General features: G+C 52.5%; 1 protein-coding gene across 6 annotated transcripts; it reads left to right on the top strand.

Annotated features, from left to right (window-relative positions):
* Positions 1–14,761: 14,761 nt before the first annotated feature.
* On the top strand, positions 14,762–55,884 carry SH3BP4 (SH3 domain binding protein 4). Of its 6 annotated transcripts, none has more exons than XM_075430429.1 (6): positions 14,783–14,824; positions 35,493–35,572; positions 39,729–39,951; positions 42,244–44,606; positions 52,692–52,880; positions 53,124–55,884. In XM_075430429.1, the coding sequence occupies exons 3-6, from the start codon at positions 39,834–39,836 to the stop codon at positions 53,346–53,348; spliced, it is 2,895 nt and encodes a 964-aa protein (XP_075286544.1). In that variant the 5' UTR covers positions 14,783–14,824; positions 35,493–35,572; positions 39,729–39,833; the 3' UTR covers positions 53,349–55,884. The 6 variants fall into 6 exon arrangements, with proteins under 6 accessions (XP_075286543.1, XP_075286544.1, XP_075286546.1 ...); XM_075430430.1 differs by lacking the exon at positions 14,783–14,824 and adding an exon at positions 34,287–34,431; XM_075430428.1 differs by lacking the exon at positions 35,493–35,572 and having other exon boundaries at positions 14,762–14,824.
* The last annotated feature ends 6,310 nt before the right edge of the window (positions 55,885–62,194 follow it).

A 62,194-nucleotide genomic window follows, 5' to 3' on the forward strand; every position in this document is an offset into this window, starting at 1 on the left:
ACTAATGAAAATGCCACTCGAGCCAGATGCAGTGTTTAGGGATGTAAATATGGAGCTGAATTGCTTTTTCATGACTGAACAAAGGTGAAGAAACTGATAGTGAGTGGTCCGCAGCTGGTATGGGCACCTGAAAGCCCACTGGGACTTTTGCCAGGTCTGGACGGGACATCCTGTCCAAGGAGGGTCACAGCTCCTTTCTGGGGCGCAGCAAATGCACGAGGAGATATGGATCTGTTGTCCTGGTGGTCTAGCCTGTCCCAGAGGTGTTGGACCCAAGGGCTGAGATCCTGGAGAGTCACCAGTGACACCAAGAAGCGAAAGTCCTGTTGTCTGCTGTTGGGTTTGGTGGGGGAGAGGGAGGGGTTAATATGCTTTAACGTAAGTGTGTATATAAATGTATGTACATAGTTTTAAAAATATATAAAAATTACATTTGTGTAACAAATAACAGTTTACATATGTTTTAATGAGCATATTCTAAAAGCCCTTGAGCTCTCACTGTCGTAATTACAAAACGGGCCAGGCCTAAACTTTCCTTTCCTATTATCCATGCTCCTCCTGTTGATTTCAAGTAAGTCAGACTTGACTATTTTTACGCAGTCTGAAGCAAATAAAGAAAATAGCAGTGAAATGAAACATGCCATTAATCTGCAGGCAAACTGGCAAGCTTCTGACTCTGCAAATGATTTACTGGAATCTTTAATAAAGTCTGCGTGGGTGAATTATGGGCAGCAAAACTGGGAATGGCCTTTGGCATTGAAAAAGAGAGTAATATTAGAGTATTTTTGTAACCATTTTCCTATCAGATTTTTGCTTTTCTGAAGTTTTATGATGATTGGACACAACTCCTGATATACCTTTAAAATGGCGTTTTCGTCCCAAATTAAGATTGCATTCTAAAAATGTCTGTGACAGCCATATCTCATCACAACTTCTACAACACCCATGTTAGTTTTTCCACTACCACAGCACTAAGTTATCCACCTGGGGTGGGCTGAGAGGGATACAGGCTTTTCACATCACTGGTGCAGTCCTACCTGAAGTATTTCACTTTCTGAAAGGCTGAGATGTGCAAAAAGAGCCACCTGATTCTGCTCAGGCAGGAGAGCCATCTGTGGGGAACCAAACGATTTAGCTTATGTTTTTAATTCTTTCAAGTATATTCTGCTAAATAATGAACGTACATGATGTCTCCTTCCTGCTCAGCTGTGGCTTTCACAATGCTTGAAGGCAAAGCCATCAAGCAAAACCAGTTTGTCGTATAAATGTTTATCTGCCACCTTCTGCCAAGTCCCTGCCCCCAGAGGAAAAAAAAAGGGGATTTTGGCTCAAATCAAAAGGTTTGGTGGAGTTGGGTCCAGATGGGCCTGATGCCTTCTTGACAAGGCTGTGGTTCCAAGGGAAGGTCCTTGACCTTGGGTTGATGCTGTGCCTGTGGAGACCGTCAGGGGAGATGGAGAAATGCAGCTGGACCTGCTCAGAGACAATGCTTTGGGCTCCAGCAAAGCCTGCCTGTTGTTTGGTGCCTTAAAGCTGTGTGTCAATTTGAGCTTCCTAAGGCTGTGAGTTGAATTTCTCGTGGCTACCTCTGAAAGATATTAGGCTCCGTCAGTGGTACTGAAGCCCAATTTGGGAGGACCCTTGCCACTTCCTCCCATCAGGATGAAAGCCAGCAGGCAAGCTCTCTCCGCACTGGTTGCACAGCTGCTGCCAGCGTCTGTCCCTCGCTGAGAAACCATCAACCTCGGCCTGCGAGTCTCCCTGCCCTTTCTCTGGGTCAGAAGTCACAACAAACAGCCTCAAGGCTTTAGAAGCCCTGGCATCCTCCAAGGAGGTTTCTCCCTGCTTCTCCAGCATCCAGTTCACAACGTCGAAGTGTGAGATACAGCCTTGCAGTGTTAGAGGCTGCGATCAAAGTAAGTCCGTGCTTTCCTGTTTGTCCCAGCTCCTGAGAGCTGCTGTGACTAGATAGGAGCGGTGAACGTGCTCTTGGGGAGGTAAAAGCCTTTTGAACTGAAGAGACCATGGCATGAAAAGCACGTCTGTGTTTCCCCAGCCCTCCCACCTCCTGCAAGTCCTTCAGGGTGGGAAAACCTCCCTCGACCCAAAAGCTTTGCCCTAAGAAAGGAGTCACTTGGATGCTCAGAGCTCTGCGTCAGCATGACCTTGGCTCTTCTCAAAGCCAGGAAGAAATAACTCCCAGAAAAGCAGTAGCACTGGTTCTGTCAGTTCAGCTCGGTTTGAACGGGAGTGTTTGCGGTACAGCTGCCTCGGGTCTGCTTATGATTTTTAAAGCTATGTTTCTGTGCCAGCCAAAACCCTGGAGGAGATACGCCAGCATCATACAGCCTAGCACAGCTACTGCTTGTCTCTCTGTCCTGCTGCCTCTCCATGCATTGCCCTCTAAGCTCCAGAGGGTGTTGTGGGCTAAACCGTTCCTTGCTACCTGTAGGAACACTTTTGGATCCAGGTTAGTCTGTTTCCAGGCTTTTTGTCACTGGTTTGTGTTTTCCCAGCCAGCCAGAGCCAAATCCAGTCCTGCCAACCCCAGGGAGCTTCAACAAGGGATGAGTTTGGCCAAAGATGTTTCTATCACAAAGCTGTCAAAACTAATTTCCTCTGATCAGACTGACTTGAAATCCCAGCGGACGCAATTCATGAACTGTTGGATGCTGGATCTAACGGCAAATAAACATCAGAGGCAGGAAAGCCTGGCTGGAGATGAGAAATCTTGTCCTGTGATGAGAGGTTATGAACCTTTCTTATCTGTTTGGGCTTCACAAAGAGAAGCCTGACGCGGCAGCGGCGGCTTGTGCCAAGCAGCCTGTCCCCGAGCCCCCGCTGTGTGCTGGGGTGCCCCGATGGCTGGCAGACGGTGGACTGATGGCTGGGGATGCTGCAGGGGGACAGCCAGCCCTGGCCCCCCCAGGGTCTGCAGTGCGGGCTGGGTACGGGGCAGTCCCACCGCAGGGCGGCCGTGTGACGCTCTGTGGCAGGACTCGTGTCTCTTTCAGGGTGAAAGGCATGATCTTTGCATCCCCAGGGCTGACTGCTAGCACGGCAATATGTTTTCTCGTGCCCTGGATGGGGGTGGGTTGAAGGACGAGGCAGGGAGGGAATGTGTCAGCATTAAAGCCATGGTGGATTTAACAGCAGATACTTCATCTGCTGCCAACGTGCAAGCAAACACCTGCGGGAACATGCCAGTCCCGGCCAAGGTCCTTGCTCTTGTCCATATGCCCATGCTGACTGCTATTGTGGGACGCGGCAGTGGGGTATACTGGTGTGGGAGCTGGCAGTGGAGCAGCTTCATTCCCTTCACCTCCTCATGTTGTCCTTAACGGTGGTACCTCCACATGTCAGAGCCCTAGGACCCCTCTGAAGGCCACCTGTAACCACTGCTCTTGGCATACGGTTCATCTCCATGCCATACAAGACCCCACCACCTCCAACCCATCCCACCTCTCTGCAAACAGGATGATCTTTTTCCTATTTGCCTACAGTAACTGTTACACCTTTGCTGAGTGAATTAACCCATGGGGACAAACCCATTCCACCAAGCTCCCATGGGAAATCGGTGGCAGAACCAGGACCGGCCACCCCATCCCCTGACTCCTGTCCCCGCACCGCCTCACTGGTGGCTGGCACTGCAGCAGCAAGGAGGAAATGCCAGGGCTTAAGTGATTTAGCTTGGGGAGCGAGTGAAATCTACTTATATGGGCTAATTGATATCGAATGATTCCTTAATTAGAAATTATAGAATTGCCTCCTACCTTACGAGGAGGAACAGGACCAATGCATCAAGGAGCTGAGGGGTATTTTTTGTGGCTGTTGATTTTCCTTCAGAGATGCTCTTGCCAATTAACTTTTCATGACATAAATTTGCTTGCCTTAAAATATCCAGTTAGAAGCATTTTCAGATACATTATTTACGGCCCGAAAATAAATATTGGATGCTCAGGGTGTGCTTTGTGAAAGCTCACAGCGGCTTGCCTTCTCACTCAATTATTGATTGTGCTTTCCGCTGCATTGGAGACGCTCCCGCATGCACAGGGGAAAACCCCGGCTTGTTTACTTGCTCGTACTGTTTCTCAAAGTCTCTAAAAACTCATCCAGCAATGGACTTGGGATGTTTATCACAGCAGAGAATTTATTTCTGATTCTAAGGCCCCATCGGGGAGCTGCCAACCCCAGGAATTTCTCACCGCAGGCACTGAGGATGGGCTGATGTGTTTTTGTTGATAGGGAAAATGCAGTGATGGACAACGCATTTCCTTCACTGTCAGGCAAGGTGAGCATTGCACATTTGCTAGCTGGATGAGCACAGAAGAGCTACCAAAGCCTGCCTTCTTCAGCAGCTGAGACTGACTGCATGGTCTGATGGATGCTTTTCTCATGTTAGGGACTTTTATGTCTCTCTCGATGTGGGCTTTCTGATGTTTAATAAGGTATGAGCATCTCATGCAATTTTTTCCTTGCTGAGACATTTACAGGCTCTTTCTTCTCAACGCAGATGTTATTCGACATAAAAATTTTGCCAGGACACACTTTTATGCTTGGAATTGCCACGCTTATGTCAGATTTAATTCCAGTCAGCCCTGGAGGTTCCTCAGGGAGGAGAGCAGCCCGCCAGCCAGCATGGTGGCTTCGACCTTATCTGCTGCAACCACCAGGAGAGAGGAGCAGTAGAAGCTCATAGCGGTCAAGTAGCCATGAGTTGTGAGAGCCAGGGGGAGGAATTGCATAAACTTCACCTTTGGAAGACTGCAAACGGGTTCACAGGGATCTCTGGGGGATGTGGTCCCTGAGCCGACAGGCTTTCAGCCCCTGCGAGACACCAGTGCCCAAGAAGTGCTCACCCTTGGCTTTGTGTCGGGAGATCAGCCAAAAATTTGCCTGTGGAAAAACGGTTAGCCCGGCTGCCTTGCTTTGCAGCCAGAGTCTTGACAGAAATGGTATGTTCATGGGGAAGGTTTCCGCACTAGTGAAACACTGCGACCCACAGAAAGCTGCTCTGACAGATGTTTGTTTAGCAATGGGAGCCCCAGTATCACCCAAGATGGGTCCAAGCATTGTCAGATGAAAAAATAATGAGGGACCTGTTTCAGAAGTGTTGCACGGGTTAATTCACTTCGCATCCCTGCTCCTTGCTGCACGGTGAATTGGAGCCACAGAGCTTGAAAACGCTGTGGACTCATGGCCCTAATTAATATTGCAAACAAGCTGGCAATGGGGTGCCCACCAGACAGGCTCCACCTATGGGCCTGACTGTCAGCAGGTCTGCAAAGTCCTCTTATGCTAAGGCTGGCAGCCAAAGCCAGCGAGAATTTCACCATTGACTTCAAAGAAACCAATATTTTGCCCCAAAGCCCTGCTTCTCCTATCTGCTGTTCACCCATGACGCCAGTCGTGGCATGGACCATCGCACAAATGGACCGAACAAGCCCCAAGTCCTTTGCACCTAAGGCCCACCAGGACATAACCAGCCCAACTGATGCTGCCTCTGGCTGCTTTAAGAACCTCCAGCCCCAATTTTTCCGCTTTTTAAATGGGAATAACGCTGTTCACGCTGGTGGCGATTCCTCTGATGGATGGTAAGGGGGAAGCTCAGCTTTTGGGCTGGCATTGCCCAATTGCTGCCATTATTGGGGTGAAGGGTACGGTTTCCTAACACCCATGCAAATAATCGCCTGGCACTGGGAACTAAATGAGAGCACAGAGCTTGCCAGCTGGTAAAGAAGAGGACCGGGCATTTCTTTGCCATAGAAAAGGAGTGTGAATAATGGACTTGTAAAAGGGGGAGGGCAAAAAAAAATGTAGAGCGGAGCGCTTTCCGTTCTCCTTTACATGCTTATAAGAAAGCAATTCAGGCTCGGCGTATGCATTTATTCAACAACAAAAAAAAATTCTCGTGACTTCGTTTCTTTCCAGGGCAGTCGAGCAAACTGCTCGATACGTCGTGACCTTGAAACATAATGAAGCATTGAAAAAGCGAAGCCGGCGGTACAGAAAGGAAGTGTGTTTCACCATGCAAGAGGAGGTATTGAGGTCCAAGCAAGAAACAGCCAAGCGGTTATCTCTGACAGCTTAAATCTCATCCAGGCAGTGCTTTTTACAAGACCCCCTTTGTTAAGAGAGCAACAAACGGTGCAATGTGTGGAGGGCTCTGCAGAAAAGTACCTGGCATCGTGGCGCGCATCTGACATTTAACATCATTTTATAACGATATAACAGACTGGTGTTGCTCTTTGCCCCTGCCAGTGTGTAATAACCCCTAGGACAGGCGCCCGGTGGGGGTGACCATTGCGAAATGCCACCGTGGCAGTGTCCTTGGGCGCTGCTCCAGGGAAGGGGGCAGAGGATGCCTTGTGCAAGTAGGAGAGGGTTTGCACGTGATTATGGATTTTAAATCCAGCCAGGGTGCTGGGGGCTAATAGAGGAGCTCGGAGCTGGTCTGTCGCACATCAGCATCGCTCTTTCACTCCCTCTTCCCCAGCAACAGATGTCCCTGGTTTTATCTCGGGGGCAGTTTTGGGTAGCTGGGGTGAGAGACCTGTTAAGGTAGCAAAGAAGCCACGGTGGGGAAAATGGGGAAAAGGGGCTGCGGGGCAGGAGCCTCTGGGGAGAGAGCGCTTGGGTGTGGGTTTCAGCAGGGACATTTCTTCAAATATAGAGCAGCCAGAGTTAAAGAAAAAGAGAAAGGATTGCAAGTCTGCAGGTATCTGGTATTGTAGAGTCCTGGGTGCCCTCTGGGTGGTGGCTGTGCTCAGCATCTCCAGGATGGGACCCCACAGAGCCATGCCTGGGTCACACACAGGGCTTTTGCATGTCAGAGGAGGAGCAAAACAAAGACCGTGGTGCTGCCTGGCGCTCAAATGTCCCTCAACACTCTGAAGGAGAAAAGAAGGGTGAGAAGCCTCATGACCTGTGTGAAACTTTCCTAATTTTAGTGAACTTTAGCAAGGGAAAGCTTTGTAGTCCTTTGGCCCCGACTAAGCCTGGGTGTCAGGGTGACTGCAGAGGCACTCCTTTGGAGACAGCTCTGCTGGGGAAGCTTACAAGGTTCATCACCTCAGCCAGAAACCTAAAACCAGCATGGCAGGTAGATTGAGGGCACGATATCTGGAGCAGAAATGCAGATCTTCAGGCAATGTAGACTTCGAGCTCTCTCTGACCGAGGTCATAACACACTTAGGACAGACGCAAGTTTCATTCTGGAGGGATCTTTCAGCTCAAAGTCTTTGGGATGAGAGGAAAATCTTCCAACCTCCCTTGAATATCAGCTGGAGAAATGCAGTCCCATCTGGGCCAGCGCTCTGGAGGAAAGCCAAGGGGACGGCACGAGTTGTGCAGGGGCTGGCAACAACCACTGGGAAGGGATTTTGCATTGCTGGCTTGAAAGGGGTGCTGAGAGGAGTTTGTGGAGAGAGCATCTCTTGATGGGGCAGCTGCCTTCGCAAGAATTACTGATTAATTACTAATTAGTAGAGTCACTACCTGCACAGCCCTTACATGCAGGAAATCATCCAGGAGATGCTATACAAATGAGCAGCATCGCATGCTGGGCGAACAATCACTGAAAACACCCTGAATTATGGGCACACTGGCAAATTTTAGCATTGCGCCCTGGGCAGGGCAGGGACAATGTGTCCCCCTCTGACACAGCGGCTGTGGAAACGCGGGCTCACCCGAGCAAAACTGCCCAGAAGAAGACACTAATTGCCATGGTCTGAATGGTTTTCGGTGAATAAGACTGCAGGTAGGAAAAAGAGGATGAGAAGCAGGGATGTCCCTCCTGCATGTGGGGACAGCAAGGGAAAAAACAGCGTCCATTGACCACGTGAACTGGGGGGAAAGCGCTGTGCTGGTTGCACTGCCTGGTCCTCGGTGCTGAATGTTTGCTTTGGGAAGATAACGTTGCCATAAATCATCATTGCACGTCCTCTGCCTGCTGCTGCGACGCTGCTGGCGGGACACGTGCTCCGGCAGGTCTTACTCCAAGCCCTCGTTACCGCATGATTGATGGCTCTCACTTCTTCTGGGTTTCTGGGCTAATTCCTCGCTCCTGTTTTCCTGTGCCTCTAAAAGCCCAGGAATCATTATTTTCCCCTTTATCTTTTAAGTCCCGAGCCCTCTCGCAAGGGGGATAGCAGAGAGCCAAAGGTGCTGATACTTTTATCCTCTCCTTTTATCCTGGTACCCAGTGTCTCTGGGATGAATTTGCAGAAAACGCTGCTCCTTTTGGGTTTGCCTTGTATTTGTATCAGGTGCCTTCAGCCCTTGGGTTCAAATCTGATTTAGCTGCTGATACGCACCAGAAATGAGACGGATGGCTGAAGCGTAGCATCTTCCAAACGCCTGTCCCTGTCCCTAAGCCACTGCTGATGTACGGTGAGGAGACCCAGGATCTCCTGCTGCTTGCATCGAGGTGGAGACGACCACAGGCAGCTCTTCTGACAGAAGTTAAGCGGGGCTGATAATGTGAAACCGCTGCTCCGAATACAAGCCGGTGCAATCATCAATTCAGTTAATGACACTGATTAATACAGGAGCTTGTAAAATGTCACAAATGAGACTGTTCATCACTGAACGTGAGAAATGACCGTGTCTTACACAGCTAAAATGAGTAAACTGTCCGCTGTTTTATCATGGTGCTGCCTGAAAGGTGGAAGGGGTCTGGCAGCGGTTCGATGGAAGGAAATAAATGACGGGCATGTCGCTCCACAGCACTGTTAAATGGCTCTTGCTCCCTGTATCTCTGCCCCAGAGCAGAATCTTTACAAGTATAGGGGGAAACTTGGGAGTCAGCAGCAAACCTGGTGGAGAAAGGGCTCCTTTGAGCCTCTGAGGAACATGGGAAGGCAGCCCAGCAGGACATTGTTCTAAAGACCAAAGTCCTTGGCTAATAAACGGGGCATTCTGCTCCTTTAAGTTCCTCCTGCAAGCTCTGGGCCTGATCCAGACCCACAGAAATCCGCTGGAGCCTCTCCACTGACTGCAGCAGTCCCTGCAAACCCAGTAATTCAGCTGAATTTGTCGGTTCATCGGGGGCGGAGGGTGCAGGTTGGAGCCCATCTCTCCTCTCTCAACCTCATTCCAAGGTTCATGGCTATGCCTCGATAACCGTGCCCTTTTGCATGCCTCCTCTGCTAGGCAGGGATATTTGTCCAGCTACAAAGCCATCAGAAACGGTAGCAATTTCCCCCTTCCCATTAGCTTGGCGCTTTCATCCCTAACGATGATAAAACAGACTCATCTTGGTGGTTAGTTTTAGATAGAGCTGTCATTGAGCCTTGGCATTTTTTGCAGCTTCCGTCATTCTGTTGCCAGGAGAACCTCCATCGCAAACAAAAGCTGGTTTATTTCGTGCAATCGGACTCGGGGAGGGAAAAAAATCCTCTCCATGGGAAACTGCGGTGTTTAACTCGTGGGCCGCAGGTCTCGCCGTTGCAATCGGCACCCTGGTTTGGCCAGCCAGGGTAGGAGGTGTGGACAGGCGATTGCTTGGCTTATAGTGGGGCGAGGAAAAAAGAAAAGTGCTATTTGCTGGAAATGGTTGGTTAAAACAAAGCATTTTTGTCAAAATAAAAGATTTTGGTTACAATCAAGGACATTGCCATACGGGGCAGTTTTCCAGGAGGAGGGAGGCTGCGGATGCACGTGTGGTGCAAAGCTCCCCGAAGCAAACTCCACCGCCCGCCCCTCCCCACGGGCAGAACGGGCAGCGGGTAGGGGTCGGGCCATTTGATGTACGATGGCAAGGACGAGGGACGCGACGGGGGCAGGAGCGGGGCGCAGGGCTGCTGCAAACCGGGGGCGGCAGCGGCGGGGTGGAAGGATGCTGTAGATTGTACCTTGAGGACCGGAGAAGGTGCAAGGCCAGTTCCCGGGCCTCTCTTATCTCTCACCTCCTCCTCTTTGCTTTCTTTGGTTCATTCATTCATCCAGTCGATGTCGGGCAGCCAAAGACATTAAAAGCCACTCCGGAAGCTCTGTCATTTGCTCATTTGCTTTGCACACTTCCTCATCAGGCTTAAAAAAACTAATCCCTATTATTAGTAGGAAGCCATTGTTACCTGGCTGGGTGTTTACCGTCACCTTACAAACACTGTACACGAGTTTGCACAGCGGTCACGGGTGACTCGCAGCCCCCCCTCCCCCGAAACCTTCCTCCCCCTTCGGCACCAACACGGCCCCAGATTTATGCAGGGAGCGGGTGCTCACCCGCCGCCGCGCAATGGTTACCCCAGCGAGCGTGTCTGGGGATGCTGTGCCCGGAGTCTTGAGGAAAAGCAAAAGTTGAGGCCAGGTTTGCAAATATAGTGTAGGAAATCGCTGCTTTTGCCTTCAGCCATGGCAATGGATGGAGATCTCGTGTAACGTTCGCAGCGTGTGGCTGAGGAAGGAATGGGAAAAAATCCTCCATACTCCAGCTACAAAAATAAATGGGGTAAATGCACGTTTGAAGCAGAGACGGGTGCCGGAGGAGTAAATCTGCCTTGCTTCCATTACAGCCCAGAGTAATCTAATTCAGAAAACGAAGCAGAAAAAAATCCATTTGGGGAGCCTGGCAGAAGGAAGACGATGCTTTGATTGCCCGTTCAAAATGCACCGAGACTTCTTTATCAGAAACTTTTGTGGGTTCTCGGTTTTGAAACTAGGAATTCATACATGCAAAATAAACCTTGTCTGAATCATTTCTTTACTTTACCCCAGTCATAAAAGCTGAGTACCCTGACCAAGCAGAGTTCAAACACCTGGAAGTGCCGCCCGCGTCAGCGATGCTGCAGAGCCCTCCTTGCTCCCTGCCAAGGGATGCAAATAAATATAGAGCTGCCGCTTCCCGGGAAGGCAGCAATAGCTCTGCTGCCCACTTCCATAGGAGAAGATGTGTCTTCACACGGCACGAACCAGGAGGGACATCGAAAACCACCAGCTACCCCCATCCCTCATCATTAACCATCATGGCTGTAATTAACTCACAGCAAGGGGAAGATTGGCCTGGAAAAGCTCACCCCAGGGAGTTTGCCGGGCTCGCTGTACTATTAAAGTGTTGTTAAACGTACCTCAGCAGCCAAGCACTCTGTTCCCCAGCTCTGGAAAACAATCTATAGCACGACAGGGGCAAAGGGATTTGCTGGACTCCTACCAAAACTGGAGGATCATGGAAAAAGCGCTCCCTCCAGCGCGTAGCAACAGGCTGCAACAAACCCGGGCTGCAGCGGGAGCTCAGACACTCCCACCAAGGGCCAGGATTTTCTTAGATTCCATTTGGGAAGTAGATTTTATTAGGCTTAGATATGGGAACACTCCCATCCGCAAGGCTTCAGCAGCTCAGCGTCAGCGGCTGAGCCACCACTTCGCCCATAAGAGCACCCTTCTGCGCCTTCAGCCCCAGCGAGGGGTTTGGTGGTGCCGGGTTTGGCGCTCGTCGGACCCGGGCTCGTTTGCAGGGCGGCTCGTTTCAGCTCGTTTTCCTCCGAGGCAAGCAGATGTCCAACATCTCTCTGCAATTTCGAAGGGGGCATTAGAGTGAAGATGAGCCCTTCTCTTTCCGAAACAGCCAGATACGCTCACGTATCTGAGTCACGGGTATGTCATCCCTGACCAGCCCTTCTCCTAAGCGCTCTTTAGGCGAACAGAGACAATTACCGTTCAGGTTTAAGTGCTTGAGAAACACCACAGGCGAATGGACAGAGAAAGTCTTGAAATGAACTTTACCATGGAATTCCTGCAAGATTAATTCCCAACGCCGTATAAAAGCCTGAGCTCGTTAGGGCATCCTGTCCAGGTCTAATTGCTCGCTGGTATCGTTTCCTGACAGGGGAAACGGGAACGGCACACATCCAAAGGCGGGATGGCTCTGCCGCTGTGCCGGCGTGCCCGGCTCCCGCCCGGCTCTCCGCGCTGGCAGTGGGAGCAGAGGGGATGCGGCAGCAGAAGGCAGCTGCAGGTAGGAGAGGGGTAGGAGCAGGGCAGGGAAGCAGGAGCCCAGGAGCAGCTCCCACCAGGACCTGCTGGAAAGATGCTGGGGGAGCATCTTCTTCCTTTCCCCACGGATTTCGGTCCCTGCCACACGCAGCACCCACCCTGTGACCAGATACCCCACGGCCATTTATTGCTCCGAGCTTCTTCTGGGCGGTGTGAAACACTTGTTACAAAACAGAGGGGGATGAGGTGCGGGATGGGATGCTCATGCCTCCATGCCAGGCTGGGCCCGACCTTCCCCACCAGCAACGCGCTTAACGTGCGTCCTTGGCGCAGGGAAAGCAGCTCCCAGCTCCTGGGATGGGCAGCGGTCGTCGCGCATGAATTGCTGCTGTTCAATTAAGCCCACGATTTGGAGTACAGGCTGAGTTTTGCCACCTGGAGATGCGGGTTTACCACAGAGGGATCACGAGGCTGGCTGAGCTGAAACCCTAGATGCACTTATGACTCCTCCACGACTCCTCCAGCCCAGCAGCCGGCCCATCAGTAAAGACGCTTTTGTCCCCAAAGCCCCTCAAGGAGTTAGCCTGGGAGGATCCAGAGATCTCCAGCATCACTTCTCAGGGCTTCAGCTATTTAGGAAGTGATTAAAATGAGTAAGAATACACTGGGGTTTGGGAGGCAGAAAAAAAAGTCAATTCAGACATTGCTGGGGGTGGGAGAAGGCAGTGTGATGTACCCCTGACACAGGCGAGCTCATTTAAGAGCAAAGCAGACAATGAATTTTGTGAAACATCAGCTGGTTGGCACTGGAGGTTGTTTCAATAGCAAGATTTGATACTTTGGTATTTCTCATATAAAAAGACCAAATAAGCCGAGTCATTTTGGACTTTACAGCACGAGAAAGATACGAAATCAGACGAAGGATGTAAGAGATAAATAAACAAGTGCAGGGTCCTGCACCTGGGGAGGAACAACCCCATGCACCAGTACAGGCTTGGGGCGGACCTGCTGGAGAGCAGCTCTGTGGAGAGGGACCTGGGTGTGCTGGTGGATGACAGGTTGACCATGAGCCAGCAGTGTGCCCTGGCTGCCAAGAAGGCCAATGGCATCCTGGGGTGCATTAAGAAGAGTGTGGCCAGCAGGTCGAGGGAGGTTCTCCTTCCCCTCTACTCAGCCCTAATGAGGCCCCATCTGGAGTACTGTGTCCAGTTCTGGCTTCCCCAGTTCAAGAAAGATGAGGAGCTACTGGAGAGAGTCCAGCGGAGGGCTACGAGGATGATGAGGGGACTGGAGCATCTCTCCTACGAGGAAAGGCTGAGGGAGCTGGGCTTGTTTAGCCTGGAGAAGAGAAGGCTGAGAGGGGACCATATAAATGCTTATAAATATCTGAAGGGTGGGTGTCACGAGGACAGGGCCAGACTCTTTTCAGTGGTGCCCAGCGACAGGACAAGGGGCAACGGGCACAAACTGAAGCAGAGGAAGTTCCGTCTGAAGATGAGGAAGAACTTCTTCCCTCTGAGGGTGACGGAGCACTGGCACAGGCTGCCCAGGGAGGTGGTGGAGTCTCCTTTTCTGGAGATATTCAAGACCTGCCTGGATGAGGTCCTGTGCAGCCTGCTGTAGGTGACCCTGCTTTGGCAGGGGGGTTGGACTGGGTGACCCACAGAAATCCCTTCCAACCCCAAACAGTCTGTGATTCTGTGATTCTGTAAATCGGCAGCTCAAATAAAGATGTTAACAAGAGTTTTGCACGCCATGTGCAGAAGCAGAGGGACAGCAGCCCCCCAGACCGGGTGCCCCAGGCTCTGTGCCGAGGCGCAGACGGGAGCAGCACCCCGGTACCTACACGGCACCCAACGCCTTCTGAACCATTTCCACCAGCAAAGCGAGACGAAAATGCCCCATCGCAACGAAGAGAACCGGGCTATCCGGCTTCGGGGAGCTTTCCTTTGATAAACCCCAAACCTCTCCAAACAGCGCAAGAGAAATGAGCTCCAAAGAGTGCTTTGAAGTGGCTGCACGGCTCGTTTCGCTGGCGCTCGCGCAACGAAGACGGCGAAAGGGCTGGGTGAGGCCGGGGAGCCCCGGCTGGCACCCGGGACGGGGTTTGGCCGAGCGGGGACTCGCGGCCGCCCCGGCTGCTGCCCCGCTTTCACCTCGCCCCGGCGAAAACCCCGTCTCCGTCTGCTGCGCTGGAAGAGGGACCAACACCGGGAAGAGGAAATTTAATCATCGGATCCGATTAAACCCAGGAAAAAACAACCCAGCGGGTGGGGAGGACCTTCTGCACTCAGCACCCTCCTGCCCCAACACTTCTCGCTCAGCTGCTTTTCCCAGGGGTGCTCCCAGATGGGGCGGCCACCGTGATGGTACCCGTGGCCACCATCTCTCTGCCACCCCCGGCCCGTCGCGCCCCTCGCCCCCGGGACCCCCATTTCCCCGGCCCCTCAGAATCACACAGTATCACAGAATGGTAGGGGTTGGAAGGGCCACGGTGACGGTACCCGTGGCCACCATCTCCCCGCCGCCCCCGGCCCGTCGCGCCCCCCGCCTCCGGGACCCCCATTTCCCCCGCCCCTCGCTCCCGGGACCCCCATTTCCCCCGCCCCCCGCCCCCAGGACCCCCATTTCCCCCACCCCTCCCTCCCGGGACCCCCATTTCCCCCACCCGGCGCCGGGTGAGACGCTCGGCGGGGTCCAACCCCACCGCACAACCGAGACCGCCCGGTTCACGCGGGAAAGGGACGAGAAGCCCCCCCCCGCTCCCCCCCCGCCCCGCGCCCGGTCCCGTGCCCCGCGGGCGGCCCCGCCCCCGTGACGTCAGCGGCGGCGAGCGCGGCCCGTGCCCGGCGGGGAGGCGGCCGGCGGGAGCGGAGCGGGGTCCCGGCGCCAGGTGAGCGGCCGCGCTGCCGGCGGGAGCGGCTCCCCCGGGGGCTCCCGCTGCCGACGCGGAAAAGTTTGGCGGCCGCGGCTCCGCGGGCCCAGGCGGGTGGGGTGGGGTGGGTGGGTGCGTGGGGAACACGCGTGGGCACCCCCCCCCCCGCGAGCGGGACCGTGGCTTGCGTGACGGGGGAGCCCCCCACGCACCGCCGGCCCCGCTCCCGCTCCCCCCGCGGACGCGCCCGTCGCCCCGGGAGTTTCGCCTGCGGCCCCGAGCATCGCCCGCCTTTGGGGGTCCCGCCCGCCGCCCGGCGAGCCCGGGGTGGTCTCAAGCCCCGGGTCCCGCCGGCGGGGGGAGGAGGGGGACACACACGACACAGGTCCCGGGCTTGGCACCCCTGCACCCAGCGGGGTGGGCGCGGGGGGCTTCGGGGGTTCTCCGGGGGCGACGAGCAAGCGCCTGCCGGTGCGTCCGGACGGTAAACTTGGGGTGATGTCTTACAGCGGAGGCTGGAGGAAGCCCGGCTGGCTTCTCCTTCTACTCCCTGCTTTCTTCTTCTCCTTCTTCTACTCCCTTCTTCTCTTTCTCCTTCTAATTCTCCTCCTTTCTCCTTCTTCTTCTCCTCCTTTCTCCTTCTTCTTCTCCTCCTTTCTCCTTCTTCTTCTCCTCCTTTCTTCTTCTTCTTCTCCTCCTTTCTTCTCCTTCTTCTCCTCCTTTCTTCTCCTTCTTCTCCTCCTTTCTTCTCCTTCTCCTCCTTTCTTCTCCTTCTCCTTTCTTCTCCTCCTTTCTTCTCCTTCTTCTCCTCCTTTCTTCTCTTCTTCTTCTCCTTTCTTCTTCTTCTCCTTTCTTCTCCTTCTTCTTCTCCTCCTTTCTTCTTCTTCTCCTCCTTTCTTCTCCTTCTTCTCCTTCTTTCTTCTCCTTCTTCTCCTCCTTTCTTCTCCTTCTCCTCCTTTCTCCTTCTTCTTCTCCTCCTTTCTCCTTCTTCTTCTCCTCCTTTCTTCTCCTTCTTCTTCTCCTCCTTTCTTCTCCTTCTTCTCCTCCTTTCTTCTCCTTCTTCTCCTTCTTTCTTCTCCTTCTTCTCCTCCTTTCTTCTCCTTCTCCTCCTTTCTCCTTCTTCTTCTCCTCCTTTCTTCTCCTTCTTCTTCTCCTCCTTTCTTCTCCTTCTTCTTCTCCTCCTTTCTTCTCCTTCTTCTGCTCCTTTCTTCTCTTTCTTCTTCTTTCTTCTTCTTCTCCTCCTTTCTTCTCCTTCTCCTCCTTTCTTCTCCTCCTCCTTTCTTCTCCTTCTCCTCCTCCTTTCTTCTCCTTCCTCTCCTCCTTTCTTCTCCTTCTTCTCCTCCTTTCTTCTCCTTCTTCTCCTCCTTTCTTCTCATTCTCTTTCTTCTTGTCTTCCTCATCAGCCACGGGTGGACCGTTTGTTGGGAGTTCGGCACTTTATTTTTTTTCTGTTTAACAGCGTTGCACCGGCTGTGCAGTGCGCATTTATTTTCCGGGAGGGTTTGCCCGGCCGGGACTTGCCGGTGTCGTGGGGTCGCTGGCCTTTGTGCTCCTTGCTGGCTTCCCCGGGGGGGTTTGTTTTTCGAGCAGGGGGTGCTGTGGCAGGGTGGGCTTAGGGCCACTGCGGCGGCAGGGTTGCTCGCAGGACGGCGTTCGGTGGGACTCGGCTGCGTTACGGGGAGGTGTGGGTCGTTATGGGGAGGTGTGGGTCGGTGGCGACGTGCTGCGGCCTTGGGCTCGGCTACTTGGGTACCCCCTTGGGTTTTTTGGGGATCCCTGGCTCGGGAGTAAACACCTGAGCCCCACGGGCTGCTTGGCGGTACTTACACTCGGAACAGCTTTGACACGAGTGGGGACGGCGGTGACCGTGGTGCGGTTTGGTGCCTGTGCCCTAGGTGAGCCACGCTATGGACGCACAAATGCCCAGCGCAGCATCCGTGTTCGGGGGGGGGGGGATGCTGAGGAAGCCCATGTTATGCCCATCACCTCCGCTCCAGCCTGCCCTTCCTGGCTAACACCACCTGAGATGCGCAGTAATTAAGTTACGGCTGTTAACGACAGAGCAGCAGCTCGGGTAGAAGCTGGAGGAGGATGGGTGTTGTGCTGACACCCCTGTCTGAGTAGTGAAACGTTCCCCCCAGCTCGGGAAGAAGGACTCATCCTTTATTTCCTAGTGCCTAACTGCACGACGGGATGCTTAGATTCACTTAAAAAGAAGAAAAAAACCAAACCCTTGCTATAGAGAATAATGTGCTCTCGGATGGCTTGTAGCTCTGAATATTTGCGTCCCATCCTGGCTCTTGCTCCCCTGCAGCAGCGTCAGTACGAGGCCCTGCGCCGGTGCCCTTGTGCGATGCCTCCAGTAGTGCCTTTTCTCCCCTTTTCTCCCTTTTCTCTCTTTGCTCCTGTTCTCTCACCCTTTCCAGCAGTTAGGCGCCCGTCCAGGGTCGCCCTGCTCGTCCTGCAGCGAGCTTTACCCCTCTGACCACGAGCAGCGAGAGGACGCAGCCGCCCACGATGCTCGCCGGTGCCCCATGCTGCGGACCCGTGTCCTCCTGGGTGGGGATTGTTTTGCTGGCAAAGATGCCAGCTTTCCATATACATATATTTCCAAAATAACTCCGGTCGGAGCCATGGAAGAGAGTGTGCTTTTCAAAAATAGCAGCGTCGTTACTTTTAATCAAATAAAGCCCGAGCGGCGCGGTGCTGCGTGGAGTGATTGCAGCCGTTGCTTGCCTCTGTGCTTGACATCCTAATTATGTTTTCATTTTAATGAGAAGAAAACTATTTGCGAAAGCAAAATATTTATTTTAGCCTGGTGGGGCTGTTCAGAAGAGCTTGAGTCTATGTTAAGGAGGTGGTTTAGACGCTGCATTTTTTAAAATGAGAAAAGCATTTGAATACGGCAAGAAGCTTTCCGTGGCAGAAGCCTGTCTGCGCAAAGGGAGCTGGCAGCTGTAGAGGTCAGAACGCGAAGGAGAATTTGCATCCGCCTTTTTCCTCTTCTTTTCAAGAGGTCTGAAAGTTGCCTCGCCTCCTGGTTCGGAGGCTGGATTTCTGATGGCAGCTGAAACAGAAACGAATGCAAACAACCCCAGCTGGGAGTCTCTCAACCTTAGGTTTGGCACCTGCCTTTTCTCTCCTGTCCAAAATTAATTCTGAAAGCACCTGAGCTTGGCAGACCGCCCCGGAGGCTGGCCGGGAGATGCTAAGGAGGTGGGACGGGTTTCCAGCGGGTCACAGGTTTGCTGTCGCTGCAAAAAGGGCGTGCTTTGGGTCGGCGGGGCTGGCTGTGACGCTGCTCGACCAAGGGTGGTCCTCGGTGGGTGTTCGGGCGCCCAGCGTTCCCGCGGAGGGGTGTCCGCGGCGGTCGAGGGGCGTCCACGGTGGTGGGAGGCTTCCTCGAGCAGAGGGCTGAGAATCTCTTGCTCGTTGGCTGCGGATGGCAACTCTCGGAGGAGTTTTCTAGCGAAACGTCGACTTCCCCAGCAACCAGCGATGAGCCAGGTTTGAAAGAGGGGGGTCAGCCTGCTGGGAAATGTATTTGTCCTCCTTACCTGGAATACATACAGAGAAGTGTTCTTCAGCGCTGTACTCTTGCAGGGTTTTCGGTCTGGTTTGCTCTTAAAAGTTGCTCGAATGGGACCTCCTGGAGGTCGCGGGACAGGGTTAAATGATGGGTTTATAGGTGGCTTGGGTAGCATCGTGCCTGGGTGCCGAAGGGATGGCTTCCTCCCTGCGTTGTGCTCACACCCTCGGGCTCTGTGCCTCTGGTGGGTTCATTGCGGGGGGTTTTGTGTAGGCTTGCAAGGGACAGCCTGGGGTGGGAGAGGATGGCTGTGTTTGTCAAGACCAATATGTGGCTGCCAGGCTGGGTGCTGCCTGGGGTTCCAGCAGGTCGAGGGAGGTTCTCCTCCCCCTCTACACTGCCCTAGTGAGGCCCCATCTGCAGTACTGTGTCCAGTTCTGGGCTCCCCAGTTCAAGAAAGATGGGGAGCTACTGGAGAGAGTCCAGCAGAGGGCTACGAGGATGAAGAGGGGACTGGAGCATCTCTCCTACGAGGAGAGGCTGAGGGAGCTGGGCTTGTTTAGCCTGGAGAAGAGAAGGATGAGAGGGGACCTAATAAATGCCTATAAATCTCTCAAGGGTGGGTGTCAGGAGGATGGGGCCAGGCTCTATTTAGTGGTGTCCAGGACAAGGGGCAACGGGCACAAACTGAAGCAGAGGAAGTTCCAGCTGAAGATGAGGAAGAACTTCTTCCCTCTGAGATGACGGAGCACTGGAACAGGCTGCCCAGGAAGGTGGTGGAGTCTCCTTCTCTGGAGATATTCAAGACCCGCCTGGACGAGGTCCTGTGCAGCCTGCTGTAGATGACCCTGCTTTGGCAGGGGGGCTGGACTAGATGACCCACAGAGGTCCCTTCCAACCCCGAACATTCTGTGACTCTGGGTGCCTTGCCCTCTGGATGATGGCCCGCTGTGGTACAGGAGGCATCTCCACTGTCAGTGCCAGCTGATGAACCCTTCCGGGCTGCTCTCTCAGATCTGCAGAACGAGGTTTTAGCTCAAAAAGCACAAAACGAGTCCCCCGTTGTTTCACTGGGGACCAGAGCTCCGGCATCAGAGTGCTCCCCTGGTCCCTGTGCGAGCCGAGGATGCTTCGCTGCTGCTGCCGGAGCTGCATCCGCTCTCTCCTTGCAAGCACGGCGCGAACAATCCCGGCACTGACCCTGCCGAGGGGCCGGCGTTCGGGCATAGGGCTGTCATTGTTGGAGGGCCTCGAAAGCACCGTGCCAGCCTTGGCTGGGGCAGGGAGCACGTGGACCTCTCGGCACTGGCACGGGGAAGAACCTGCCGCCCGCCGTGACTTTGGAAGCCAGCGCCGGAGGGGCGGCTGAAACCCTGGGCGTGCTGGGGGGCAGCCGGAGGGCTGCTCCTCGTGGAGGTGAGGGGCCTGATTGCTCTCCCTGAAGGGTTGGTACGGGGATGGAAGGACAGCCTTGCTTCTTCGTTACAAAGCTGCAGGGTTTATTAAACACAGAAGTGTGAATTGCAGCCTGAGCTGACTGTGTGACCATAAATAATGTTTGCTTTTTAAAAATGCAAAAGGAGAAAATGCTTGCAGGACCTGTAGCTTCGGCTGGTGGGAGCAGGTCCTCCAGTGGGCTCGTGCATGTCCTGACAAACCCCTCTCCTTCCAGTGCAGAGGCTTGGCTTGCTAAATGAGGCGGAGAGACTTGCTCCCAGCAGCTCCAATGTTCGCATCTAGTTTTCACCAAACGCTCGAGCAATGTCCCAGTAACACGGAAAACATCCACAGGGCCACGCTGAGGGGACGTTTTTTGAGGATACCCATGGCATCGCTCCTCTCCCGTGGTCCTTACGGAAGCCTGGGGTCCTTAATTTCTCCCAGTGGTCCTTGGAGTCAGATGATTTCAGGGTATTTCTGCTCCCTTGGGCTTGTAAAGAAGAGCATGGGAGTGTGGAGAGGGACACGTACCGGTGGCTCACAGCAACAGGAAAATGAAGGAGCGTGTGAAATCTCTCTGCTGCTCGGGGCGGTTTGCGGGTCCAGCAGGCAGCTGCGCTCCCCTGTGCGTGTTGACGGTGTTTCCAGGGTAAAGCTGGTGTTTGGTGGGTCAAAGAGCTGGCTGTAAAACTTCCAACTCTCTTTCATGCTGTCCTTGGATTCATTTTTCTCCTCTGCTAGGAAGGTTGACGTTTTGGGTGGGTTGCATGTTGTTTGAAGAAGTCATCGCTGTCCCACAAGCAGCACCTGCTGTCTTTAATCCCATTTTTTTGTGGAAACCTAGCACTGTTTGTGGGCCAGCCAGTCTGCCGCTCCTCCGTTACGAACCCCTTGGCCAGTCCCCCCCCACCCACGTGAAATATTTCTATTTTTAACCTGCTGATCTCATTCCAATTCGTGCAAGCGTTTATTTTCGGTGCCGAGAGGTAGCTGTTCCCAGCTGGCGTATGAACGGGCTGCCGGGGAGCGTAACGCTCTCATTACTGAGAGAAGAAAACGAATCGCAGGTCCTAGGGCTCGATGTTCCCGCCTGCTCCTACGCGAGTAGTTGCTCCTTGCTCTCGCAGGGCGAGGTGTTTCGTCAGACCCGTCGGCGGGAAGGCGCTGCGCGTTGCGTCCCATCTCCTCTTCGCCGGCGACGGCTCGGCTGGTGCACCCCATCCGCATGTGCAGGTGAGGGATGCGAGAGCAGCTTCGTAGCCTCAAACCCGTATATATTAAAATACAAAGGCGGAAGGAGGCTGAGTCATTTATTTTTTTATTTTTTAATCTCTCTCGTCTTGCTTCAGCATCCGAGCGCTTTTGCGCAAGCTGGAGGGACGGTAATGCGCGTCTGGTTTGCAGCCCTGTTAAATGAAGGGGGGGAAGCTGCAATAATAATAATATTCATAAAATGGTAGTAGTAATATTCATAAAATAGTAGGAATAATATTCATAAAATGGTAATAACAATGTGAAAGCCTTTCCTTTTCACAGTTCCCTGCAGGCTCTGAAGTTGCTTCCCCTGCACCCTCCTCCTGCCCCGCGGGAGGCTTGCCCTGGGGAACATCCCATCATTTTCAGGAGGGGCGATCGCTGCCGCTGAGCGAAAGCAGATGTTTTCCAGCTGACTCCAGGAAACACCCTTTTGACACAGCAAAGAAGCGCGGCTGCGGTGTGTAGTCGTTAGGTTGGGTTGCTCGCCCCGTGCAAGGCTATCGCTTCCCACTCCCCGGCTCGCTCTCCGGGGGTAAATCCAGCAGCCGCCCTTCTTCCCTCCTGCCTGGCCAGCCTGGCTGCTCTCCGGGGATAAATCCAGCAGCTGCCCTTCTCCCCTCATGCCTGGCCAGCCTGGCCACTCTCCAGGGGTAAATCCAGCAGCCGCCCTTCTCCCCTCGTGCCTGGCCGTGCCGCCGGGATGAAGTGCTTTAGGTCGTCTGTTAAGGGGGAGGGTGCCTGCGTGGTGCGTGGCCTTGTTTGAACGACGCTGGCTGTTTCCTTAGGAACAGAAAAGGCTTTTTTGGAGTTGAACAATGATGCGTGCCTGGCTCAGTCAGTGGAGAAAAGCAAGGCAGGAGATGTTTTACAGTCGTTGCTGCATTTCGCTTGCCAGCGAGCCCGGCGAGAGTTCATTACTGGTTGTGATGGTCCTCCGTGGTGGTGGTCGACGGCATGTTCTTCCAGCCTGATGGCGTTGCACCAGCAAAGTGTTGGGGCTGGGGAGCACGAGCCATGTTACATTGAGTTAGAGGGGTTTGAAGTCGGGATAAATCCGCGGCTGGGTTCGGCTGGACCTCTTGGCTGTGGCTGTCCCAGGTCGGCATCGGTGCAGACACGGCTTCAGCAAGTGCCGGGGCTGGCTGGAGCATCCATCGGTTTGCTGGGCTCGGTGGGAGAAGGTGCTCGAGTTGTCCATCTAAAAAACATCTACACCAGGTAAAGGGTGGAGGAAGTGAGTGAAAAGAGCAGGAATTTGAGTAACCAGCGTGGTGGTCGCACAGGGAATTGAGACCAAAGTCTCCCAGGTCACGCACGCCTCCGGGAGCCGAAATAACCCGAGCTGGGGTCGTGTCTGTGTGGGAGATGTTGAAGCTTCAGCTCCCGCGTTATTCCCTGCTGCACTGCCGTCGTCTTCGTTCGCATCCGCTCCCAGAGCAGCCCGGGGGGACGCGGGGTCCCTCGGCACACGGCTGCCGCAGCTATAATTAAACAAAGAGAAACTCTTTATTTTTTTGTAACTGATCCAGCTTCCGGAAAATGGCAGCGAGCTGAAGGGAGGGAAACAAAACAAGCCCTTGCCCGGCCAGAAAAAGCGTCCTCACCTCTGTGGCATTTCCTTGCTTTCATTCCCCCCTCGCCAGCCTCCCTCCCCAGCCCCTCGCATCCTGGCCGCCGCATTGAAAACCTGCCATCAGATTAGCGGTGCCGGGGTGGGGTTGCTCTCCGCCGGCGTGAGAAGTGTTTCCCAGCTGGCAGCGTGCATGCAAACCGAGCCTTGGAAACGGCTCTTCTCGCTCCCTCGAGCACTGTGCCTCCTGCCCCAAACCCCTCCATGCTTTTTTTTTTTACCCCCTTGCTCACTAAAAACACCATTAACATTTTTTTCTGCGTGCGTGGCTGCGCCTTTGGTATGAAATGAGCTGTTAAAGCGTTTTAAAAAGCACAGGGGAGTAGTTCCTGACGCCTGGGAGCGACGGGTCCTTTGCAATTCATGAGGTTTGGAGTTAGGGGGGGAAAGAAAAAAGAGGAGATGTGGGGGTGCATCCCACAACAGAAGGAGGAGGAGATGTGCGGGTGCGTCCCGCAGAAGAAGAGGAGGTGGGGGGGTGTCCCGCAGCTTGTCTTCCTGAGCGCTGGCTTCTCCCCGCTTACGGAGACTGCGAGCTGCAGATTTGTTGGAGCAGCCTCCGGACAAGCGGTACCTTTGTAGGTGTTCATCGCCCGTTTGCTCGGATGGAAGAGGACAAGTAGGCTTTCTGGGGGAATGGGATGAAAGCACGGGGACCCCAGCAATAGGTGTGTTGTTTTTTGGGTGGCTTTGTTTTGTTTTTTTAATACCAGCTTCCTGGGACGTGGCTCCTTTCCAGCCCTTTGCGGCAGCCGTCCTGCTCATCAGGGAGCTAAACAGCAGTGGCCACAAAGCAAGTCTTTCTCTTGGCCTTCACGAGCATTTTGCTTGGTTATCTCTGGGTGAGGGCCGCGTGCAGACAAAGTATTTACTGTCCCTGGGAGACGGCGATTACATCGTCAGCAAAGCAGCTAGCTCATGCTGTCAGCTCCGGCCTTGACCAGCTTATCGTCCGAAGAGTTACGGGCAGCATTGCTGGCTTCCTTGAGCTTCCTGTGTCTGCTTCGCGCCGGACCGGGGCAAAGATGCTCTGGGATGGGGACATCAGGGTGGTGGGTCTCCTCCCATGCGTCCATTCGCTGCAGCCTTGCCTGGGTCTTCTCCGTGCGGAGTCTGTCCTGCTTAGGCTGGAAGTGAAAAACAAATGAAGGTTTGGGGTTTTTCTGGGTTTTCCGGCTGGTTTTCTTTCTCTTTGTAAGTTGGTTGGAGTCAGCAAGCGCTGCTGAGAAACAGCTCGGTGCCATCAGTAAGCGCTTCCCAGTAATTTTTCCCGTCTCTCCTGCTGCTCCCAAGGTGTGGCCCCTGCTCCCTGGAGAGAGCTGGAGCTGCTCCGGAGTGGTGCGCCTGAAAGTTAATCACGGCCGACAAAACGCCTTAATTAGCTTAGTTAGCCAGACGGTCCATCTGGACTCGTGCAGCGCGTGATGAGATCCCGTGAAACAAAATTGGCGACGGGGGGAACATCGGCTCGTTCCAGTCCCCAGGAGACGTGCCGTGGCCTCCAGCGCATCCCCTCTCTTGGACCTGCAGGGAGTGGGAGATGTTTTTCCAGGAAGCGCTTAAAAATTATGTGTTGACGTGGAGCACAGATCCCAAGTGCTTTTGGGTGAGCAGGGCTTGCTTTTTTTCTTTTTTGTTCATCTGCCTGATTTTCAGCAGGACAGCCCTGCGGCGGGACAGCCCTGCGGCTCCTCAGAGGTGCAACCGGCCGGAGCAGCCACTGCCTCTTCAGCTCCTGCTCTGCCTATTAATAGGAGCTATTAAAATGTTCACCAAATCCAGGATGCAGGACATGACTGGGCATGGAAACAGTGAGCAAGAAAAGCTTTAGCCCAGTATGCTGTTTGAGCAGAGGAATGCAGGGCCTTGCAGCAGGGATTTGGGGAGGGCGAGCGTTTAACCCCCTCTCTGCAATTGCCCTGTAGCGGGGGTGATCTTTTCATCCCGGCTTCACCTCCGTGCGTTGGCCCCTGTTTTAAACCCTCGCCGTACAAGCATCCCGGGGGAAAGCTGCTTGGTTTTCCTGCCCGTGATGGGAAACCCCAGCGCAGGCAAGCGGAGATGCATCCTTTAGGTACTGGGGGCGGATGCATATCCTGAAGGGTTTGGGTACCAGCGGGCAACACTGCAGGGAAGCTGAGGCACAGAGCATCAGCGTCGCCTGGGTCCGTGCAGCGGTACAATCTGAGCGTTGAGCCGTGGTTTCTGCAGTTGTGATGCCCGTGCCTCCAAATACGGGCTCTAAAATCATGTCGGAAGTGCGTTTGGGGGTGTGGGAGGAAATAAATCAGTGTCCAGATTGCCCTGAAGTCAGGTGGGATAAAAGGAATAAAAATATTTGCAGTTTGGCCTTCTTTTTAGGGGACTGTGACCAGAAAGGAGTGATGCCAGCGCTGCATCAGATGGTCCCCTCGCTTGGATGGGGAAGGGGAGGCATTGTGCTTTGGGAAAGGGCAGGTGGTGGTTCCTGGCTTAAGGCTGCTTTGAGGTAATTTAGCTTGTGAAAGCAGAGCAGAGGGTGATTCCCTGCGTGGGGGTGACGCTGCCCACGCTGCGGGGATGTTTGTGTGCAGGGCGTCTTCCTTCGGGCTGAGCATCCCTCGCCCGGCGCTGTGGGATCCCGCCTGGATGCCGTGGGGAGGTCCTAGCTCGTCCCCGGGTCCCAAGCAGTGCCAAGGCAGAGGATTCCGAGCATCAGCCTGATTTCCTTCTCCTTCTGTGGATGGGAGATATGGGAATGGCTTGGACCCAGAGGTCTGAGCGTAACCATGATAATTCCTACGTAGTGCTGCAAACACTTCCTCCTCCCCTTTGCCTTTAAGTATAAAAATCCTCATCCCTCTTCCCGCACACAAAATGTGAGTAATGTTAGAGAAATTTGGGATGAGGCCCAGCAAACGATCGGATATCCGGCTAAGCACATCTCTGACTTCTGAACTAAAAGCTCCCATATGACTAATGTGGCAGAAGAACTGACAGATTTTGGAGGAGTGTATTTTATGTTGGTGCTCTGCGTTACATCTGTTCTCACACAGTAAGACTCCAGTCTGCAGAACTTGGAAATGGCTATTTTTTTAAATCATATTGCGCTGAAGTACTAACACGTTGTTATTTGTCCAGCTGAAATCGAAGCTGACAATAGTAAGCACTAAATTTAAAAATAAATAATAATAATACTAGTTCTTTTGTACCTGCATGTGGTGTGTTTTGGTTGATAGTCTTGACATGGGCTCTGTGAGCCGTAAATGTTGTTTACTGGGACCATGCATGGAAAAAAAGCTGAATTCAGTGTAGAAGTGGAGAGCTGGGAGGCTGAAATGCTGGTGGATGTTGCTCTTGGTAATGACGAATGGCAGTGGCTGACTCTCTTTTTGTCATCTTTTCTCCTTCTGGTCAGTGCCATAAAAGTTTCTGTTTCTTTCCCATTGATCGAGTACTTAAGTCATTCTTCTGAATATAAATCTGCCATAGTGCGTCAGCTGTGCCCGGGATTTCACTTCTTTTATGTGTCACTTCAAGCAAGTTTTAATTAAAAAAAAAAAAAAGTCCATCTGCATTGGTTTGATACTCAGGCTCTCTTTTCTCATCAAGAGTGTGTCTAATTCTGGCCTGACCCTGGCCCTTTGAGAGCCAAGTCCTTCAGGCTGGGTGCGGGCATCAGCTGGTTGTGTTGGAGAGCATCCCTCGGCTCTTGGAAAGCTCTTGCTGCCTCCTCTGCTGGTCCCTGCAGAGGTGCCCCAGCCCCGGCACCAAGATCTGCTGCACTTCTAGACACAAGTCCATTGAGATATGGATGGGCTTGATCCTACAGGGCAGAAATCTGGGGTGTTGCTGTGAAAGATGCTGAGAAAAGGAGGTGTTGTCTAGGCGAGATGATGAGGATGGCCATGGATGGTGCCCTGGCATGTTGGCTATGCCTGGAATTGTCTGCTCTAGCCAAGAGCTTGCTGCTTGTAGATCCAGATCCATGCTTTAGATATGGAGCCAAAATTAAAAGACACACATCACCCTGATTATCAAAGCAGCCTTGAAGCAGAGCTAGTGGTAGGATTGAAGTTGTTTTCCACAGAAATCCGTAGACAGCAGGTTCTTTGCTGCACGTGGCGGACGTTCAGCTGACCGAAGGCATCTGTCCCTGAATATAAGGGGCTTTTTAACCTGATTTTAGTCCTTACTTTCTAAAACAAGGCATTCTTCTAGAGACAGCGGACAACTTTGGGCTTTTCTGTATCCCCTGGTTGGCTGTCAGCAACAGCTTTCTCTTTTTTTTTTTTTTTTCCCTCTAATGTGGGCATTTTTGTGTTGATCTAAGAAAGCTGTGCCACGGCTGATAACGCTTCGCCCCTAATTCAAGCTGCAGTAATCCGAAGCTGGGCGGTGTGGTCTGTTGCCACAGAAATCTCAGCGGGAATGAATGGAGCGCCCGGCTCATGGGCTTGCACAGGGGGGCTGTGAGGTTCCTCGGGGCCCTCGTGTCTTGAGCTTGAGAAGCGAGGGAAGGTGCGTCTCCTTACAGCCTCACCTGGGGCTGACTTCTCAGGGATGGCACAGAGGGAATAACTTGCCCTTTGGAAATATCCCCTCTGCAGAGGCTTAGAGTTGCCTGTTTTCAGAGGATGCTCTCGTGATGGTGCATCACCGTGGTTTGATGCATGGGCACGAGGGTGTTTTGTGCTTGCAAGAAGTGCAGTGCAGAAAGTTGTAGAAACCAACTCCACTCAGCTCCAAAAGCTCTGCTTTGAGCAGGGAAAAATGTACCATTCCTTTAAGATGACTTTCAGGTGTCATTTTATTTTGCCTGTTGACTAACGCTACAAAAACCCTGCTTCGCCCCGGCAACGCGAGCTATTTTAAGCAAAGGTGAGATTTTATTACGGAAAATATTAGGAAAGGTTTCTTTAGTGAAGGAGTGGTCAGGCAGTGGAACAGGCTGCCCAGGGAGGTGGTGGGGTCACCATCCCTGGAGGGGTTCAAACAATGTGTAGGTATTGCACTTCAAGACATGGTTTAGCAGGCACGGTGGTGCTGGGGTGACGGTTGGACTTGATGATCTTAGAGGTCTTTTTCAACCTTGATGATTCTATGATTTTGCCAAATTTATGGAAATGACTATTTCTGCATCAAGGTGTCTTGCTAAAGAGAGGCGTCTCCCCAGAATGGGTCAGCCCGAAGAAGGCTGTGTCCTAGGCACGGAGAAGCAGCATATCTTTGACATTGCACACAGTGGAGGCTGTGGTCTCACTTCTTACCACTTTAATTTTGACAGCATCCAGACAAGGGCCTGATGCATTTTTAACTGACGCAAAACTAAACAGTTCAAAGTGCGTAACTTTGTTTGCAGATAAACCCTTCCAATAAACGCTCGGGTCTTCAAATGATGAAATCAGTTTCTTATCAGCCATCTGACCAGTGATGATGGGATCGAGCAGCTTTTAACCTGGCGAGACTGAAACAACAAACTGAAGTACAGACAGATGGGGTGGGTGGTGTTATTTTGAGATTTTTCCTTTATGGCACTATTGATGTTATGGAAAGTGCTTGGATTATATCTGGCGTTCTTCACCCCCAGGTTGCGTTCCTCATAGTTAATTTGCAGGTTGCATGAAGCCTCCGTGCAGTTTGACGGGCTTTAATTTCAGGGGCAACTAATTAAACAAGGAGGTGTGGTGTTTGGTCTTGTGTTGCATAAACACTGGCCTGTTTTCCTTTATCTCAGACACCTTCCTGGCTGGCAGTGGTGGGGGCCTGCACCTGGAAAACTAATTCCCACCTGTAGACAAGCTCTAATCTAAATTAAGGCAAGGACTTTGCTGCCTAAAACCACCTGAAATAATCCACGTGTTCTTTTGTGCCGATGTGGTGAGTCTGCTGTTGAAAGCCTGCTCTGAACTGGAGCAGGAACACTTTCTGGGATGGGTCTGCGACCCGCTGGATTTGCAGGGGAGATCAAATTGAAAGAATGGAGTTTTTTCCAGCAAGTCCTAATCCACGCTCTGGGCTGGAGCAGGTGTCTCTCCTCGTGTCTGCTTCTTGCTGCATCCCATGGAGCAAGCAACCCACAGTCTGGTTTAACCTTCGTGTTGCTTTCTAATGAGAAGACCATCAGCTCCAGCAAACGGTTAAACCGCTTAAACCCAGGTAGCGTGGGGAATCTGGTTTGGAAATGTTTACCAAGGACAAGTGCTTAAAACCCCCTCTGTTTTGAGGAAATGCTGCTGCAAGGTGCTGATCGCATCTGTTTCTGCCTAACTGAGCCTTGTGATGGTGTTGGCTCCCGTCGGCATGTTCAGCGTAGCTGGAGGTGTCGTGTAATCCACCAGCAGATCAGTACCTGGCCTAATCAGCAAGGTGTGTAAGACCATTAAATCGAGGGTAAGCTTTTGCACGGGTTCATCGCTCGAATGAGGTTTTCGGTTTGATAATCCAAAGAGGACTTATTCGTGAGCCAGAGAATCTGGCTGCGAGGTGGTGGCTGCTCACTCTCTGTGGGTGTGCTCAGGCAGCGAGCTGGGAACAACCCCCCTCTTTTTTTCCTAAAATGGACCTCCTGACCGAGGTCAGGAGCAAGTCCAACTGACCTGGGGGCTGCAGCTCTGTCCTGGCTACCTGCTTACAAAGTCACCTTTTGGGTGTCCCGTGGGTGGCTGTTGCATGCCCATCCTGCCCACGGTATCTGCATCTTGAAGGCAGCCCTCTCTTTTTAGAAGATGAGCATGGCAGATAAGTCCAGAGGACAAAGCAAGGCTGATTATTTTTCAGCCTTTGATGTTCTTTGTGCGAGGAAGTGGTCAATGTGGGGAAGATACGTCTTGGTGGAGTGCTTGGGCAGGGAGAGCTGCATGGAGTTGGTGACGTGTTGGTCTACAAGCGGGTTGGAGCTAGCTCAGCTCTGGTGGGCTAGCTTGTCTCTGGAGCTTTTTGCTGTCCTCTCTGTGTGTTGCTGCATCAGTTACGGTTCCAGCCTCCCCATCCAGCAGCTCAAGTGACTTTCCTGTGCCTGCCCTTCTCTGGTCACGCTGGTGGGACTGGTTTCCCAACATTGCAGCTGGGAACAAGGAGAGCACATGGCTCTGCGCATTGCACCAGCAATTCAGCTGAGAACAGCTACTTCTTTCCGTCAGACAAAGACAAAATTAGTGAAGGGTGATGGAGACAGGGCTCTGAAGTGTCGATGCAGTTAAAGCTCTGTCATCATCTCCACCTGGGGGAAGCACAGCCTGTCGGGGACTTGGTTGCTTCAGCTTTTGACAGCTCTTGAAGTCCAAATTAACATCCAAATTACTTAAGTAAGGAGATGCTGCTGGGGCTGCAGCCCTGGAAGTAGGATGGTAGTGAGTTGCTCCAAGATTTTCTCAATGAAAGCTTTTTACCACGCTTGAAGTTTTTGTTGCCTTGGTTAATTTGGTGTCTTGAGATAGGGAGGAGGGGTTTGGGTCACCCCCCTCAAGTGCACCAGGAGGTAATGAGATGGTTCTTGCAGCACCCATGGAGGTAGGAAATGAGTTCCCCTCTTTTCGTTTTCTGTGCCTGCGCTTAGCCTGCTCTTTGTGGATGTTGCCCTGAAATCTCATGGGGGGCCATGAGGAGGCATCTTTTCCACTACAGCATCACATGGGAAGCGGTGTGTATAGTTTCTCCTGGTGGTGGTCCTAGGTGGGGCCACAGCACGGTGTCCATACTGTTCCTCCGTCAACTAAGAACATGCCACCAGCAGGTAGAGTGGGTGCTGGCAACAGCTGAAGAGCTTTGCCTGACATCCCTGTTCCTGACCAGCTCGTGCAGATAATCTGTGCCAAGGTGCAGATGTGCCCTCAGATTAACCTGCTGATTAACCTGCAGTGCTTAAAAGAGAAAATGAGAGATTTTGCTCCTCTTCCTAAGTAGAGGGATGATGACTGTGAGCCATGGTCGTGATGTCTGTTGTCAGGCAAGGCTGTTTCTTCTTCAGAAGTGTCTGTCTCTCTGGCCAGTGGCTGGATCGTGGCTCTGGAAATCTGGATTTTGTTTCTCTGCCACCACTGGTTGCCTGCATCAGCTTGTGCTGTTGCCTGATCCGGCTCAAATTTGAGTTCCTCTGGTTTGGAAGGTGCTTGGTCCTTGCTTTTGGCTCTGAACACCCTTCAGGAGCAGTCTTGCTGTGGCCGTTGGCTGAGCTATTGGTCTCCTGAAGTACTTTGGAGGGGATGCAAGAGCTTGGAGGAAGAAGGTGCTCTCCTGGGCTCATGTTCTCTCTAAGGGTTTTAAACTTGAGTGTGTAGCTTTTACGTTTAGCCCCTGGGAGCTCAGTAGTGGATTTGATTCTGGATTTTCACGCTTTCATTGGTCCCCGTGGGGACTTGGCTGGAACAGACTCCTTGCCCTGGCAGAGGAGAGTCCATCCACAGCTCCCTGTTAAAAAAAATTCAAAACCAGCTCTGAGACTTCCCCACCTGAATTAGGAAGGTTTTTTTTCTCTTGGAAGAACACTGAGCAGACAGTAGGGAGAGGGTGGGTCAGGACTGAACTCAGCCTCTTCTAATATGAGGGCTAGTGGACATCAGATGGAGCTGGTGAGAGCCGGTTCCTGGTGGAGGTGTGTTTTACGTGACCTGGGTAGGAGGCTCGTGGAGTTCATTGCTGAGGGATGTCATGGAGGACAAAAGTGTATGTGAGTTTAAGCGAAGACTGACAAGTCCTCCCCTGGACAAGAGGACCAGCCGAGGTCACTCTGTTGAGGTGCTCTCCTTCGGTCATGTTCCTTCACCATGAGATGTTCGGGCAGACGCTACCTTTGCTTTTTATTAGTTTTGTGGGATGGAGAAGTCTGTTCTTAGGGTGTGCCAGGAGGTACCGTGCTTTCTGTGCTGGGGTTTCGGCAGCATCGGCTGCACCAAGTACTGTGCCACTGGAGACATCCTCCTGCCTTGTTTTGTTGGGGATGCCGGGAGGGGTGACTGGTCTTGCAGCCCATGGTAGCCTTGAAACCAAGGAAGCAAGTACAACTTTACTTCCCTGCTATATTATCAGGACTCGCGTGCATGTAGTGGTTTTATTGCTGGGAAGCATTGCTGTCAGTTAGTAGGACCTGGGCTGTCAGCCCAGGAGGACGCTTTTTATGGCCCTGTAAACCTCGTGAGGGTTCCTGCTGTGTACGGCGCTGCCAGCACCTTCCTACACTTGCGGGCTTTTTAAACCTTTGCTACGCTGTCACTCTTTTCAACGATTTGAGGCAGGGGGCTTTGAGGTTGCTATGGATGCTCGAGGTTGGTACCTGCATCTCCGGGACCCTCCTGTGCCTCAACAGTCAGTGCATCGGTGCTGCTGTCTGCTTGGTACCAAGGCATCCAGCTTTCTTTGCCACGAGTGGCTCTCAGGCCATGCCTGACCCAGTCTCGCTGGCTTCTGCAGTGCTTCCTCCTGACTCGGTGGCCCACTGCGTGGGACATGGGCGACCAAAGTCAGTGGGTGGGTGCTGGGCTGGAGACTGTGCTTGGCAGCAGCAGAAGGTCCTGCAGGGAAAGCTCTCTTCCCACCCAACCCCCCCTCCAAAGACTTATCTATAGCTGAGTCGCATGAAAGTCAGCGCAGGAGATGGATATCCAACGGGACTTGTGCTCCAAAGTCGTTGCTATAAAAGGAGACTTTCCCGTCCTTCCTGCTTCGCTTGCAAAGGGTGACATCCCCATCAGGGAGTCATGATGGACACCAGGTGCCAGCAGACACCCACAACACTCAGCCATAATTACTTTTATTTTTTTTCTCCCTTCTACCTCTGCCCCATCAAACCTGCCATGTTTGGCTTGCCCTTGCCTGGAAGCGGGCTCAGCTGGCAGGAGCAGAGCCAAGCTTCAAGCTTGTGGGCAGGATTTTTACATGCTTGGCACGGGCTGGAGGGTACAGCGTAGCATGGGGCTGTGCTCTCCAGACAGCTCTGCTGCCAATGTGATGCTCGAGCAGGGACGCTGGGTGCAAGCATCCCCGCCGCTTGCCATGCGTGGTGGGGATCAGGTCCAGAGCAAACCTCTGGGAGACGAAGACGCTGTGGGAGGGATGGGAGGTCACAATATTTCCGCAAGTCCCGTCTTGTTTGCTAGAAGAGGGACTCAAATGACATGTCTTCTCTTCTGACGCATCAGCAGGTCCAAGGCTCATTCCAGGATGCATGTGAGTTCACACCAATGTGCTCTTTCTGGTACAAAGAGCTTGTGTTTTGTGTTGCCTGAAGGTTTGTTTTTTTTGAAGATGAAAGCATTGGCTTTGCAAACACGGGTGGTGAAGTAGTAGGAGGAGATAAGAGAAAGACAACAAGGTCAGGAAACACTAGGGTATGTGGCACTGCTGGCATCAAACATGCAAGATGCTTGGGCCAGGCTTCTGGAGGGGAAAAAGCAACAGCAGCCAGCTCTTCCCCACTTGTCTTTACCAGAGGCTTGAAGTGCCTTACCCAAGAGGACAGGATCATGGAGAGCAAGATGCTTTGTCTCAAGGATAAAGGAGAGGAAGGGAGGGATTGTCCTGTTCTCCCTCCTAACCAAAACTGCTTGCTCCCTGCTCTGGCACTCAGCTACCACCAGACCCTTGGAGACATCCTATGGCCAGAAGACACCTCACTGTGCTGGAAGACATCTCCATGGTGTCCTGCACTGGTTCAGCTGGGCAGGCCAGTGGGTGGGGCAGATCTCAGGCAGGAGGACACTTGGTGGGGGTAAGTGATGGGGTTGCATAAGTCAAGTTTGTCTCTCCCAGTGCTGCATGTGCCCTGAGAGGACCTTAGGCCATGCTGCCCTCACAATTGCATACAGTAAGTGATGGATACACTGTGTGGCCACTCGTGGAAGTCAGCCACAGACCCATATGTCTGGGACTGACCTCAGATGAGCTGCAAGAGCATCCATCTGTCCACCTTGCTACCACAGGTGGCAAGAGGCCACCAGCAGTTTCAAAAGCCATCTTAGTCTTGGACGAGGCTGCAGAGGGCCTGGTTGGATCCATGCTGACCTTACCAATTTAGAGGGTGTTGTGTTTTTCACCTCCCAGTACATACTGGAGTAGCTTTTACTACAAACATGGAAAAAGCAGGCATATCTCTAGACGGTCAGATCATTTTCTGCTGGGTGGAAGTGTGTTGCGAAACTGAAGCCCAATGACCAAGGTTGTGTCATAGTATAGTCATGAGGAAGCTGATGAAGGTGAAGAATCTGCAGGGCAAAACCAAGTTCCTAAATCAGACCATATGCTAAAATTTGGCTATTTTAGCCAAAAAAAGAGGCCAAAAATGGCCTCTTGGAGGCTTTTGCACATTGCAGTGACAGAATCTGGTTTGTGTTGGTGGTCCGAGGTACATCTTCTGGCACTGCCTGAGCAGGCAGTCATTAGCTCCTTCAGGGCTGGGGTGTCACCTGGCTTTCCAGGAGGAACTTAATCTGCAGCTTCTTTCATGGACTTGAGTTGGTTGAGGTTTTGTGGCTGTGATAAAAGCAACATTTTCAGTAAATTCATTGTGCAGGAAAAATGTGCTCTGTGGCTAGCACTGTGGCTCTGGGAAATGACTTTCTAGCTATAAGGAGTTATATTTGCTTGTATTTAACCAAAGTTGACTGTTTTTAAAAAAAACCTCCCAAAACACTTCTATGTTTGTAGGAGAGCTGGGGAGCTTGACTTTGGAGAGGAAAAAGGCAAATAAAAAGCCATTAGCAACAAGCACCTGGAGCTGGTCTTTGGTGTGGGAAGAGGATGATGAGTGATTGATTAAAAGCTCCTTCTTCTCTTCCCACCAGTTTGTGGCCAAGGGTAGGTGGAAGACTTCCCCTGAACTTACAGCACGGGCTTAGGGCTTCATGGGTTTATTATGTATCACCCAGGGAGAACAGGCGTACAGGTGTGGTAGGTATTGCAAGGTTGACTGGTCTTGTGTCATGGTGGCTCCTCTTCCTGATGCTTCCGGTGGACATGTGCATGACGTGGTGGGATGGACCCTGCAGCTACCTGGCTTGGTCAAACTCCAGGGAGGGCTGGGAGCTGTGAGATGGAGAGGGACGTGCGTTCGTCCTCCCCACTTCCCTTTGATGGTGGCAGGTACCGTGTACTGCCCTAGCTTTGGCTGCATGTGGAAGGACCTGGCTCCATCTTCAGCCCTGATGGTGCTTGGTACCGCCCAGCCCAGCCAGCCCTCCTGGGTCTTATCAGCCCAAATTCTTGGCAGTCAGGGATTTTCCATCATTGAGGCTTTTGGAGGGGTCCTCTCCCACCTACACTGGGCTGCAGTCAGTGCTTGTTGCAGAAGACCTCCCCTTGGCCAGCAGCCAGTCCTGCTTCCCACCCTCAGGGTTTGCACTTTTAGGTGTTCCCATGTTTTTGTTGCATTTTTCACTCGCGGATGCGGGACTCACCGTACCAGTGAGTATTTTTCCTGGAATTGCTTTTTTCTGCTAACCCTGTTCAGCATGGCCAGATGCCCGTGTTGTGTCTTTGATTTATATCTCAGTGTCTGGGCAGAGGTGGGTCCATACCAGAACCCTATCAGGACCAGCTTGTCGTGATGGATGGAGGTGGGAGTGTTGGGGAGGACGGGGCTCTGCTGCTGGCCTTGCCATGCCACCGTGGAGCCTGTGCAGGGGGGTTTCGGGGGGCTCCCCTGGATCTGCAGGCCTGGGAGGGGAAAGCCTGTGGTTGGGTTTCCGGGCTAAGCCGTCCCAGAGGGTTTGCAGAAGTTATTTTTAACCTTTTCTGTGCCACTGCGTGCTGGGAAATGCTGCTGTCAGAAAGCAGCTGAACGCTATGCCTTCAGACACTGCCAGAAAAAGACCTTTGGAGGGATTTTAATAGGTTTCAATAGTTGTTTTTTTTAACAGGTGCTATGCTGTCATTGTCCCTAGACCCTCCGAAAGCCTGCTGCTGCTCCGTGCATGGTGGACAGGAGATCCAGGAGTAGGTAGGGCACTGATTCAAGACCCTGGAGATCCTCCCTGCTCTCCAGCTTGCTCATGGCAGTGTTTCTACACCTTGAGAAGTAGCCAGCCTCCCTGCCGAGAGGACCACAGCTAAGTCTGTCTGCATGTCCCATCTGTCCCTCCCCAAAAACCTGGTTGATAGCCCCAGCTAATGCAAAGTTAAATCCGTGCTCTGCGAGTCCCTGTTGAAGACAGCTCTGCTGTTCCCCGGACGGGTGACTCACAGGATGGACGTCCCCGTGATGTCCCCCCCCGGGGAGCAGAAGCCTGGCAGACGCGGAGGGGAGGAGATACAGCTGCTGTGTCACCCCACGAGATGCCGGCGTAGGATGCTGGCAGGGGGGATCTGGAGAGAAACCCTGCAGCTCCGCACCGTCCCAGTCCAAGGGCAGCACCATCCCTGCCACTTCCGTGCCCCGGAAAGCTGGTAAGGATTGCCAGGGTGCCAGCCAGCAGCCATGGGAGCGTGGTTGCCGGGGCTTCCCTAAAGCTTCACCCAACCCTCAGCAAAGCCTGTTTAGGATTTTGGAAAGAACAGTGACATGGCTGGTACCGTGGGGTGTGAGCACTGTGGTGCTCTGACCCGGGCAGCAGCTGCCTGCAAAGCTGCCTGTTGGACTACTTCGGGCGGGGGAAGCACACAGCGGGTCCTCCTGGCTTGCGTGGTTGGATTTTACCCTGCAGCGTTGCCTTTCCCTCCTGGGAGGAGAAAAAAAATGGTGTGAAAAGCGAGTGCGGGTGCGTTTCAGCTGGTTGCACGACGACATGCTGTCACCTTCCTCGGTCACGCGGGGCGAGCTCTGGTTGCTCACCAGTTTCCTTCCCCCCCATTCATTTCAGCTGCTGTTTATGGCTTTGGGTAAACAGATGGGGCTGGGTTTTTCCTAGTCTATATTTAATCTTAAGTCTATATTTAAAGTGCTTTCAGAGGAGTTAGCAGACCATTGTCTCAGCCGTGGCTACAGAAGTGATTTCTAAACAAAACTATCCCCATCCACCCTGGTTTCTCCCCACCCTGCTCCCAACTGTCCCCTTTTATTCTCACGTAGCCCGAGTTTGAAGGCTCATCCTTGCTGGTTATCTGTCCTGCCTCTGCATTCGGAGACATCTCGGGTTCATGCCCTGGGACCGTCAGTTCCAAACCACAGCTCTCAGCCCAGCCGTGGGGGGCACGCACCCCCATCCTTCCGTGTGTGCGAGAGCATCGCCGCGTCCGGAATGGACTCAGATGCAGCCAAGATGCTGCTTTCGGGAGAGGGATTTACCTTTTCGTAACCACTCGTGTTGATGTGCGTTCTTGCTGCCTTTTGGGACTGCAGGGTGCATGCAGGGGGGATTTTCCCAGCTGTTTCTCCACACGACCGCATCTGTCACAGACGTTTAGCGTAAAGCCTCCCATATAGTTCCATAAGTGCAGGACGAGGCAGCATCCCTGCAAATGCCAGGCACTGCGAGGCATGTGGATATGTGAGAGTTGTCGGTATGCAGCTGTAATGTTGATGTAAAAAATTATTTGGCACTGGACTACCAGGCAAATATTTAAAAACATATTCGTGGCTTGCACTTTGATTCACAGGAGAAATCACCTGCCTGTCCTTGGTTTCTTTTTTGCTTTGTGCAGTGCTCACCAAGCAGTGGTGACCTTTGGGCTGTCAGAGTGTTTTTGGTTTTTAACGGGACCGTGTGCAGCCATGGCTAAAATTGGCGAGAACTTTGCCACTTGAGCTGTTTCTGCGACAACGATGCTGTGCACCTCGCGCTGGATTTTCTGCCTGTGTAGCCGTGGAGGGCTCGAACCCTCCAGCTAGGAAGGAAAAAAGAAAATAACCCTACAAGAGCCTGCCTAGTGCCTGCAGGGTGTCTTTAGGGGGAAGCAGTAAGTGTTGAGGGTATCACATGCCAGCTGGAAGATGTGCGATCCCAAGCAGTGCCTCGCATTAAAGAGGAACAACAGCCTGCCCGCGGTGGTGGTGCTTTGCAAAGGGGTGAGCTGAACAGCTAACGAGAGCGTCTTTCCTCTGTTCCCCCCTTCCCACTGCCTGCTTACTGGCTTTTCTTGCTGCTGATGGGGGGCAGTGGGCACAAACTGAAGCAGAGGAAGTTCCAGCTGAACATGAGAAAGAACTTCTTCCCTCTGAGGGTGACGGAGCACTGGAACAGGCTGCCCACGGAGTTTGTGGAGTCTCCTTCTCTGGAGATATTCAAGACCCGCCTGGACGAGGTCCTGTGCAGCCTGCTGTAGGTGACCCTGCTTCGGCAGGGGGGTTGGACTAGATGACCTGCAGAGGTCCCTTCCAACCCCGAACATTCTGTGATTCTGTGATGGAAGCTCCAAGTCCCCTGTCTTACCTGGCCCAGCTCTGATGAGCAGTCTTGACTCAAAGCCTGGCTTTTCTGTATTTAATGCCTGCCAAGCCCTCTCTCCTTGGAGGTGCTCCCAGCAGGGCCCGAAACAATGCTCTTCTCAAAGGGAGAAGTGTTTGCACACAAGTTCTCCCTTCCCTTTTCTGGCTGGAGCCTGGGGCGTCCCTTCCAGCTAACCGCATTCCCGGCATACCGGCCCCGGGGATGGCTTGGGAAGCATTTCAAGCAGGATGGAGTATCTCCTGCTCAGGCTCTCCCCTGCAGATTTCCTCTAGCTGCATTCCAGAAAAGGGCACTGAATCCTTCAGGGCTTGCTGCTTCTCCCCACTGTGCTGGTGGAGAGAGATGTGCTGGTGTAATAACAGCCGGCTGCAGCCGAAGCAACCGGCGCTTGTCTGCGTTTCCATCAGCTCCATATTCCCACCTAAGGAATATGGGTTTGGGGATTACTTCTGGTTGATCTGATTTTCAAGTAGAGGGAGGGAAAAAAAAAAATAACATTATGTGGGAGGGGGAGAAAGGAAAATCAATTTTAAGAGTGAATGAAAAGCCCTTTGGGCGCTAAAGTGAGGGATTTGGATATAACCTTTAATTGCACAGGGCTTTATTTTTAAGAGCTGTTGGCGCTTTGCAGCCAGGCTGGAGTTCTGTGGCAGGTGTGGAGGGTGCAGGATGCCTGCAGGGATGCCGGGCGGCAGGATTTACTGCCATGCTGCCAGGTGTGTCGGACCGCGTAGCTGCTCCCCGGTGCAAACCTGGAGGAGCAAAGCATGGCTCAGGCTCTGTGCTCCAGCCTTGCCTTCAGCTAGCAGAGACGCACCAGGCTTGCCTGCTCGCCTACATGCTCCTGGCCTTTCTGGCCAGCCTCCAAGCTCCAGAGGACACGGATGACACCGGAGGAGGTCTTATCAGTTCTTGCATCAGGCACGGCGGCGGCGGTCCAAGTGCTGGTGTGTTCTGCGGGTGGCGGGAAATGGGTTATTTTCCTCTCGGCTCTGGCGTGCTGATGCAGCTGCACTTCCACAGGGCTTCTGGAAGCGTTTTTGCAAGTGTTTCTGGAAAAAAAAGGAGGAAAAAAAACCACTTTATTTTTGTTTTCCCTTTTGGAAGCTTGTCTCTCTCCTGTCATCATCCCTGTACTGGCTCCATGCAGCAGCTCAAGTGAAGCCGGACAGTTGGTGCAAGAAGGGATGTTTCTCTGCCTGGTCCCTGCGAGGGGAAGGATGCAGGGAGCAAGCAGGAGGAAACAGTCCCCATCCTGGGAGATCCCCGTGCTGTGGTGGGAGACAGTGATGACCCAGCTGAAGGTGCAAAAAGTCCAGTCCTGTAGGCCCTCCACACTCGCTAACCCCTGCCCTGGGCTCCCACAGAAGCGTCTGGGTGCTTATAAATATGTATTGCAGCAACGTGCAAATGCCCTGAAAGCTCTCATGAAGTGGGGAGAAGGACCAGTGTGTGAGCCTGGGGCCAACGTGTCCCTGAATAACTCTTGAAGGCATGAGGGATACGTTGTATGGGGTGGTGGCCACCAGTAGCATTGTGCAAGACCAGGCTGTCCCTACCCAAAGCCCTTGGTGATTCGTGGGCAGTGCTGTGCTTCTTGGGAGCACCTGGGTTATCTTTTGTGATGCTTTATGGAGAACATGAGGATGTTCTCCTGTATTGGCACTGCAGGGTCGGTGCGTGCCTGGGGAGAGCATCGTCAGCATGTGGGTGGCATGGTGGGGCCTGGAGCCTTTGCTAACGTGCTGGGGTTTCATTTCTCTCCCCCAGGCTGGTTCCCCACGGTGATGCCAGCATCCCCGTAGCCGGTTTCTGTCGCAGAGAGGCCATGGCCACCTAACCCTCCACGGGACCACGGGGGTCGGCAGGCCGGAGATGGCGGCGCAGAGGATCCGGGCGGTCAACTCGGGCGGCCTGCCGCGGTGCAAGTCGGAGGGGACGCTCATCGACCTCGGCGAGGGCTTCTCCGAGACCAGCCTCTGCGACGTCAAAGGTGCGGAGGGACGGGTGGGGACGGTGCCCCCTCCTCAACTCGGGTGCATCGTCTCGCCCTTGGGGTCCAGGAGGGGGTTGGTCAATAATTAGCAGATGGCAGCTGGTGGGGAAGAGCGGCAAGCATTGATGAGCGCATCCACGCGTGCAAGGATGGGCATGGACCAGCACCAAGAGATCCCGCAGCCAGGAGAGGTGACAGGAACAAGGCGGTTGCAAGGGTTTGTTTTCCCCTTCCCCGGAGCAGGGAGCTTGCGGATTGCTTGAGTAATCCTTTTTCTTTCTTTTATTGCTTTTTCTTTAGTTGTATTTACCTTACCTAGCATAAAAACCATGATCAGGTGAGAGGGGAATTACTGCTCCCCCGGCAGAAACCGCTCTCTCTGCAAATTCGATTGTTTTTAATGCAGAAATACAAATTACTTATATTCTCCAAGGGCTTTGCTGCTTTCAGCACACCCCTGTTAACCCTGCGCAGCTGAGGGGGGGAACAGGGACAGCCACTCGCCTGTCTCATCCGAAGGGATGGGGAGACCAAAAATTCCCTGTCCTGCAGACAGCTCTGGTCACAGCGCTGGGGTAATGGCAGCTTCCTACCAGGATGGTAAAACGGTTTCAATACAGAGTTTATATATAGTTTTACGCTGAATAAATGTCCTCACGACTTCGCCTGCTTGCTGGCAGAGGAAGTGGATTAACGATGAGTTGTCTTGGATGTGTGCAGACTCTTCTCTTCTTAATATTTGATCCCTAGCATATATTTAAAGACTTTGCTTGTCTTCCGTTGCCGTGTACTTTCCATGTCCGAGAAGCGCTGCCAGCCTGCAGCTAGTCACCGCAGGGATGCACAGTCTGATCTGCCATCCCTTCATCTCCAGGATTTTAGGGACTTTTTTCTGAAATCCCTCTTTTCCCTCTAGAGAGCTCTCAAAACCGTTGAAGCAGGTGCTGTCCCAGTTCTCTTGCAGCTCCATATTGGTGAAAATCCAGCTCTCCTTGTTTTCTGAGGTCTGTCTGACGAGATAACACACATTTGAATGTTGGTGTAACATCATCTGCAGCTTGTTCCTCGTGCTTTTTACAGAAATAGATCCTAAAAGTGAGAGCAAACCAAATAAATACAGTGACAGTGTGAGTATCTGTAGGCTTGACCTAGCTGTTTTGCTTGCAATTGGGATCCCCTGGCAAAGCGACTTTCAGGTGGCACCACTGCAAGGGAGATTGGAGATGCTGTTTGGACCACGACAGCACTGCAGGAGGGCGATGCTGTGCTTCTTGATGAGGGTTCAAACTACACAACCTGCTTTAGAAATTGAGCTGATTTTTGTTGAGGACCTTTGAAATACAGGTGCTATGTAAGAGAGGTGGGATGCTGATGGTTTTGGCTGATGTGACGTGAAGAAGTAGGAGTATGATGTGCCCTTAGTGGGTGCCCTTAGTTGTTTCTTGCACTGAAACGTAAGATGTTTAACGTGTGCAGGAGGGGGGTTACGGCAGAGCGAGAGCACTGCTGACCTGTGACCGTTACTTTGGTTTATCACGCAATCTCTTTGCGGAAGAGACATTCACCTGCAGCAACACGGAGAACTATTTGCATGGAGAGTGCAATGGCAGTGCTAAAGAGCTGGTGGCCCCAGACTTGGCGATACTGCTGACCACATTGGTAGGATAATGGCTGTCTAACCTCTTCCCATCTAGCAATCGTTGAGAACACTCCCTAATGAACTTCTGTTATTTCAAATGTGAACATTTAAGGGGGTGCCTGCAATTCTAGCACGTGCCGGTAGGAGCTTAGATCCCAACATGCCAGGTGGAAAGGCGGGCTGGTAAGAAGCGAGTCCCACTCCCTCGAAACGTCCTCCAATACGTGTTCCTGTGCGTCGTTCATCAGGGAGTTTAGTGAGGCTGTGGGACGCTGGCGTCTCGCGCAGGAGCAGCTGCCTGAGGCCCTACACTGAGGGGGAGGCTTGTTGCTAAGGCACTTGGCTGCATCGGGAGGATAACAAGTTGCTGCTTCTGCTGTCTTGGCTCCCACTGCTCTTCCCAGTCACGTCAATGCCCATCCCTTTAGATCATGAACCCCTTTGGGGAAGGGAAACCTGAATGTACCAGATGTATTGGAGGGAGGAGTTTTGTTTAAAAATTTTTTACCCGTAGGTTTGAGAGGCTATAAAACTACCTTATTTCACCGCTTACAGTAGCACAGATTGCTCACCTGAAGTAAATGATTGCAAGTAATTTGTGACACTCTCGTGGATTGCTTACAGTGCTGTTTCTCTTCTTGGCTTTGCAGTGCCTTCTCCTAGTGCCTTGCTGGTGGACAATCCCACGTCCTTTGGAAATGCGAAGGAAGTAATAGCAATCAAAGATTACTGTCCGACTAATTTCACCACACTGAAGTTCTCCAAGGGGGACCACCTTTATGTCTTAGACACGTCGGGAGGCGAGTGGTGGTACGCTCACAACACCACGGAAATGGGATACATCCCTTCCTCCTATGTCCAGCCTGTAAACTACCGCAACTCTTCCTTAACGGACAGCGGGATGATAGACAATCTACTGGAGAGCCCTGACGAGGGGGTCAGGGAGTTAGACCTGCTTGGCGAATGGACTGACACGAAAAGAAACTCTGCCAAAGCCCACAATAACAACCCGTTCTTGAACGGAGTCCAGACGAACCCGTTTCTGAATGGGAATTTGCAAACAGTGCCCAGCTCGGACAAAGAATCCAACTCCAACGTCGCCGTTGACTTGCTGCTCTTCGACACAGGGGCTCCTACTTCAGCTATTTCCAGTTCGGCCGCTAATAGCAGCCTGGGTAACATTTTTGATGAGTTTCCATCCACAAACAGGCTGGATCTGGAACCGCCCGTGAAAAGGGACAATCCCTTCTTCAGAAGTAAACGCTCCTACAGTTTGTCTGAACTGTCCGTTCTTCAGGCCAAGTCAGATGCTCCGGCATCATCAGGTTTCTTCAGCGGTTTGAAGTCTCCCACCCCTGAGCAGTTCCAGAGCCGGGAAGATTTTAGGACGGCGTGGCTGAACCACAGGAAGCTGGCTCGGTCTTGCCATGACTTGGATTTGCTTGGTCAAAATCCTGGCTGGGGTCAGACACAACCGGTGGAGACCAACATTGTCTGCAAGCTGGATAGCTCTGGTGGAGCTGTTCAGCTTCCGGACACGAACATCAGCATCCACGTGCCAGAGGGCCACGTGTGCCCTGGGGAAACGCAGCAGATCTCCATGAAAGCAATGCTGGATCCACCGCTGGAGCTGAACAGTGACAAGTGCAGCACCATCAGCCCGGTCCTGCAGATTAAACTCAGCAATATGGAGGTGAAAACCTTCATCGTTCTGGAGATGAAAGTATCGGCAGAGGTCAAGAATGACATCATGAGCAAGAGTTTGGTAGAACTGCAGTGCCTGCGGAGCGACATGAAAGAGGGTCCGTACATGCCGATGCAGCTGAGCTATTCATATGGGGACACAATCCAGGTACAGCTGGAGAATCTGGAGCCTTGCATGTACATAGCGGCCGTAGCCCAGGGGCAGAACATCCTCTACCCTTACACCGTTTGGGATTACATCAGCAAGAAGATCACAGTTGGTGTCTACGGCCCAAAACACATTCACCCTTCCTTTAAAACAGTCGTGGCCATCTTCGGGCATGAATGTGCGCCCAAGACTCTCCTGGTGAACGAGGTCACAAGACAGTCCCACAGCTCGGCTCCCGTTGCCCTCCAGCTCTGGGGTAAGCATCAGTTTGCTCTTTCCCGACCTCAGGACCTCAAGCTCTGCATGTTCTCCAACATGACCAACTACGAGGTGAAAGCTAGTGAGCAAGCCAAAATTGTGCGGGGCTTCCAGATGAAGCTGGGCAAGGTCAGCCGCCTTATCTTCCCCATTGCGTCCCACGACCCCAACGAGCTCTCAGACTTCACGCTGAGGATACAGGTCAAAGATGACACGGATGCCATTTTGACCCAATTCTGTGTCCAGACGCCGCAGCCGCCTCCAAAAAGTGCCATCAAGCCGACGGGGCAGAGGCGGTTCCTCAAGAAGAACGAGGTCGGAAAAATCATCCTTTCACCTCTGGCTGCCACCGCCAAGTATCCAGTTTTTCAGGACCGACCAGTGTTGAGCTTGAAGTACGGTAAGCTGCTGAAGACGGTGGTGAGGCAAAGCAAAAACCACTATTTGCTGGAGTACAAGAAAGGAGATGTCATAGCCCTCCTCAGTGAGGAGAAGATTAGGTTAAAAGGTCAGCTGTGGACCAAGGAGTGGTATATTGGCTACTACCAGGGAAAAATAGGCCTTGTGCACACCAAAAATGTGCTGGTGGTTGGGAAGGTCAAGCCCAGCTACTTCTCTGGGCCAGACCTCACCACCAGCCTGTTGCTTGATCAGATCCTGAGGCCCTGCAAGTTCCTGACCTACATCTACGCCTCCGTGAGGACTCTGCTCATGGAGAACCTCAGCAGCTGGCGGTCCTTTGCCGATGCGCTGGGGTACTTGAACTTGCCGCTCACGTTTTTCTGCCGAGCGGAGCTGGACAGTGAGCCGGAGCGAGTGGCCTCCGTCTTGGAGAAGCTAAAGGAGGACTGCAACAACACCGAGAACAAGGAGAGGAAATCTTTCCAGAAGGAGCTGATGACGGTGAGTCTGAGGTCTGACGAGGGGGTCTTCATTCCCTGCTGTGCAGAGTGATTAGGGTGAATGGGAGGTGGAAATTTCCTAATTCAATCTGTAGAAAATGAAGTCTATCTTTAAGGTCTTCTGCAGGCTGCTTGGCACAGCCAGGTGGAAGTTAAGGCCTATGGTTGTATGTGTTCTTCCATCTGAACAGGTTATATGTGTTCTTCTGTCTGAACATGAGGAAGAACTTCTTCCCTCTGAGGGTGACGGAGCACTGGAACAGGCTGCCCAGAGGGGTTGTGGAGTCTCCTTCTCTGGAGATATTCAAGACCCGCCTGGACGCTGTCCTGTGCAGCCTGCTGGAGGTGACCCTGCTTCGGCAGAGGGGGTTGGACTAGATGACCCACAGAGGTCCCTTCCAACCGTGAACAGTCTGTGATTCTGTGTTGGTGGGCTCCTGGTTTAATGGGATCACAGCCATAAATGAGGGACATGCTGGGTGAAATACCATAGGTACATGTTGTGTGAGGGCAGTCAACAGGCTTGCGTTGGAAGATAGCTAATCTGAAGCCCCTGAAGATCGAGGTTATTTTGGTCCAGTGTTTTCATAGCATTTGACTGGTCCCTGCTGCTGGGTATTTAGGTTTCAGCCTTTGATGCACGCTTCGAGGAGTTACCCGAGAGCTGCTGGTCTCCTCAGCCCCAGTGTCAAAAACATACGTCACTGAAGGCAATACCGATGGAAAATGGGCAAGAAAGACAAAAGCTTTCCTGTACAGAGTATGGTAGGTGAGCCACCTCTCTGGTCACGTACTTTTGTATCACAAGATGTGTCGAAGCACGCTGGAGAGGGGTTTTACAGCTGCTATGAAGAATGATGCTATACTTTTTCCTTCATGAAACAACCTCAGATTCTTCTGTGGTAATGTTTGGTTATGTCTGCCCCATCTCTGTTTGAGTGGCAGCTAAACCAAGGGCACCTCTGAGCTGCGATGCCCTATGTGCAACTGTGGATTGCTTTTGTGAATTGAAATGCATGGCTTGCTTCTGTCCTGAAAGGCGTCTGGGGAAGTGCAGCCTTCAAGTATTTCTAGGATGCCATTAGGAAGTCTCTCACGAGAAATCATCTTCATGATAATTTCTAGCATTTCGCAGGAAGTGAGCCAAAGAAAATACAGGACGAAATGTCTGGAAGAGATTTGCAGCTCTCGCCTCGTAACAGCCTCTCCCGCAGCAGCACGCTAACCAAGTTACAGCCAATAGTGTGGTTCAAAATGCCGATTGAATTAAGGAATAGCGAGAGCTTCGCTTGGCGACGATGGGCGCAGGCAGCAGCACGGGAAATGAAATTACGAGTAGGCAGCCTGGGTGGAGAGGACGGGAGCCGAATGAAGTATTTCATTTCCCAAACTCCCTTTAATAAGGAGGGGGAAATCTGAGGATCGACGATGAGATGTAAGGCATTATGAAGAGTACGGAGCCCTTTGTTACTCGTGGAAGTATTTTCCAGTGAGTTCCTGGTGCCTGGGTACCACTTTGTGACCCGTGGGGCAATGTTTTAGCTTTGGCTTTCGGTAAAATGCAGGCGCCAGGTCATGTCATCAATGCTGCTTCTGTTGACGGGTTCTTCTACTCCATCATACACAGTTAGTTGTGTCTCTTCTTTCTGGAGCCATCCAGGAAGGGAAGATACCCACCGTGGTAGCCAAAGTTGGCGTCTGGCCCTGTGGTTTCCCCATGGGAGGGTTTGCTCCTGTAATCATTCACCTCGGTGAGTGATGGGATGAATTCTGTGCTCGTCTTGCTGGATCCTTCCAAGAGCTTTGTGCTGTTTGCCTTGCCACTTTGCAAACCTGTAAGCCTTTCTTTTATCTATTCCCTTTGTCCCTAGGGGTCGCAGACAGTCTGTAGGTCATGGAAAATCAGCGCCAGACCTCAGTGGGGAGGGGAGAGGAAAGATAAGGCTCTCCTGGATACTCAGGGAGCAGCTAACTCGCGGGTAGGGCTGTCGGCTCTAAGAAAACATCCCACTCCCCAAGGGATGCCTGGAGTGTGGAGTCCCAGAGGAGGTTTGATTTTCCTTGTTTGAGTGGAGGCTAATCCTGAACGTTGGCTCGGTTTCCTAGTCTTTGTGAGTCTGAGCCTGCAGATAAAGTATGAGCTCCCTTCCTGCTAGAAGACGATGCTGCTTCTAAACCGCTTGCTGCTGTTGAATCCTGCTTAGCTTACAGAGAAATTAGATTGAGCCTGATTTAAGGAAAAAAACCAAAAAACAGGATGTTTCAGGGAATGACAATAGAGCAGTAATGTATTTTATTGTGTTTTAATCTGATTTTATTTGTAACGAGTAGACTTGTTTTCTGGTGTCTGCTGGCAGGAAGAACCATTTGGATTAAGCTCTGATCTGGCTGTTTCATCTTAAAGTTGGTTGCCTCGTCTCGAAGGGACTCTGAAGGGAGAAGTAGTAAGCAGGCTTATCTGACTTCGGTGTGGAGTACGCCAAATCGCAGTGGCAGAGCCATGCACCAGCAGCCAAGCGTGGAAAAGCCCGTTTGTGATGACTAGTTAATAAGTAATCTGCATTTAATTATTATATTTCTAATCTAGCACTAGCAGCGGTGTGTGAAGGTAACTGGGGGAACGCTGCTCAGAAGTTAGTCATCACGTCAGAAAGAGAAACCTACCTCTCCCCTCCCTCCTCTCTGCCCATCGAAAGCAGGCAGCACACGGGTACTCTTGCTAAAAAAGCCTGGGCACAGATGCAAGAAGACCTCATTGCAGCTGGGCCACCGGTACCTGGCCATGCAGTGATGCCACTACCTGCTCCTTGGGATCTGGGGTGAGACCTGTGGTGAGACACAGCGCTTCTCTCTCTGGATTGTCAGTACAATGTTTTTGTAGAGCCTCGCGTTTATCATCCTGTCCAATAGACCCTGCTGCTGGGAAAAACATGGGTCTGCTGGGAATGCCACTGGGCACGTCAGCAGAGAGCTGCAGAAATGATGAGCATTTTCTTCTCCAGGCTACTTCTAAAGATCACGCAGAGGATGATGTTGTTTTTTTTTTTCCACCCGTTGTTTTCTATCATTTGTTCTGACTGCAGATATCTGCATGCTGCTTTTCTTCTGTCACAAGATACTGCTTGTCCCTGGTGTGTGCAGACCCCAAAGAGCTGCTGGTGGGCTCAAGCAGTCCTTAATGTCCTGCAGAGCAGGGTGGCTGCTGCTTGGACCTTGTGCTGGCATGCCTGGAGCATGCCAGCCCAAGGTTGCTCATACGGGTCCTCCAGCCTGAAGCAGTCTGCTGGCTAGTGGCAGCGTCTGTGCTGAATTTAGGTCCAGGGGAAAAGCTCGGCTCCGGCCCTCCTTCTGCCTTCATGGGAACTAATGCCCACCACATGTATAGATCCTGGACATTGCTCCCCGAAGGAACCACGCTGCACCGTGCTGAAGTTGGTGGGGATGTCTTCTGTAGCGCATGGCTTGTCCTTGCGTAGCCACGTTGCTTGCAGCACAGGAGGAGGAGGAGTTGCTTGCAGGCTTCCAGCAAGGTCTTTTCATGCACAACACTTGTACGTCCTGCCCTGTGCCCCTGTCAATTAATAGAAAGCTTCAGAAATGCCACCGATGCCTCTCAGCTGTGGTGTTGTCAGGTTCCTTGCTCCATGGACAGCATAAACCAACCTGCTTTTATTTTTCTGGGGCTGGCAGAATATCTTTACTGCCTTCCCATCCCCAGTGCAGCAATTGCAGGCCCTGTGCTCTTGCTCCCGTGCAGTTTTGCTCTTGCAAAAAAAAAAAAACCCAACAAGAAAAAAGCTGCGGGTGGTTGCATGGATGGTACCTTCTCCAAGCCACTTGGTGGCTGGTGGCACTTGGTATCATTTCAGAAGTGATGCCTTAAGCACCCTGAGACCCAGCCAGGCACCATGTTCAGGGAGATTGCCCCACAGAGCCTGTGCCTGACTGTGTTAGGTAAAAATAAAAAATTAGTATTTAAGATCATGAGTGTGTAGTGGAGTATTTTGAGTGCATGTGACTGGTGATTTCAGGGGTGCTGACAGCCAAAAGAATCATAGAATCATAGGTTGGAAAAGACCTCTGAGATCATCAAGTCCAACCATCACCCCAACACCACCATGCCTGCTAAATCATGTCCCAAAGTGCCACATCTACACGTTTTTTGAACCCCTCCAGGGATGGTGACCCCACCACCTACCTGGGCAGCCTGTTCAAGTGCCTGACCACTCCTTCACTAAAGAAATTTTTCCCCATATCCAATTTAAACCTCCCCTGACACGAGTTGAGGCCATTGCCTCTTGTCCTATCGCTAGTTACTTGGGAGAAGAGACCAACACCTGCCTCACTACAACCTCCTTTCAGGTAGTTGTAAGAAGTGAGTGAAAAGAGATTTTTAATGCCTAAAGCAAGCGTTATTTTGGGGAGCGCTCGTACAGAGCCAACACGTTTGGGCCAAAACCCTGACCTGTATCCCAGAGAGGACGATGGACACAAGAGCCCATGCATGGGCATCTTCTCACCCCGCGGGTCTCACCGGCCCCTTGAGGACACGAGGCCTTTCTCCCTGGGTTTGAGGAGGTCCCAGGTGGGAGCAGGCACATCGCCTGCCCGCCCTGCCTGCCGTGCTTGGGTCGCATCCCTGCCCTGGCAGAGATCCCCGCAGCGGTGAATGGGACACTAAATATTACTGCTTACGGTAATAACAGCATCTCCACCGGCCTCGCCAAACACCCTACAGACATTTCGGGGAGGGGTGGGGGTGACTGATGTGTGACAACACTTGGACCCGCTGGGGTGCTTTCTAACTTAAAATACCCTTTAAAATAAAATCATTAATTTAAATAGTCCATTTCCATAACAGCTTCCTTCTAGGTCTTGCACCACGCTTGGTGGGCACACGTGAACTTGGCGATGCTTCCTGCTCCTGGGGCAAAGGAGAAAAGTTTTTACTCCTTTAGTTTGGGCAAAGGTGGGGAAGAAACAAGACCACTCCAGCTCAGACGGCTCCTCCGGAGTGCGTGGGGGTCAGGGCTGCACCATGGCGGGCTGTGTACTTGTGCGTGGGAGAGCGAGCAGGGCTGGAGGCGGTGATGGGCATGGGTGGCCATGCATCTGCTGGCGGTCTTCGGCATTGCCTCTTCTTTCCAGCTTGGCTTGCTTTCTTCCAGGTGCTGGTTTCCATCGTTAGAGGATGGGAAATGAGATTCTGCATTTCAGAGCCGGCATGCAAATTCACCCTCCCCGCGATGCCTTTTAAGCAGAGGCGCTTCTGTGCCGCTTTGAACTGCGATTTGAATATCAAACCATCTCCTTGGCTCACTTGTCTGGTGGAGCCGGCTCGGAGGGTAATAGATGCTTTGGAGGGCACTGGCAAGGCGCAGCCCTGGTCGCGCCTGGGCAGGGAGCACGGCTGGGCGCTGAGGGATGGAGGCACGGTGGGTGTACCCAGGCTTGTCCAGGATGGAAGGGAATTGTAGGGTAATCCCCAAAGCGCCTGCTGGAGGATTAAGTCTGTTGCGAGCCCTGCTAATCCCAGCGGGGCGGTCAGGGCTCCCAGGAGAGCCCGCGTGCGTTTTGTGTATTTCTGTGGCAGATGGAGCGAGTTGTGCCCGGGCCAAAAAAGTGTGTTGCTGTTACCGCTAATATTCTCCCCTTTGGCTCCGGCCTCAGTGGCCGTGTGTCCTTCCTGCGCCTTGTCCCTGCCTGGCTTTGGTGCTGTCCCCATCACCGCTTCCCACTCGCCCGTGTTTTCCCCAGCCCACGGTGTGTGTGTTGAGCCTCCTCAGTTGAAATCACTGGGGGAAAATTGCAGGAAGTAGTGGTTTCTCTAGCCATTAGGTTTCAGAGTTAACATGCTGTGCTTCGGGCAGCAATGCATCTCTTCCAAAGCTGTTGCTTTGAGTGATTATACAGTTCTCGAATACGTGGCCTCCCAGCTGCTTTACTTGATGCCGTTTGCTTGTTTACTTTGAGCAGCGGAAGGAACGGGGGAATCTGCCTCCTGCAGCTCTATTCTTCTTAACCCCTGCGGCGCAGCTTGCTCCCGGTGGCCGCCTCCGCTGCCTCGGACCTGCTCAGCCTCCAGCAAGAGATGAGAGCGGCTCATTTAGCCTGCTTTGCTAAACACCAGGTTGTTTCGGGGTTTGAGTGTAGGCGATCGAGCCACCTGGAAACGCAAGTTTGAGGACGCGAAGTCTGTCCTTCCTTAGACCATCCATATCCTCTGCCTGCAGAGGAGAGGGTGGAGGAGCTGGGGGCTGGGTGGTAAGGTAGCCTTGCTGGAGAGGAGGTGGCTGTGGCACAGGTGTGAGATCTAAGTGCTTATTAATGCCCTTTTTAAAAAAAAAAAAAAAGCTCTTTTAAATGTATTTTCCTTGCTTGCTTAACAAGAGGGTTTATTACTTCTCTCCTGGTACAGGAAACCAGCGTGGGCACTTGAGGAGCAAACAAATGCTGGCCTGCAGCTGTGATTAGATTCAAACCCAGCTTTAGGCTGGAAACAGATAAGGGAAAAATCAACATGTATTTGCTTTGCAAATTGCCGGAGTGGTTTCAGGTGTTCCCATCTTCCCCCAACTGTCCCTGTGAAACCACCGATGTGAGATTTAACCCTTCTTCTGCCCGAGACCCAAACCAGCTGGGGTTTGCCCAGATCCCCTTATGCCAGGGAGAGGATGTCAGGACCCATGGTGGCAGAAAGCGGGAGGATTTTGGCCACGTGTGGACCACCACAGCCATGGTTTCTGTAATAACCAGCCCCATGCTGTTGTGAAGGTGTGGGTGATGTTCCCAATGGGGACACATGTGCCAGCGTGGTTCCTTGGGTGCTTGCTGGTGTTCAGCATCCCTTGGGAGGCTGTCCTCTTCATCCCTGAGCTGTGGTTTGCCTTTATTGAAGGGAAGACCCCCTGTTGATACACTAACCCCCTGGTGTTCACCCATCCTGGACCCACCATCCTGAGTCCTCTGGTGCCATGACTCTGGATCTGGCCATAGGAAAACAAGAAGGTATTCGGCAAACTATCGCCCAAGGCATAGTCTGGGGTCTGTTTGCTTGATTTCTGTGTTTCAAAAAGGGGATGCCCATTTGGTAATATAAACCACCTTTCTGTAGCCACTTGAGGTTCGAGGTGGGATTTGTGAATGGACTGGGGTTGCTGCTGAGGCTGTTGTGGTCCATGGGCTCTGGCAGAGGATGGGGAGCCCTGGTGAGCGCCGTGTTGATTCTGTTGGTCAGGTCCTGTCCTCTGATAATTGCCACTTCAACCTTTCCTTGTCTTGGGCTGCATTGTGGGTGTTCCCCTGTTGCAGTCTGCTTTCCACTTTGAACAGATGTTGCTGTGATTTGGTACCTAAAGAAAGGAGATGATGCTGCTCTGTCATTTTTTTCCTGCTTAAGTTATTGCTAGCTAGAAAAATGTGACTGCTGCAGTTCCTCTTTGCCCCTTCTTCCAAACCATTTGCAGAAAATCTCAGCTTTTAGGTCAATAAATGACACAGGAGGAGGTGGTTTCCGCACTGGCACGGGAAGGCAGAGGGGCAGTGAGAGGAGCAAGAACACCCCAAGCCGAGCGATGGTCCTGTAGTGCTGCCAACTGGCCTTTCACCTGAGTCTCACCCCAGCCTCTCTCCTCTTGAGGCTGATGTCCAGGTTTCATCCCCAAATGCTCTGGCTGGCCCGTACGCACCCGTCCGTGCTGAAGGATGGTGCTCCTCTGGGCTCAGGGAGGCAAGCTGCACGGACCGCGCTGGATTAGTTACCTTGATTAAAGACATCTGTTCTTCTCAGACCCTGGGATGCTTTAAACAGCTTATGATGGCGCCTGAACATCTTGAGGGGTTGCCTAGAAAATGAGGCTGCACTGGCCAGCCCAGGCTGCAAGCCTCATTGAGCAGGGGTAGGGCACTTCGTTCAATTAATGGGATTACTCTTCTGTCGAGCCTGGTGGCCTAATTTCACCGGCTGTTGCTAGAAAGCGGGTGGGAGGATTTTTGAGGTGGCTTCTTGACGGACTTCCCTGCACAGTCACCTGCTGTCGACTGCCTGCCTTGACTCTCTTGTTTGGTTTTCACTGCTGTCCTTCAGGCCCTGCTGAAAATGGACTGCCAGGGGCTGGTCGTCCGGCTCATCCAGGACTTCGTGCTGCTGACCACGGCCGTGGAGGTGGCCCAGCGCTGGAGGGAGCTTGCCGAGAAGCTTGCCAAGGTCTCCAAGCAGCAGATGGATGCTTATGAGGCCCCGCACCGGGACAAGACAGGGGCGGTGGACAGTGAGGTGAGAGTAGATGGGTCTTGGTCTCCACGGGTCCCCTAGGGTTGCAGACACCTCCAGACCAATGTTCTTCTGGAGCACCTGTGGGGGATAAAAGGGATTTGGGTGTGCTGAGGAAATTTGGGGATGTTTTTCCCCCAGGAATGTTCTTGTTCCAGGATGGGGTTGAGTTGGGGATGGCATCACTTGCTTACCGGCCATGCAGCTCAGCTCTGATCTCCTCTCCCCTCTGCCCCATCACCTCAGGCCATGTGGAAGCCAGCATACGATTTCCTTCTCACCTGGAGCAGCCAGATGGGCGACAGCTACCGTGACGTGATCCAGGAGCTGCACACTGGGCTGGACAAGATGAAGAACCCCATCACCAAGCGCTGGAAACATCTCACCGGCACCCTGATCCTCGTCAACTCCTTGGACATGCTGCGGGCAGCTGCCTTCAGCCCACAAGACCACGAGGATTTTGCCATCTAGCTCCTGTGGTGATGTTTTTGTCCACATCTTGTTTATTTTTTTTTTTCTGTGGTTTTTTTTCCCCCTTTTTGTTAAGCAGTTGACTTTAAAAAGAAGTGGAGATTGCTCTCCTTGGGTTTTAAGAGGCCAAAGTTTGGAAGTTTTCCACCGGGACTGGAAACCAGCAGGAGACATCCCTTCTTGATGGGAGGGCGTCCAGAAGGGGATGGCTTTTCATATGGCATTGATACCAGTTAAACTATTTCTTACTACAAAACTTAAAAGGGGGCAAGAGGGATGGGGAGGGATCACAAAAGAGATCACATTTTTTAGGCATTTGCAAATAAAAGTCTAATTTTTGTAATGAGCGGTAAAGATTGTAACCACTTTGGGGGGAAGCTGTGGCTGGTTTTTTACATTGTAGAAACTGCTTTTAAATTATGCTTTTTGAGACAAATGTGAGTCATGTAAATACGTATTTTAAGAGGAGGCACAGTGGATCCCCTCCCCCACTGCCATGGTCAGGCTTTGGCAGACTCCCAGATGTGACTGTAAAGCACCATATGAACTCGGGGTGTCCTCAGCCCAACTAGCGTCTTACACCAAAAAGGAGCTTTTTTTTTTTTAAGTTATTATTCACAGGCCCTGTGACCCGTTTGGTTGATTTTTGGTTTATTTTCATGTCTCTGCAAACATGCGTTTTCTCATTTGCGGACAAGGGAGATGCTCGTTGCCTGTTTTCAGATCCAGAGGTACCATTTTTAACAAGGAGAAGCGGTCGCTGCCCATTGTGCTTCATCCCGCCCGGGTGCTGCAGGACACCTCTGGAAGAAGCTGGAGGTTTGGGGTTCACAGAATCACAGCATGGTCGGGGTTGGAAGGGACCTCTGTGGATCATCTAGTCCAACCCCCCTGCCGAAGCAGGGTCACCTACAGCAGGCTGCACAGGACCTCGTCCAGGCAGGTCTTGAATATCTCCAGAGAAGGAGACTCCACAACCCCTCTGGGCAGCCTGTTCAGCAGAGACCTCCCTGGGAGGCAGACCAGGAGGATGATGAGAGCAGCTTACCCTGCCATGGCAGCAGACTGCTTGAGCTGCTCCTCTCCAGATGCTCCTGCTCTGGGGAAGAAGCCAGGAATGGGGAGGGAATTGTTGCAATCCACATCTCCATTTACACACACAAAAAAGTAGGAAATTAGAAAATGTTTCTCCTAATTTGAAGTCCAAGCTCACTGGAGATGCTCCAGAGGCGCTACGCGACTGAACGCTTATTGCCATGGATTTCAAAGGGCTTCAAGTGGGGCTCTTCAAGGCTCCGAAAGTCCAGTTTAACTTGTATATAGTCTTTGCTATAACCTGGTGCCATCGAGCTAAATATTTGCAGCACCAAGTGCCCATATATTTCCCCATTTGTTTTATAGCCAAGTCTTTTGAATGTCCTCCCCTCCTCCTTCTGCTCCCCAGCTTTCAAATATTTTACACGGGAGGGAAATATTTTTGCACAGAAAGATTATTTTAAGTGCAAAGTCTCTTTGTAGTGAAACGCTGCTACCACAGAAAGGTTAGTTGTTACAAGATGATTTTTGTTCAGGTTAACCACACAAAAAGAAAAACAAAAGAATGGGAAAGGCATCCGGTGAATCATGTCGGCACGGCGGCCTCGAGAGGGAACGGTCTCCTTCCCTCTTCCCAAAATCACGTCCCCAGAAAAGGTCACTCTTGCCGGACCGCACAAGAAGTAACTAGCACCTTAATTTCTCCTCAGGGGCTTTAAGGAGATTCCTATGCAACTTAACATAGCACAGAGATGGTCTGTCAGCAGCCGAGCCCGCTACGCGTCCCCTTTGTCATACCCTAAGGCACCCTAAGAGCGCATTTTTCCATGCACGAGCAGAAACCCCCACTGCAAGAAGGAATACCTCCTGCGGGAGCCTGCGGGCAGGCAGAGGGACGGCGTTCTGCTGGGGTTTTACCCAAACCTTGGCTTTCGCTGTTCTCCTGGTAGGGTCTGGAGCTCTGCAGCACAGCTGTGCCAGGGACCCCCGAGGGTGTCAGCAGCAGGTGAGGGCAGGAGCTGGACCCTCCTGTGTTTTTCACGGATGTCCTTGAATAATTTCAGCTTCTTTTTTTGTTTTTTTTTACCCTCCCTTGTTTTTTCGAACTACCTCAGGTACCCCATTTACCCAGCTGACCATTTCAGCAGCAGCCCCAAACGTGCCGTGCTCAGCTCGTCGACGGTGTGCGCCCTCCCCGAGAGCTGCGGGAGCACAGCCGGCACGTTTTGAGGCCCATGGGTTGGGGTAACCACAAATCGTTAATTTGTCTCTGTCCTCGGTCCAAAATCCGGTCACGCTTCACGTGTCGGGACTAAGCGTGTGTCCTTCGGATGCCTTCTGCCCGCTAAACGTCAAGCCCTTCTCCACCCAGGCTTCGCATTGCCACCCTTTGTGCAGTAACTGGCTGTTGTATTTACTGTTTAATGTTCCTTTTTGTTGGTTTTTTTAAAGAGAAAAAGTTTTGGGAAAAAGAAATATTACAATTAAAGCTGTTACTATTCCAGTGCTCCTGAGTGGACGTCATCTACTGTTGTCTCTTCCTCTCAAAGCAGCTTGGATGCTTGGGATTATTTTAGTGGGTTTTCCACCATGGAAACGACGTGTTTCTTGCAGCACATTTCTGCATCTAGAGCCAGCGGTCCTCCGGGGCTGATCTCAGTCCGATCCTCCTTCCCTGTGCCTTTCCATCCTACCCTCTCCAGGGGAAACTTGCTGGAAGCTATCTGGCCTCCCAAGCTGCTGCTTATGTTCAAGCACGAGGTAAGAAACTTCTTGAAGCGGGAAAAGATTTGGTTACAGGATTTATTTTGGCACAGAGATGGTTTTTTCTGGTTGTGTTCCGCGTGGAGAAAACGTCCTTATGCTTAGCCAAGGTGGTCGTGGTGCTCCTGGTGTGAACGGCATTCAGATTTCAGGACATGAAATTGAAATACTCAGATATTTGGCTGTGGCTTCAGTTTGCCAAGGGTGAAGAAACACGATGGTTTGATTTCATCCCTGGTAAACTCGTCTTGTGGTTGGGCACGGGGAGGCACGTCTGGGCTGCTGAGCCAGGACCGCCGCGTCTCCTGGGTGGCGAGGAGGATGGGTTGCACATGAGGACGTGCTTGTGTTACTGTGTCCTCTCCTGAATGCCTCAGCCTCTCCTTCCAAGGAGGATGAGCTTGCAGGAGGATGCACGCTGGTGGCGGATGAGTGCCCTGAGCTGGGTACCAGGCCACCTGGCTCATGGAAGCAGGCTGGCAGTTGCCTTCTTGGCATAATGTGACTTGATTTCCAGTGCAAAACCAAGGTCTAGCCTAGAAGAAGATGAAGAGAGCCAGGAAGAAGAATAAGAAAGTAATCTTTTTGTGGAACTCATGAGCTAAGGAAGGTACCGAATGGCCCTTTCAGGACAAAGTTGTAATTGGGAGGATGATGCAGCTGAGCCGCTCTTGTACTCGCTGCTGCTTCTCAGCCTGCTGACGCATCCTAGAGGTGCTTTCCCTGAACAGCTCGCTGCTCGCTTTTCACAGATACACATGCTTTGAGATGTGTGTAAACTGAGAATAAAAGCGGGAATGATGATCCTGGATTAGATTGCGTGTGCGGAGCTGCTAATCCAATAATGATATATTGGCTTGCTTCCTTGAAACCTGCCGATTTCTGTGTACCTCGTTACCTGCCTTGCTTTCCCGTATTTCCAGTTGCTAGCCAGTCCCTGCTGGTAAGAAGCTCTCCTAACTCAGCTGCCCATCCTTACTTGTTTCCTGTCCTCTGTGAAATTGGTCAGTGCCAGTAACCCATGGACGGGGCAGTGGTTGATGTTTGGACCTTCACAGTGTAATGTGGCGCAAAAACCCATCCTCCAGCACAGGTGTGCCCGGTGAGAAAGCAAAAAGGGAGCACGTCTGAGATGATGTCCCACTGATGGTCTGCTGTGGCGTTTTCTGAGTTATTTGTGTAAAGGGTTGTTTTCTTGCTGGGGTTATTGGTCCCCTCCTCACTGTGCTGGCACTGCCGGTTCAGCCCAGGGATGGGTACAGGTGATGCCCCACCATGGATCTCCTGCCGTGTGCCTCCTGACTCCCACATGGTCTGGGCAGGTAGGGCACCAGCCATCTTGACCTGAGCAGTTTTCCATTAGCTGCTTCACTGCTGACTGACTCCCTCTAATATTTCAACTTCAAGGAAATGATTTGGCTTTTTTTTTCCTCAGGCCAATCAAGGGAGCGACGTGCTTCAGCACAGGTCGCCTTGGAAATGCATTCGCACCATTTGCTCCTCTGCTTCAGCCATCAAAACTGAATGACCATCTTGCACCAGCTCAGCTCAACACTAAATGACTCAAGAAGATATGTCAGAAGGGGAGGGGAAAGAAAAGTCACCTCTGACTTGTCAGTGTCTGTACAGAAAAGCTGCTGTGTCTATGATTTCTGCTTTGTCCTCAGCAGCTCTCTGTCCAGGTGCCCAGCACAGTTTGCAATGAAAAGCAGAGTCTGTGATTAAAGACCCTGGAGGTCTCCAGACATCTGTTTTCATCCCTAGAAACCCCTGCTGAAAATCAATTGCTTTGCTTTCTTCCCAGCTCTTAATTAAATGCTCGTTGTGGATTATCTGCTGTCAGGACACCCCATCTTGCAATATGAGGAGCTGGTCATGAGTGCTTAGAGGAGAGGAGCTGGTTAAAGGGTCAGTCCTAGGTCTTCCTCTTGTTGGCAGGTTTATTTTCCCACCAAAACCCCAGCCTTCCCCAGGCTGTCCCCTGCATCCGCCCTGCCCTGATGGCCATATGCCCCACGCCAGGCGGAGGCACGATGGTTTGCTTTGTGGAAAACCGTGGTAGAACACCATTGCTTGGACTTCTGCCCTGGGTGCTGGGCTTTGCCGGCATCCCAGGCACACCTGGCTCAGCAGTCCTGTTCCAGGTTTGGGTTTACTTGTCTGCTGGACCCTTAGAACCTTTTCACCCTAGTAACCCAAGCCAGCCTAATCAGGCCTGTTCCCTCACAAAACACGGACTTGGATGACTGTAAATTAACGGAGATGGTGATCATCCCTGGAAATGCAACTCCCATCACACCTTCACAGCAGGACCCGCTCAAGCCTCCTGTCGAAAGCCCTGTTTTTGGTAACAGGCTTTACCCAAAGCATCCCCTGGGGCTCACCTCTTCACGTCTCAGCAGGCTTAATCCACTGGTGAAATTCAGGGAGTTCCAAGCAGCAAAGGACATGTTTGAGCTTTTTTATTATAATGGTGGGAAAAAAAGCAGAGTATGAAGGCGTGTGTTTCCTAAAGGTTGTGTGTGGAGGAGCCTGGCCAAAAGACAGGCAGGCTGGACTCACTGAGCAGTCACTTCTGCAAGGGGTGACTGACGGCTAGATTTGGGGTGGAAGGACCCTGATGTCCTGTATGAAGAGAAAGGAGGCTCTGGCTGGGGAGATGAACGTGTTATTTTTTGTTACTGTTTAACAGACTCGCTTGACGTCAGGAGTGCTGCTGGTGGTGGTTTCCCCTTCCTTCCCCTGCCCATCACCGAATCCATCCCGCAGCATCCCTCGTGATACACTGAAAACATCTCAGACCCACCCCTCCGAGGAGTTCGGGCCAACCATTTGTGGCCGAAACTCAAAGGACGGCCCCACCGTCTCTTCAGCAGCCTCTGCAAGATAACGAACCTTGGGTTCCTGCCCTGCTTTGATTACCCCCCGCCGAACATTAATTAAAGCTTCCAGCTTTGGGAAGTCTCCTCTGGCACAAAGCGAGTCGCTGGGATGCGGTCCGGCCCCTCGCTGGGAGAGAGCGATGAGCTGGAGAGGGGTGCTTGGTAACAGATGCAGCTTTCTTTTCTGCCCCAGCGAATGGGGGACCGTGTGCCCCCACAAGATAACCTAGGCCGGTGGCATTTCGGGGACGAAATCTGCTCCAATTGTTCAGGCTGGCTTTTGAAGAGAGGTCACGCGGTTAGAGAAGCCAGCCAGTATCTGGCTGGGGGGGATTTAGGATTTGCTGATGCCTGAACAGCCCGTGCTGATGACTTGCTTTTATCTTCCGAAGCGATCAGATCTGGCGTATGAAGCCTTTCACCCGTCCTTAATAGAAAGGGAATTGATGCTGGGAGCACTTGCTAGTACCTCTCAAAGCAGAATCGCACAACAGCAGCTTTGTTCGTGAAGGTCAGCGTGAGCCGTGACACTCGCCGCAGGCAGGGCAGGAGCTCGCGCTGGATGAGCATCGCCTCTCCCAGAAATACCGGCACCCTCAGACAGCGAGGAAACGTTTGTAGATGGAGATTTCAGCTTCTCTTTTCCTTTGTAAGCCTGGTTCAGTCCCAGCACCGTTATGGACCAAGCCCACCTGCCGCGTGGGCTTAACCTGGCTGACAGAGCTTAAATGCTAAAGCCGGAGCAGTTCGCTCCCTCTCCGGGTTCAGCAGGGCACTTCCCTCCCCCGGGAGGGAGAGGCTGTCCTGCATTTTGTGCCTGGTTCACTTTGGCAATTGCTTTCCCCTGGTTTCATCACCCTCACCTATAAATAACTCCTAAAAACACCTCTGCAGGTGATAATTAATTGGAGAGCTGCGTGGCTGCTCCAGCTAAAAGTACCTGGCTTGAGAGTGGCAGCTCCCCGCCATCCTCCAGCCATCGCTGGGGGCTGGAGCCGGCTGTCACGTGCCACATTGCGGGATGGGACGTCTCCAGCGCCAAGCCGCAGGCTGCGGGGTACAGCTCGCCCACCGGGATGCTGCAGGGATGGCTCCGGAGAGCGATGCAGGGGCCGAGGCATGTTGTGGGGCAACATCGGCCGCTTCCCGTAGGGATCATGGGAGGCTGCGTGGTGTCACCCATATCAGTATTCCCCTGCCCTGCTCCCTAGGCTTTTAGGGAGGAAGGCAGGGCTCTGACCCATAGCAGTCGTCACGCCTGCAGCCCCAAAGCAGCCTTGTTTGTGGATGCATGTGGTTCTGAGTTGGTTGGGTTTTGTTTTTGTTGGTTTCTTTTTTAAATGAGGCTGGTGCTGCGCCTGGCAGGTCGGCATCCCTTGTCCTCACTGCTCAGGGAAGCGGGCACACACACCGTAGCTGCTCATCTTGACCTTTCAGTGCTTTCCCATGGTGAAAAACCAGGCTGAAAGGGGGTTTGGGAGCTCCCACGAAACCCACCAAACTGGAGTCACGGGTGGTTGCCAGCAGCAGTAAGTACTTACTTTTTACAAAGCCACCTGAAAAATAGATCTTTTTAAAAAAGTCAAGTAAAGTAATTGCAGGTCTGAGTGTGAGCATCCAAGAGAGCGCAGGGCGAGGCAGGACGGGGACCCGTCTGCGGGTGTGGAGGAGGGAGTGCTCATTCGCAGGTCACTGCTCTCTCTTGCTCTGCCCTTGAATAACGAGCATATTTAGCTTCTGAGCGTAGCTTGCAAGGAGGTCAGTGCCCCTCTGAGCTCTGTGTCCCTGTGGGCCAGGGGTCTTCTCAGACCCATGTGCCGGGGAGGTGGAGGAGCCTCAGAGCTGCCCAGAGCTTCTGCGGCAGTGGAAAAACCTCACCATTGCCCTTGGGGTCCAGAGGGCTGGGGAGAGGCTGCAGAAACGCTGCGGCTGCAGAAAAATGTTAGCAATTCCTGTCATTTCCCGCGGTCCAGCCGGTGGGAAGCAGTGAGAGATGCCGACTGCATCCTCCCACTGGAGCCAGGGCTGCTGTGTCCCCCAGGACACCCCCATCCCAAAGCCAAAGAGGGTCTCGCCCATGTTTTGCAGCCAGGAGGTCCAAGGGTAACCAGAAGAGCCAGAAGCAGCACTGGCTTGTGCTGCTTTTTTTTCCCAGCTGTACTGTTGCAAGCCTGGATGTTAAAATCCAGGCAAAAATAAAATAACCACTAAAAAAGTCACTGGGTGGGAGCAGAAAGCAGCAGCTCTCCTCTCCTTTTGCATCTCTGAAGGGGTGCTACGTGAGTGCTCGGCGATGCCGAGAGGCTGCTGGAGGCGGGAGGTGTTTGTGCCTGTCCTTTCTCCAAGGGCAGCAGAGGGATTTTGGCTGCTGTCTTATGTCAGGTGCTTAAAAGCAGAGATTTGAAGGGTTTGCTGGAAAAACATGGACTGCAGTGCCTGGAGTCGTGGGGTGATGTGGAGCCTGTGCCATTTGGGAAGAGGAGCAATGGCTGGCCCTGCCTCAGTTTCCCCCTTTGGGAAGTAACCCAATGTCAGCTCTGTCCGTAAAAATGTATTGTGGCTGGTGATTTCTCCATCTCCCAGTAAGGGAAGCAGGGGCTTGGGGCTCTCTGCCCTGCTTAAGGGGCAGCGTGGCTCTATGTGGCACCCAATTAATGGGCAGTGAGAGGGGACGGTGTCCCCAGATTAACTCTTCCCTTGAGAAAGGTTGGGAGGGCCATGTTGTGGTGATGTGGTGGCCCTTCCAGCTCCCTTCTCTGCACCAAAGCTGCTTGTCCCATGCACTTTGGCTCCTAATTCACTCTGAAAATCATCTCTGTGCAGCGGGGTCCGCATTCCTGGAGCACAGACAGATAAACAAGTTGCAGCCGGCTTCAAACCAACCGACCTGGGCTGGCTTGGTGGGGAAGCATGACATCCTCCTTGCTCCCTCGTGTTAGCGATACCATGGTGTCCTCTGCTGGGCACAACGTGATGGTTGGCCAGCCCTGGCCCTGCTCGTCCCCTAAGGCCCCTCTCTCTCCATTTCGCTGGTGAGCCAAGGCAGAATAAAGAGCAAAACAAAGCAGTCAGGCTAAGGAGAGCGAAGGGAAAAGGAGAGGAGGAGGAGGATACCTGGTTTCTGCTGCTGTTTTGCTTTGGCTGTGTTAAAGATCTTTCCAAAAA

Source organism: Opisthocomus hoazin, chromosome 9 (genome assembly GCF_030867145.1).
Source record: "Opisthocomus hoazin isolate bOpiHoa1 chromosome 9, bOpiHoa1.hap1, whole genome shotgun sequence".
Lineage (NCBI taxonomy): Eukaryota > Metazoa > Chordata > Aves > Opisthocomiformes > Opisthocomidae > Opisthocomus > Opisthocomus hoazin.

Excerpts from the sequence above, each read along its gene's own strand:
- SH3BP4 (XM_075430428.1), top strand. The coding sequence starts at position 39,834 with ATGGCGGCGCAGAGGATCCGGGCGGTCAACTCGGGCGGCCTGCCGCGG. Across the intron at positions 44,607-52,691 it reads TCCAGAAGGAGCTGATGACG|GCCCTGCTGAAAATGGACTG; the intron begins GTGAGTCTGAGG and ends GCTGTCCTTCAG. Across the intron at positions 52,881-53,123 it reads CAGGGGCGGTGGACAGTGAG|GCCATGTGGAAGCCAGCATA; the intron begins GTGAGAGTAGAT and ends CCATCACCTCAG.